Source organism: Triturus cristatus, chromosome 8, assembly GCF_964204655.1.
Source record: "Triturus cristatus chromosome 8, aTriCri1.1, whole genome shotgun sequence".
Lineage (NCBI taxonomy): Eukaryota > Metazoa > Chordata > Amphibia > Caudata > Salamandridae > Triturus > Triturus cristatus.
The window spans coordinates 1685044258-1685116346 of NC_140591.1; the positions used below are offsets into that span (position 1 = coordinate 1685044258).

A 72089-nucleotide genomic window follows, 5' to 3' on the forward strand; every position below is an offset into this window, starting at 1 on the left:
CATTATGAAGGGATATCCTTTAAAGGTATATGTCCCACATTCAGTTGAAATCCTTCTGACCAGAACAAAAACCCAGTTCATGACACATAGCCGGTTAACCAGCTATGAGAAGGTGATTTTGGGTGCAGACAATGTAAGGATTGTGAGATGCATAAGTGTGAATCCTTCCACTTTATTGCCTGATGCAGTAAATGCAGAGGTCAAAGATGACATTGATCACAATTACTTGGATGTACTTGAATTCTGCACAAAGCCCTGCCCTGACATCAGAGAAGAACCTCTAGAAGGGTAAACATCCAAAATATATAGTTTGAAATATCGACGGTCCAGAATATCGAATCAAAAATATAGAGAGGCCAGAATATCGAATTCCCAAAATATAGTTGTATAGAATATCGAATTTGAGGTAAAAAATATCGATTTCCATAATATCGAATTTCGAAATATAGTTTTCCATAATATCGAATTTTATGTTATTTAATTTTTGAGTACTTTAAGTCCGTAGCGGGTTATGGGTTTATAGGGGAATATGGTGGGAAGTAATTTAATTATAGTAAATTAAATATTAATTTTTATGAATTATGAATTATTTTTAATTTAATTTTGCGTTTTAGTTCTGTAGTGGGTTGTGGATTTATAGGGGAATAGGGTGGGAAGGAATTTAATTGTAACTAAGCAAATATTTATTTTTATGTATATGTATTGATAATTAATTGATTGTTGATTAATTATTAATTGCTAATTATTTTTTATTAATTGGTAATTAATTTTAATTAATTGTTTAATTGATAATTATGTTAATTGTATTATTGTATTATTTGGAGTGAGTTGTGGGTTATAGGGGAATAGGGTGGGAAGTAATGTAATTGTAAGTAAATAATTATTGAAAATATTTTTGTGTATTGATAATTTATTGTTAATTAATTATTAATTGGTCATTTTTTTATTCCCTATTACATTTTTGGCATTGAAAATTAATTCGTTGTTAATTAATTATTATTAGGTAATCAATTTTAATAAATAATATTTATTGGTATTTATAATTAATTAATTATTAAATATTTTGTGATTGGTAATTAATTTTAATACTTTTTTAATTGGTATTGATAATTAATGTATTCTGATTTAAATATTAAATCGTTACTTTCCTTACTGTTGCACTCTCTGGAGAGGAAATAGTAATTTTTACCCCTACGCTATCCAACGCTTTCCCTACTGTTGTACTCCCTGGAGTGGGAATAGGAATGTTTTCCCCTACACTATCAAACGTTTTCCCTACTGTTGCACTCACTGGAGTGAGAATAGTAATTTTTACCCTCCTGCTATCCAACGCTTTCCCTACTGTTGCACTCACTGGAGTGGGAATAGTCATTTTTAGCCCTACGCTAGTCAGCGCTTTCCCTACTGTTGCACTCATTGGAGTGAGAATAGTAAATTTTACCCCTACGCTATCCAACGCTTTCCCTACTTTTGCACTCACTGGAGTGGGAATAGTAATTTTTACCCCAACGCTATCCAACGCTTTCCCTACTGTTGCACTCACTGGAGTGGGAATAATACATGTTACCCCTACGCTATCCAACGCTTTCGCTACTGTTGCACTCACTGGAGTTGGAATAGTCATTTTTACCCCTACGCTATCCAACGCTTTCTCTACTGTTGCACTCTCTGGAGTGGGAATAGTAATTTTTACCCTCCCGCTATCCAATGTTTTCCCTACTGTTGCACTCTCTGGAGTGGGAATAGTAATTTTTACCCCTACGCTATCCAACGCTTTCCCTACTGTTGCACTCACTGGAGTGGGAATAGTAATTTTTTACCCCTACGCTATCCAACGCTTTCCCTACTGTTGCACTCACTGGAGTGGGAATAGTAATTTTTACCCTCCTGCTATCCAACGCTTTCCCTACTGTTGCACTCATTGGAGTGGGAATAGTCATTTTTAGCCCTACGCTATTCAGCGCTTTCCCTACTGTTGCACTCATTGGAGTGAGAATAGTAAATTTTACCCCTACGCTATCCAACGCTTTCCCTACTGTTGCACTCACTGGAGTGGGAATAGTAATTTTTACCCCTATGATATCCAACACTTTCCCTTCTGTTGCACTCACAGGAGTGGGAATAGTAATTTTTAGCCCTACACTCTCCAACGCTTTCTCTACTGTTGCACTCTCTGGAGTGAGAATAGTAATTTTTACCCCTACGTTATCCAACGCTTTCCCTACTGTTGCACTCACTGGAGTGGGAATAGTAATTTTTTACCCCTACGCTATCCAACGCTTTCCCTACTGTTGCACTCACTGGAGTGGGAATAGTAATTTTTACCCTCCTGCTATCCAACGCTTTCCCTACTGTTGCACTCACTGGAGTGGGAATAGTCATTTTTAGCCCTACGCTATTCAGCGCTTTCCCTACTGTTGCACTCATTGGAGTGAGAATAGTAAATTTTACCCCTACGCTATCCAACGCTTTCCCTACTGTTGCACTCACTGGAGTGGGAATAGTAATTTTTACCCCAACGCTATCCAACGCTTTCCCTACTGTTGCACTCACTGGAGTGGGAATAGTAATTTTTACCCCAACACTATCCAACGCTTTCCCTACTGTTGCACTCTCTGGAGTGGGAATAGTAAGTTTTGCTCTCCCGCTATCCAATGTTTTCCCTACTGTTGCACTCTCTGGAGTGGGAATAATACATGTTACCCCTACACTATCCAACGCTTTCCCTACTGTTGCACTCACTGGAGTTGGAATAGTCATTTTTACCCCTACGCTATCCAACGCTTTCTCTACTGTTGCACTCTCTGGAGTGGGAATAGTAATTTTTACCCTCCCGCTATCCAATGTTTTCCCTACTGTTGCACTCTCTGGAGTGGGAATAGTAATTTTTACCCCTACGCTATCCAACGCTTTCCCTACTGTTGCACTCACTGGAGTGGGAATAGTAATTTTTTACCCCTACGCTATCCAACGCTTTCCCTACTGTTGCACTCACTGGAGTGGGAATAGTAATTTTTACCCTCCTGCTATCCAACGCTTTCCCTACTGTTGCACTCATTGGAGTGGGAATAGTCATTTTTAGCCCTACGCTATTCAGCGCTTTCCCTACTGTTGCACTCATTGGAGTGAGAATAGTAAATTTTACCCCTACGCTATCCAACGCTTTCCCTACTGTTGCACTCACTGGAGTGGGAATTGTAATTTTTACCCCTATGATATCCAACACTTTCCCTTCTGTTGCACTCACAGGAGTGGGAATAGTAATTTTTACCCCTACACTCTCCAACGCTTTCTCTACTGTTGCACTCTCTGGAGTGAGAATAGTAATTTTTACCCCTACGTTAGCCAATGTTTTTCCTACTGTTGCACTCACTGGAGTTGGAATAGTCATTTTTACCCCTACGCTATCCAACGCTTTCTCTACTGTTGCACTCACTGGAGTGGGAATAGTAATTTTTACCCTCCCGCTAGCCAATGTTTTTCCTACTGTTGCACTCTCTGGAGTGGGAATAGTAATTTTTACCCCTACGCTATCCAACGCTTTCCCTACTGTTGCACTCACTGGAGTGGGAATAGTAATTTTTTACCCCTACGCTATCCAACGCTTTCCCTACTGTTGCACTCACTGGAGTGGGAATAGTAATTTTTACCCTCCTGCTATCCAACGCTTTCCCTACTGTTGCACTCACTGGAGTGGGAATAGTCATTTTTAGCCCTACGCTATTCAGCGCTTTCCCTACTGTTGCACTCATTGGAGTGAAAAAAGTAAATTTTACCCCTACGCTATCCAACGCTTTCCCTACTGTTGCACTCACTGGAGTGGGAATAGTAATTTTTACCCCTATGATATCCAACACTTTCCCTACTGTTGCACTCACAGGAGTGGGAATAGTAATTTTTACCCCTACACTCTCCAACGCTTTCTCTACTGTTGCACTCTCTGGAGTGAGAATAGTAATTTTTACCCCTACGCTATCCAACGCTTTCCCTACTGTTGCACTCACTGGAGTGGGAATAGGAATTTTTACCCTCCCACTATCCCAAAAATTCTTTCGATTTGCAATTTTTAGAGTGTGAATACTAATTTTATTCCCTTAGCTATGTAATGTTTTTAATTTTGTTATATTTAGTTGCCGATTCCGAACCTGTAAAACCCGGGTACAAATGGTCGTACGGAGCGTTTTCTCCATACGACTCGTACCCGGGAATTCTACCGTACAAACCAGCAAGTACGATTTGTACAGAAATACCATTTCCGTACGATTCGTAAAAAACACCGTGCGGCTCAAAAATACATACAATTCCGATCCTGGACAGTGCGTACGCGACGTCCGCACGGAGTCAGGCAGCGTTTTACGGACCAGCAAGTATGAATCGTACCCACAGCACTCCGCACGGCTATATTTTTACGGGAGGCAAAAAGTGCAGGAAAAGCTAAGTACGACGCAATGCACGAGGAAAATGGGGCCCGGTACGCACCGTACCCCCAACCCCGTATGTACGCACCGTACCCCCAGCCCCGTATGTACGCACTGTACCCCCAGCCCCCGTATGTACGCACCGTACCGCCAGCCCCGTATGTACGCACCGTACCCCCAGCTCCGTATGTACGCACCGTACCCCCAGCCCCCCGTATGTACGCACCGTACCCCCAGCCCCCTCGTATGTACTCACCGTACCCCCAGGCTGGCATATTATCAAGCCCATTATCGCGGCTTTTACGGCAGTTTTCTGCCGCTAAAGCGGCGATAATTGTAACGCCGTGCTTGATAATGCCCCAAGTTGGTTCGAGGGCCAATACCATTTCCGTACGATTCGTAAAAAACACCGTGCGGCTCAAAAATACATACAATTCCGATCCTGGACAGTGCGTACGCGACGTCCGCACGGAGTCAGGCAGCGTTTTACGGACCAGCAAGTATGAATCGTACCCACAGCACTCCGCACGGCTATATTTTTACAGGAGCCAAAAAGTGCCGGAAAAGCTAAGTACGACGCAATGCATGAGGAAAATGGGGCCCGGTACGCACCGTACCCCCAACCCCGTATGTACGCACCGTAACCCCAGCCCCGTATGTACGCACTGTACCCCCAGCCCCCGTATGTACGCACCGTACTGCCAGCCCCATATGTACGCACCGTACCCCCAGCTCCGTATGTACGCACCGTACCCCCAGCCCGCCGTATGTACGCACCGTACCCCCAGCCCCCCCCGTATGTACTCACCGTACCCCCAGGCTGGCATATTATCAAGCCCATTATCGCCGCTTTTACGGCAGTTTTCTGCCGCTAAAGCGGCGATAATTGTAACGCCGTGCTGGATAATATGCCCCAAGTTGGTTCGAGGGCCATATTTCCGAGTGTGGAGAGATACATTTTTCTGTACATATCTCAGATTATAGTTTACCATGGCAGAGAATGAAAATAGAAGATCCAGGTGTAGGTTTCTACACAGATGGTGTAGAATGTGTTTTTTCTGTACAGGTTTACTGATGCTTATTTGGTTCATTTTAGCAATAATTACTCCACTTAGATTAACTGCAGAAAATACATCTGGGATGAACAATAAAACGAATAGTGACAAGGCTCATAACACAAAGGATATGCAACATTGATAGATAATACTGAGCCTCATAGAGACAGGTCAATAAATGATTTTTCTAAGAATGTTTTTACAAAGCTAATATATGAATATGGAGAGACAATGAATGTTAGGGATTGCTATGTTTGTATGCAGTTACCTGCGTCTGTGATGGAGGGTGTAACATATCATCACCTTCCTTTGACGTATGGAATATCTTGCAGTGTGTTGGCTAGTTTATTTTATAATACTTCTGTACTTCCTGAACTAAACAAGGTGAAGCCTGGTAAAGTTCTTGGAGAATTTTTCTTAGAAACAAAAGAATTAACATTAGACTACGCATTTAGACATAATCGTACTTGTAGATTAAGGAAAGAAGTAAAAGTATTTTTAGACATGGTAGAGGATAGAAGGGTTATGTTTCAAAGAAAAGTAACAGGAGAAAGGATGAAAACACCACCTTGGGGTTTTGAGGAAGAAAGCTATGATAAGAGTGAAACTAATATAGCAATAGGGTTAGATTTGCCACAACAAGAGAAATTTTGCATTCGTAGAGATAACACTATGTATGACAACTGTTTCGTGGGTACTAGTGAATGCTGAGATACATATAGAATTACAGGGGGATGGGCATTCAAAAGAGGAAAAGATCCAGTATTTCCATGGATCTATTTTATTTGTGGGAACAAAGCTTATTATAGGTTGCCGGACCATTGGTACAGAACATGTTACCGAGGCCTGGTCTTTCCAAAGATATTTCATGTATATAGGGGAACTAAAGGAACTCACGAGATAGGTAAACCACTAACACGTAGAAGTGAAAGTTTCTCAGAGATAATAGGTGACATTTTTGGAGCATTGATACCAGCAGTAGGTATATCTTTTAATGCACATAAGATTCGGAAATTGTCAACAATGGTAGATCGTTTATCAACGAATACTGCTGGAGGGATCTTAATGGTGAATACCGAGATGGTTGCCATGAGAGCTATGGTGATGCAAAATCGACTTGCCCTTGATATTCTTTTGGCAAAAGAGGGAGGAGTCTGTGGAATGCTGAAGGTACAACATTGTTGCACTTACATTCCAGATGAAAGTCAGAATATACAAAGGTATATAAAGAATATTACTAAATTGCATGAAGAATTTACCCCACTGGAGGTTGTTGGTGCTTGGGAGAAGCTTGGTAAGAGTTTTTCCTCAGTGAAGAAATGTTTTGCAGAAATAGGTAGTTCATTAGTTGGGAAAATACTAATACCAGTGACAATAGAATATTAATGTCATTGATGTTGAGATTAGCATGTGTATGTATTAGAAAAAGAAAAAGAGAAAACAAAGTAAAAAGACAAAATGAGAAAAATAGACTAAGAGAACGAGAAATGGGAGAGTTTGAATTAGAAGAATTTAAAGAGAATATGTACAAGTCTAAGAGACAGAATGGGGAGAATACAATTGTTTGAGGTAACAAATGAAAAAGGACAAGAAACATGGTTTCTGATAAATTGGTAGAGATGGGTTTTGTGGTGATATTAAAAATCACCAAAGGGGTAATTGATGGAGCAGGGGAAATACAAAAAAATGATTGTACCCATTTGAAATTAATGACCTCATAACTTTAAAAATACAAAGAGGCCCATCAGGATTTCGGGCGGATCGTCACCGCCCGCATGGCGGTGGCGATCCGCCCAAGATCCTTCCACACCCGCCACCCATTTCCCCCCCCACCATATTACTATGGTGGGGGGACCACGGTGGACAAAGAGACCATCCGCTGCTTTCCACCATGTCAACAAGTCGACCGGGCGGAAAAGATTTTAATATGGTGGCGGTGTCTGTGAGACACCGCCAGTCATATTAGTATGGGCGCAGAAAGGCATGCGAGAATTGCTTTCGGGGGGCCGTTGCGGGCCCCAAGGGACTCTGGGGGGTGCACATGGGGGTACCCCCCTGCATTTCAATAGACAACGTGGCAGGCACCGTGCGGTGCCTATCACATTGTGCATTGGAATGTGCGACATGCATTTTTAGCATTGCAGCGGGCAGAGCTTTCAACACCGCCCGCCGCAATGTTAAATATGCGGGATGCGCCCGCCACTGTGTCTGGCGCATCCTAACTGCCCCCACAGGACCCCCGCCCTTATGGCGGGCAGTCTCTCTTCACGTCGGGATGGCGGGTGGACAATGTCCGCCCCCCATCCTAATGATGCCCTAACTGTTTGAACGCCTGTAATAATCAACAAATTCACCTTTAATTAGACACTACACACAGGAAACTAACTGGCATTGCAAAAATCTAATTTATTTACAAATGTGAAAATAAATTAACATAGGTTTGTGATTCGTGTGGAAAGTAGACGTAAATTGCATGTATTTTGTTTGTAGTAAAATTATATTGCGGCAAAGAATGCAGATGGTAAGTAAAATGGCTTTAAATTTCACTTATGCTAGGTAACACCTAACACGGGTCATTAGAATGGTGGGTGGTAAACATAAAAAGGCTTATTTTCTATGTCTAATTTCTGCTATGTTGTTTTCATATTAGTTCCGTTCGGCCTGCTAGGCCTCGCTTGGAATATGGCCGCTGCAGAGAGACATAATTGCGTGCGCTGAATAAAGATGGCCCCCGCACATGAGCAGAGTGGAAATTCCAGTCACGAGTGTGTGGCCTATGCCCGGAGTGAGAGATGTCAAGGCCAGCCTGACCTGAAAATAAGAGTTGTGCCAAGAGTTCAGCATGAATGCATGGGAACGGATGGGAGACTCGAACTCCAGAAGATGAACTAATTCTTAACTGTCGAATAATGTTGCAAATTTATTAACAAAGTTAAAGTGCATTTGGACTTGATGAATCACGAGAACTGTTGTTCGCATTGATTGTTTGCAAAACCGGTTCGGGCAAGGAGGACGATGAGGTGACCATCACCACTCCTCCAATGGACCAATCAGAATGTATGTAGCCCCTAAAAGGTTTCAATTTTGGTATAGTAAGTTAGTGTAAAGGGTATAAAAGAGCTTGTGCTTACAATGACGATAATGCTTGCTTATTCTACATCGGTCTATTCAACACGACACGCTGTCTGTTGAGACGATTTTTCTTTCTGATTCTGAAAAAGACTTTGTCAATTTTGGACTTCGAACGTTGATGGGAAAAAGGAACGAGTCCGTTGCGGGATTCTATCCTGGGAAGGAATACGTCCGAGGAGGTTAGAGGGACCGTCAATCAGTATTGGGAACCTATCCTGTGATCTTCGATTCATGTTCTGGTGAATCATTCTTGTCATCGCCCTAGGGCCAAAGATAATGAGTATTTTCTGTTTCTATTCAATCTTTACTTAGATGCTTATGAAAATAATGTCTAGAATATTTGTCTAATAAAACTTTACTTATTCATTTTTTTCAATTAATCCAGATAACATTTCATGCTAACACAAAGCTGAGTCTGTGGTTATTAGAATTAAAGTTATGATCAATAATTGTTAAAAGGTTTTAATTGTGATTGAGCCGGACTTAATCGCCATCAACTGATTCCTACTATTTGGTCCTTCGACTGAAATAGCGGAGTACCTTGATGTTTAGAACCGACAATTCCAAAATCAAATGTATATAATGTATATAGTTATTAGTTAGGTAACATTTTTGATAAGGTACCCCGTATGTCTTGCATCTCGTATACTTATCACTGATCCAGAAAAAATGGAATTAATGTGTGTTTTGATGTTATGGGCCGAACCGATGAACAAATGGTGTAAGGGTTTTTCTGGGTTGAAGTCATAAGGGAGGTTTTATAATAGCCGTGCTGCATCATCTATGACACGAGTTTGGCCCTAACAGATCTCCCTATAACTCTGACTACCAGTTGCCTAGTAGCCAATAATAACGGGACATAGAGGTTGTGATCTGGCTCTTTGGCACTCTGGAACCTCCACTTGGACACTCTGGAACCTCCACTCACACTGTGGAACCCTTGCTTGGACACTCTGGAACCTCCACTTAGACACTCTTGAATTCTGCTTGGATATTCTGGAATCTCCGCTTGGACACTCCGGAACCTCTGCTTGGACATTCTGGACCCACTGCTTGGACACTCTGGAACCTCCGCCTGGACACTCTGGAAACTTTGCTTGGACACTCTGGAACCTCTGCTTGGACACTTTGGAAACTCTGCCAGGACACTCTGGAATCTTTGCTTGGAAACTCTGGAACTACTGCTGTGACACTCTGGAACCTATGCTTGGACACTCTGGAACCTCCGCTTGGACACTCTAGATACTTCCCTGGACACTCTGAAACCTCCGCCTGGACACTCTAGATACCTCCCTGGACACTCTGGAACCTGTAGTTGGACACTCTAGGACCTCTGCTTAGACACTCTGGAACCTCTGCCAGGACACCCTGGAACCCCCGCCTGGACACTCTGGAAACTCCGTGTGGACACTCTGAAACCTCTACTTGGGCATGGGTGACTCTTCCATTCATTCTGAGAGCTGGGAATTTGTAGCCTGGGGGCTGCTGCATGGGAACTTTAATGAGATGATGCGTCCATTGTTAGAAGGGGATTTTGTCAGTCTGCTGTGGTCGGCACAGGGGGGGATCAAGCATTCCTTCAGCACCCCCCAGGCTGGCACCATCTACTGGACACACGCCGGTAACGCATCACTCTCCCGCCTCCCTGGATTCGCCCTCCAGGATTCATCCATGTTCCTGCCATCATTTCAGCATGGACGCTTGAGCTGCGCTTTTATCACATTCCATTTTTCCATTACCCTTCGAATTCTAGAAGCACCCTAATTTAACGTGCATCTGCCTAATCAGCTAGATGCTTTCTCCCAACTCCCTGCCTCCTACAATGGCATTCGACTCCTGTACGCCTTCAGTGCCTCCCCAATGGTGTTTTTATTCTTCAGACTCCACAGCACTGTAACCTAAAATTGTGACCTGGTCCAGTTGATGGCCTAATACTGTATACGTCACCTCCCACAGCGTAATTAATGGCGCTTCCCTCGTGATTGTCCAGAAGAATTAATCTGTTCATAATTTACCAAATGTATGGGCATCACTAAGAGTGCACTGTGCATATCACTTGTTTTTTCTGCGCCCATCTTCCTGCTCTATATACTCCTTCACGTGTCCACAGTGCCGTTCACTTTCTCACGAGCACTTGTGCACAGTATAATACAGGTTACATGACATTTAATGTAACACAGTGCATTTATGTTTGTCTATTTTGACCGTATAACTAAATATACATGAAAATCAATTCCTTAACCTTTTTGTTTCCCGGTCTTTTGGCACCCTGCTCCCCTTCCCTTGTTCTTGGCAATTTATTGAACTCTTTTATACATTTTTCTATCAAACAATACCCCTTGAGACACTGTCTTATGCTATACAATATTTACTCTGGTCTCTATTGGGTTTACGGGTAACCTCCTGCGGTTTATTACTACAGTACAGGAACTGCAGCAGTTGAGGTCCGGCACTTGTGTTGACACGACTCACTGCTGCAAAAGAACTCCAAGACTGCAGTGGTAGAGAACCGTCACTTGTGCCAACATGACTCTGCCCTGCCAGGAGAACGAACAGCAGCTTGTTGGCTTCCATGACCTAGAGGGATCCTCTCAGCCCACAACCCAAGCATTTCACAGCGCCATTCCCGAAAGCATGTACCCTCCTGCAAGTGGCCCTCTTGGCCTCCTCCTGTACTGCCTGCATTACCGCTGCCTCTCTGTGATGGTCTGACGATGGCGGAACTCCTCCATTCCCTGTGCATCTCCGCCACCATGACCGCAACTGCTGGGTTGGCGGTGCCTCCATTTGATCCACAGTAACTTTCTGACAGTGACCACGACGGTAACTGTGTTGGCGGTCTACTGAATCCTATTCATCTCCATTGATCTCTGCTGACCTTGAAGGTAAATATCATTGCGGGTATCGACCGCAGCGGCGTAGATACTGAATCCTGCACCTCTTCGTGTGCCCCCAGTCTCCATTGACTAACATTGTGCTCAGTGGCATCTGCATCCGGCCGCCCCAGTGCCGCTGGTGGTGCAGTACCTACCTTAAACAGCACCCTGCCCAGTGTTGAGCTAAACCCTCAGAAACTGGAAGAGTAACTCATGTACTTAACTATTAATGCAAAACACTGTTTTCCTCCCATAGGATTGCATTGCATTTTTCATCCAATTGCATACAAAAGTCTATATATTTCTATTGCAAAGTGCTACTGTTATACACGATATCGCAAGTATTCCTGAGACTATAAAGCAATTATACTGCTTTGCAAAACTATTCCAACTGCATTTTAAAAAGTATCACTAACTTGAAAACTGTTACGTACAATTGAGTAATTCTTGGTTCTAGAAATACAATAACCAGATAATAACCTTTTATACAAAACAATTGGTGTTGTTTTGAGCCTTTGAGTGTGTGCTATCATTTCTTGACTGAGTATTCTCAATAAATGCTTAACACAGCCCTCTGATGAGCCTAACTGTTCGGCCGACTCTACCACAAAAGAGAGTAAGGTATTATCTACTTTAGCCTCTGTAAGCCTCTGTGGATCCGATGGACTCTGTGCGCACTATACCTTACTGTGGTATAGTATATACAGAGCCAGCTTCCTACAGTGAGGTATTATCTACTGAAGCCTCTGGGATCCACGGGACTTTATGCACACTATACCTTACTATGGTATAGTATATACAGAGCCAGCTTCCTACAGTGAGGTATTATCAACTTAAGCCTCTGTAAAGCCTCTGGGGATCCTGTGAATCTGTACACACTATAGCTTACTGTGGTATAGTATGTACAGAGCCAGCTTCCAACAGTGTGCATCACAGAAGTGACACAAACCTGTACAAAATGTTTGTTTAGGATTTGTGAGAAATTACCCTCTTTCTGCATGGTAGCCCCCACCTTTTGCTGAACTGTTGATGTGCTTTGACTGAGTGTGCCCTGCGCTCCTGCCTATCAGGTGCCAAGGGCCTATGTTCTTTCCCTAAACTTGCATTAAAAACAAAACTCAATTGGCACTCTCTGGCCACAGGTCAGTCCCTGGTAAATTGTACCACAGATACCCAGGGCACTGTGACCAGGGAAGGCCTCTAAGGGCTGCAGCACTTATTGTGCCACCCTTAGAGGACCTGTACCATTACACTCACACACTGCCTTTGCAGGCTACGTGTCTTGATGCAGAACAAAGTGAAGAGTCGGATGTGTGCCATGCCGACAACCCACTGCCCTGGCATAGATCAGTCACCCCTCTAGCTGAGTGCCCTATACCAGTGGTGAGGGTACAGGTGCATGAGCCCTGCGCCCCCACAGTATCTAAGTTCATTCTTAGACATTGTAAGTGCAGTGCTGCCATTAAGAGTATATGGTGCTGGGAGTCTGACATTACGAACTCCACAGCACAATAATGGCTGCACTGAAAACTGAGAAGTTCGGTATCAAAGCACATTAAACCCACATTGATGCCAGTGTGGGATTTAATTAAAAATGAACACAGTGGGTATCTTAGAGATGCCCCCTGAAAAATGACCTACCACTAGTGTCCAGGCTGAGTGGCTGCTTTCAGCTGCCACCACCAGACATCTTTCTGGACCCCTGGGTCGAGAGCCTGCTGCTCTCGGGGGCCAGAAACAATGAACATCCTGGGACGAGTTGCAAAGCCTCCTCACCCACGATGGACAGGGTCCACGAAGAGGAAGCTTCAAAGGCTTTCCGCCTTTGTGGGCTTCCCCAGGCCACTTGCTGCTTTCAGCAATGGGTCACCACTGGTTCTGCCCCCCACCTTGGATGGGCAACTGGTGGGAAAAATAAGTGAGGAAGAGAGGTGTGCCCACCTCTGCCGACTCCACCCATCAGGCGAGGGAGGCCAAGTGAAGCACAATTCTCAGTCCCCACCATCTTGCGGATGGGGAGAGCCAGCCAACCAGGGAAAGGCTTATGCCTTCCTCCCACTGGAGGGTGGCATAATAGGGGGTGTACCCACCCCAGGAAAGGGACCCATTTGTTCCATCCTTATATCTACCAGTAACGCCCCTAAATCTAGTATTTAGGGGAACCCCTGAACCTTGCTTCCGTATGCCAGAAGAAACTACAAGAAAAGAAGAAGAAGGACTAAACAGCCGTGACGAAGCTAACAAGAGGAAGATGTCCACCTCGAACCTTCTCCGGCAAAATCCCAGTGTCTCCTGAAGCCAGCAACCTTGAAAAACCCGGAGGACCTGCATGCTTTCAACCACAAAGACTGTGTGTCCCGTGAATATCAGATTTTTTCATCTCCAAACTCTGGCTCCTGCCGGACACCGCAAATCCGCACCACTCTGCATCCACGGCCCGAGCTCGAGTAGGCAAACACCACGAGGAGGTCTTGCCGGCGATCCTTACCTGAGATCCGGTGACCCCTGACCTGCCTCAAACCTCCAACCGATGCCTGCAGCCTAAATCCGGAAGCTCCCCCCAACCATGACAAAGAGCTGGTAAGAAGATCCAACCCTAAAAGGCACCCCTGCACCCAACGCCCCACGGCCTTGGGTGGCCCAACCGACGGTGCCTAACCAACCCCCAACATATCAACTTACCTGTCGAAGTGGTGGTCACACAATCTACCAAGGGAGGCGACTGTCGCGCCCCCAGCTGCTGCACTGCTAAAGTGAGGAACCTTCGTCTGAATGTTACGCTTCCTTTTAACCAAAGGAAGCGAAGTGCTCCAATTTACTCAATAGTACTCAAAACAACGTTGCCTGAAAGTCCCAATTTGTTCGATCATATGTAGTCACTCCAGAGACGTTATTGACGGGTTAGAATGTTTTATTTAGCATTTTCAAATGTCTCATGCTGCAACTGCTTAAACATAGACACGTGCTTTAAACATTCCTTCGAGCTGGCACATATAAAAAACACCCAATGCATTTCGAACCGTGAAAGTTCTTCGTCAGGGGTACTGCAATAAATCGAAAAGAACTGCATGAGCAACCATACTGCATGAACAAAATCTACAAGTGATACAGGACTTAAATGAAAAACAGATCCCCACGTTTATCATGCCCCCGTTCTCCCCTTGTGATTATAACTAAAGTAACACAGCAATATAACCAAAGGAGGCAACCAAAGGTAATCACCCATCGCTTTAACCAACTTCAAAAGAAGCCCACTTTATGCGTTTACCTCATAATCCGTAACCAACGGTTTCGGGTGCGCCCGTAGATCTCCGTGTTCAGGGAGTCATCGACTTCCCGCCTACACTGCGCTTATTTAAAGCCGTCTCTCACGCACGTTTTCCTGATATTCTCCCTGATTGAAAATACCCACGTGACCTCCCTTGCCCTCTGTGCGTTAAGCAAAAAGATTGGTGCCTCACTATCCCATGAAGTGGTGGTCACACCCATCAGACCTTCGTCCCCGAGCCTGCAGTGCCTTTGCAAACCGGAGGTTCCCCATTGCAAACAACAGGGCGCCCGACGTCGAAACAGCACCCTGCACCCGGCCACCCTAGTGCAGCTGAGGGTGCACCTTTGGTGCTACTTTGTTTCCCCATTTGCCCTGAGCTAAAGTCCAGGAGCTTTGATCCCACAACCAAGTGGCCTGCTTGCCAGCAGCCACCAACCGGAGGCCCCCTATACCCCGTTGGATAACATTGGGCCTCAACACTCTGCACCCGACTGCCCTAGTGCAGCTGAGGGTGTAACTAGAGTGCATCCCTGACCATGGGGGACCCCTGAGTCTACCCCAGAACCTCAACTCCCACTACGGAATACTTACCTTCAATCCGATAACACTAATTTCCTCGATAGAATAACATTGACTGTTTTTCTTGGAAAAAATTTTAAGTGTGAAGTTTGAAAACCTAAAGAAATGCTATAAAATTGTAATAACTAACAAAAACTCTTTTAGTTACCTGTTTCCAGGAAATGTCCCAGTGCAGTATCCAGGCATACTGCAATGTGTCAGAAAAGTAATCTCAAAAGTATCCTACCTGTAATTTTACTAAAAATCCCAAGCAAAGTACACGTATTGAATTCTGAAAAGAATTGCATTATCAGTAACACTACTGTAATCAAATCAAAGTACATTTACAATTGCAATCCAAACTGTGTTACAACTGTATATTTACTGCAAAGTATTTATCACTTACCTGTGCCCGGCTTGCTTGGTTCTAGAAAATGAAATAACTAAAAGAATATTTTTATACAAAAACAATTGGTCTGAAGCTCAGTCATTGAGATTGTGAATTCATCTGCTGCCTGAGTGTGTACAACAAATTCTTAACACTGTCCTCTGATACTGCCTTACTGCTCAACCACACTACCACAATAGAGAGTGAGGTTTTATCTACTTTGCCTCAGCCTACCACTGGGGTTCCACTGGACTCTGTGCACACTACACCTCACTTTGGTATAGTATATACAGAGCCAGCTTCCTACAAGATTTCCATGTTTTGCGCTGGAAAGTTTCCTGAAAGTAACACAAAGCAGGGCAGAATGGGGGCTTTCCATGGGTGCTACATAGGTGCTACATGGGTGCTACATGAGCCGTACATGGGCTGTACATGGGTGGTACATGGGCGGTACATGGGCTGTACATGGGCTGTACATGGGCGGTACATGGGCTGTATATAGGTGGTACATGGGCGGTACATGGGTGGTACATGGGTGGTACATGGGCTGTACATAGGCGGTACATGGGCGGTACATGGGCGGTACATGGGTGGTACATGGGCAGTACATGGGTGGTACATGGGTGGTACATGGGCGGTACATGGGCGGTACATGGGTGGTACATGGGCGGTACATGGGTGGTACATGGGTGGTACATGGGCGGTACATGGGCTTTACATGGGTGGTACATGGGCAGTACATGTTTTTTGATTCAAAGCTCTTTCTACTAACAATAGTAGACATGACTATGTGCCACAAAAGAATTCCTCTTTAAAGCTGGTGTTAAAAAGGAAAAATGATTGTATTTCTCCTAACTTTCCCCAGTGCGCATGTCTGCTGCACTGTACAGCACACTTCCAAAGTGGTAAAAGTTGTAAAGTTAGTTAAAGCATAATTTTGTGTACTGGAGGGGTGCCCTTCCAGTACAAAACTGTAAGTATACAGTACGCAGCCTCCTTTGCTCTATGGTGGAAAGGTGTGGGCATGGAGCTGGGCAGTCTGATGGAGTGTCGCAGCAATGGAAAGAACCATTTCCAGGGGCATAGCTTCAGGGGTGGTGTTACACCCTCTAAGTAATGTCTTTTGTGATACATAGTTGGGTACAGGTGCTTTCAGTTGGGTATGGTGAGGTGTCTTTTGGATTTCCCCTGAAGTTTTTACACACACAGACTAGTAACACACACACTCTCCCTCTCTCCCTTTACAACAGAATGACAACATTTTTAGTTATCCCACAAAATAATGTGTTTATTCACTACGTACCCTACCATTCCGCAATCCTCTACCTTTTCACTGCCCCTTAAGAACCTCTTGTCCCCCCTGCTTGTCACATAATGTATTTTAACATTATGGAGTTTATCTACTAAGGGCCCGATTCACATAAGTAAAAGAGACAAAATCCTAACTTTACTACTCCTAAATGCCTTTTGTGAATGCCAAAAGTCGTAAAGTTTCGATAGTGTCTCAGATTACTTTTGTGAATCGGGCCCTTAGATTTTGTGCCTTGGTTGCTTTACAAAAGTGGCACACATTGACCCGAAATCTTTTTTTACCGGTTTACTTTTCAGTGAAAACCTTGTTTTGCACTGCAAATTCACTTGAAAGTAATGTAAAGCACCCCAGAGCGCTGGTTTGCATTACTTACCACCAGCGGGGTGTTCCATGGGTGGTGCAGGGGCCTCCCATGCTACCACCCATGTTTTTTTGCACAAAACCCTATTTACAAAAATAAAATAGACAATGTTTTGCGTACAAAAATAATGTCCATTTCAAATAGGCGATATTAAAGAGAAATGCTTGTATTTCTCCTTTCTTTTCCGACTTTGCATGTTTGCTGCACTGTACAGCACACATACAACGTAGGAAAAGTTTTAAAGTTAGTCCAAGCAGTGGGTTTTGTGCTGGAAGGGAACCCTGCCAGTACAAAACCTATGCTAGACTCACGGAGACACCCCTGAAGGTGTGTGCGTGGCACACGTCTACCTGCTTGTGTGCCAGTGCTACGGAGAGGGCAGGAGAGGGCCAGATATCTCTAGATATGGCACTCTCCTGCTCTCTCCCTCGCAAGCAGAGAGGCATTCTCGGCTGCTATGCTGCATGAGAATTTGGTAAATAGACCCCTATAAGCCAGCATGGTTGTTGGAAAGTCTGAAGCTCACATCCCCATCCACCCCCTCCGCCAATCTTACTGACCAAGCACGGCCCCAGGCCATTTCAAGTAGCGTTGGCGCTGTCCTGCTCGCTCTTTCCGATGCAAAGCATGGCAGCTCCGCTGGTTGCTGTACAGCGTTGCGTGACATCTTTGTAAGTCTGGCCCGAAGTGTCTTCAGGTCGGTGCATGTATTGCTGACAGCAGAGTCAGAAACATTAAAGGCTTGCTACTGCCCTGTGTTTTTGAGTTCTGCTGTCCTCAGTCCATGCACTAACTCTGAGATATTTCAAAGTAATGCTCGTTCTCCAGACATCCAAAAGAAGCGCCCAGCCCCTCCTGCACAACGCAGAGGACATGACGACGCGGCCCCAGTTCTTCAGCGCCCTGCATCCCCTCTGGGAGTGGCCTTCCCCAGACTACGGCCCAACAAGGGCGGTTTGGTGCCCTTCACACCCGGAGGACTCATGGAACATCACACTGAAAACAGGTCCTCGTGCCAGCGGCGGCTGCCCCGTCTCCTGTCCAGCTTTTCTTTGCTCGCTCCCACCCTCTATTCTGCCTCTTCTACTCGCTCCTGCCCTCTATTCTGTCTCTTCTACTCGCTCCTGCCCTCTATTCTGCCTCTTCTACTCGCTCCTGCCCTTTTGCCTCTTCTAGGCGCTTCTGCCCTCTATGCTGCCTCTTCTACTCGCTCCTGCCCTCTATTCTGCCTCTTCTACTTGCTCCTGCCCTTTTGCCTCTTCTACTCGCTCCTGCCCTCTATTCTGTCTCTTCTACTCGCCCCTGCCCTCTATGCTGCTTCTTCTACTCGCTCCTGCCCTTTTGCCTCTTCTACTTACTCCTCCCCTCCATTCTGCCTCTTCTACTCGCTCCTGCCCTCTATTCTGCATCTTCTACTCGCTCCTGGCCTCTTGCCTCTTCTACTCACTCCCGCCCTCTAGTCTGTCTCTTCTACTCGCTCCTGCCCTCTATTCTGCCTCTTCTACTTGCTCCTGCCCTCTATTCTGCCTCTTCTACTCGCTCCTGCCCTTTTGCCTCTTCTACTCGCTCCTGCCCTCTATTCTGCCTCTTCTACTCGCTCCTGCCCTCTTGCCTCTTCTACTCACTCCCGCCCTCTATTCTGTCTCTTCTACTCGCTCCTGCCCTCTATTCTGCCTCTTCTATTGCTCTTGCCTTCTATTCTGCCTTCTCTACTCACTCCTGCCCTTTTGCCTCTTCTACTCGCTCCTGCCCTCTATTCTGCCTCTTCTACTCGATCCTGCCCTTTTGCCTCTTCTACTCGCTCCTGCCATCTATTCTGCCTCTTCTATTCGCTCCTGCCCTCTATTCTGCCTCTTCGACTCGCTCCTGCCCTCTTGCCTCTTCTACTCACTCCCGCCCTCTATTCTGTCTCTTCACTCACTCCTGCTCTCTATTCTGCCTCTTCTGCTCGCTCCTGCCCTCTATTCTGCCTCTTCTACTCGCTCCTGCCCTTTTGCTTCTTCTACCCGCTCCTGCCCTCTATTCTGTCTCTTCTACTCGCTCCTGCCCTCTATTCTGCCTCTTCTACTCGCTCCTGCCCTTTTGCCTCTTCTACTCACTCCTGCCCTCCATTCTGCCTCTTCTACTCGCTCCTGCCCTCTATTCTGCCTCTTCTACTCGCTCCTGGCCTCTTGCCTCTTCTACTCACTCCCGCCCTCTAGTCTGTCTCTTCTACTCGCTCCTGCCCTCTATTCTGCCTCTTCTACTTGCTCCTGCCCTCTATTCTGCCTCTTCTACTCGCTCCTGCCCTTTTGCCTCTTCTACTCGCTCCTGCCCTCTATTCTGCCTCTTCTACACGCTCCTGCCCTCTTGCCTCTTCTACTCACTCCCGCCCTCTATTCTGTCTCTTCTACTCGCTCCTGCCCTCTATTCTGCCTCTTCTATTGCTCTTGCCTTCTATTCTGCCTTCTCTACTCACTCCTGCCCTTTTGCCTCTTCTACTCGCTCCTGCCCTCTATTCTGCCTCTTCTACTCGCTCCTGCCCTTTTGCCTCTTCTACTCGCTCCTGCCATCTATTCTGCCTCTTCTATTCGCTCCTGCCCTCTATTCTGCCTCTTCTACTCGCTCCTGCCCTCTTGCCTCTTCTACTCACTCCCGCCCTCTATTCTGTCTCTTCACTCACTCCTGCTCTCTATTCTGCCTCTTCTGCTCGCTCCTGCCCTCTATTCTGCCTCTTCTACTCGCTCCTGCCCTTTTGCCTCTTCTACCCGCTCCTGCCCTCTATTCTGTCTCTTCTACTCGCTCCTGCCCTCTATTCTGCCTCTTCTAATCGCTCCTGCCCTTTTGCCTCTTCTACTCACTCCTGCCCTCCATTCTGCCTCTTCTACTCGCTCCTGCCCTCTATTCTGCCTCTTCTACTCGCTCCTGGCCTCTTGCCTCTTCTACTCACTCCTGCCCTCTATTCTGTCTCTTCTACTCGCTCCTGCCCTTTTGCCTCTTCTACTTACTCCTCCCCTCCATTCTGCCTCTTCTACTCACTCCTGCCCTCCATTCTGCCTCTTCTACTCGCTCCTGCCCTCTATTCTGCATCTTCTGCTCGCTCCTGGCCTCTTGCCTCTTCTACTCACTCCCGCCCTCTAGTCTGTCTCTTCTACTCGCTCCTGCCCTCTATTCTGCCTCTTCTACTCGCTCCTGCCCTCTATTCTGCCTCTTCTACTCGCTCCTGCCCTTTTGCCTCTTCTACTCGCTCCTGCCCTCTATTCTGCCTCTTCTACTCGCTCCTGCCCTCTTGCCTCTTCTACTCACTCCCGCCCTCTATTCTGTCTCTTCTACTCGCTCCTGCCCTCTATTCTGCCTCTTCTACTCACTCCTGCCCTTTTGCCTCTTCTACTCGCTCCTGCCCTCTATTCTGCCTCTTCTACTCGCTCCTGCCCTCTATTCTGCCTCTTCTACTCGCTGCTGGCCTCTTGCCTCTTCTACTCACTCCCGCCCTCTATTCTGTCTCTTCTGCTCGCTCCTGCCCTCTATTCTGCGTCTTCTACTTGCTCCTGCCCTCTATTCTGCCTCTTCTACTCGCTCCTGCCCTCTTGCCTCTTCTACTCACTCCCGCCCTCTATTCTGTCTCTTCTACTCGCTCCTGCCCTCTATTCTGCCTCTTCTACTCACTCCTGCCCTTTTGCCTCTTCTACTCGCTCCTGCCCTCTATTCTGCCTCTTCTACTCGCTCCTGCCCTCTATTCTGCCTCTTCTACTCGCTGCTGGCCTCTTGCCTCTTCTACTCACTCCCGCCCTCTATTCTGTCTCTTCTGCTCGCTCCTGCCCTCTATTCTGCGTCTTCTACTTGCTCCTGCCCTCTATTCTGCCTCTTCTACTCGTTCCTGCCCTTTTGCCTCTTCTACTCGCTCCTGCCCTCTTCTACTCGCTCCTGCCCTCTATTCTGCCTCTTCTACTCGCTCCTGCCCTCTATTCTGCCTCTTCTACTCGCTCCTGCCCTCTATTCTGCCTCTTCTACTCGCTCCTGCCCTTTTGCCTCTTCTACTCGCTCATGCCCTCTATTCTGCCTCTTCTCTCATTTCTGACCTTTATTTTGCCTCTTCCTGCTCGTTTTGACCTTTATTCTGAGGTCGCATCCACAGCGCCCAGATACCCCCAGGGGTGGCAGTGCTGCGCTATACACATGCTGATTGATTGAGAATGACTTGTATACTTGACATCATGGTGTATTCCGACCCTCTCCAGACATGTGCCCCTCCTGTGAGCGGGCATCCCTCGTCACTGGACACAGGGCCGGCTTTAGTGCTGGTGGCGCCCTGTGCGGCAATGTTTGTTGGTGCCCCTCCCCCCAATGACCACCCCCACCTCGGATTCTCTCACTAGCACCCTTTAACGGTGACCAAGTCTCCATAACCACACTCTCTCAGATGCATTGAATTAGTTATAGCGCCACTCATACCAGTGTAGGGTCTCCGAGCACTTTGCATCACACACACATTACACAGAGACAATCAATCATACGTGTGTAAATCCGTGTATAGGAAATGTTACTGAAGTCAAAGGACTGGAAGTGTAGGAGTCACATGTCATCCATACTGTGGTAGGCAGTATAGTTTAAGAGTGCTTTGTGTGGAGAAGCACAAACGCGGAGTCGAAAAAGAAACAGCATAGTTGGGAGTTTTCTTTAATAAGAAGAATCGATTTCTAGCCAAATTAACCCTTTTTGCAACATTAATCAATGTTCTACTAATGTATACTTTGCAGTGTGTATGCAGATCTAGGATGAAAGTTAATAGCTCACTGTTGTATATTAGGACTTTAAGTTATAAATTGCAAGTAACAAAAAGATGTCTCTTTTGAAAGCAGTAACCTGCTGATCTTTTTACATCATACGCACTCTGTAATCTACTTGATACAAGTTCTTTGCAGCAGGCATATTAACCCTCTGCACTAACTTCACCCAAGTCAAAACCTCAACTATACAAAACGCTGATCTCTTTCCAGGAAGATAATTAATCACACGAGTTTTCTTGACATTTTTGTGACGCCTGGTAAATGCCGGGGGAAAGAAACGCTGCAGCAGGTGCTTCAAAAGCTTAATAAACTTTCAAACACAGCGCCCCCAGGAAGCCAGCACCTGGTGCGGTGGCACCGGTCGCACCGCCCTAAAGCCGGCCCTGACTGGACACCTCGGAGTTACTCCAGAGTGGACATTCCACCTGGAGCCGTCACCCGGAAGTGTAAAGAGGGGTGACTCCTTCAGGTGCTGCAAGAGCCAGCACAGTCCGACTGACGTATCTAATTACACCTCAAAGAAGTGAATCGCGTTTCTAATTACGGGAAAAGTGTTATGAAATGTGGGTTCCTTTTCCTCTTCGCATCCGAGTGCAGCTGCTGCCACCTGTCCGGGAGCGGGAGAGCCCCGCCCCTGTCCCGGCCGCATCTGTCATCCTGTGCCCGGCCCTATAAGTAGCACCTCAGCAGTCCTGGTTCCCACAGCCTCCAGGAAGCTCTGAGCGCTGGCTGGCATCGAGAGGGCTCCACAGCATCTCTGAGGTAGGCACAGGGCCGCGTGCCCGGAGCACAGGAGTCTGGTTGGGTTCCTGGGAAGCTGGGCACTGTGGGGTACTGGTAAGTGCACCATCTGAGTGCTGGCACCGATGAGGGTGGCACCGCTGGGCAGCATCTGTAAGGTAGACCTGGGGCCGTGTGCCCAGGAGCACAGGGGTCTGCATAGGCCCCTGGGGTGCCAGGTACTGTGGGGTGGTGGTAAGTGCACCATCTGAGTGCTGGCATCGAAGAGAGCTCCGCAGCATCTCTGAGGTAGGCACAGGGGCCGTGTGCCCAGCATCACAGGGGTCTTGTTGGGCACCGAGGTTGTCAGGCACTGTGGGGTCCTGATAAGTGGCCTGAGTGCGCGCCCCACCCGCACCCCTCTATTCTGTACCCCGTGGAACAGAAGGACTTCTCGTTGCCGATGCTAATGCCCCCCTTGATGGAAGCCCCCCAGGGGCAAACATGCACAAGAGATTAGGGCATTGCATGGGTGGGAATTTGTCCTCGATGGGAGGACGACCAACCATCCTCCTGAGGGGTGAGACGGAGAGTTATTGAGCAGTAGTACACAGATTTGCCAGGTCAGTTGTGGGTACGGGGGTACATAGGCAGGATTCAAAGAAGAACCCCAAAAAGGGGGCGGGGGTTGGCTGGTGAAGTCACTTGGAAAGGGGCACACGCCTCCCTGGTGCCCTGGACCCGCGCTGTGATCTCACTGGAGGACTGTGGAAAGTGCTGTGTATTTAGGGAGTAAAAATAAGTCAATTTTGGCCCCCTGGTGGTGCCAGTTTAGGGGGGCTGCGGGGCCACTGCTTAAAAGTGCTTGATTTAAAAGGTAGAGAGCCGAGGTGCTGGAGGGCCGGAGGGGGCCATGCCTCTAGCCGCCAGGGCAGACGACCCTCCGTGTCAGAGGTCAGTGACCCGGGTGATAGAAGCGGCGAAGGTGCCCACGGGCAGGGCGCCTAGAAGGCCGGCTTTGGGACAGACGACCCTCCGTGTCAGAGGTCAGTGACCCGGGTGATAGAAGCGGCGAAGGTGCCCACGGGCAGGGCGCCTAGAAGGCCGGCTCTGGGACAGACGACCCTCCGTGTCAGAGGTCAGTGACCCGGGTGAAAGAAGCGGCGAAGGAGCCCACGGGCAGTGCGCCTAGAAGGCCGCCTCTGGCGCAGACGACCCTCCGTGTCAGAGGTCAGTGACCCGGGTGATAGAAGCGGTGAAGGAGCCCACGGGCAGGGCGCCTAGAAGGCCGGATCTGGGGCAGACGACCCTCCGTGTCAGAGGTCAGTGACCCGGGTGATAGAAGCGGTGGGTGCCCATGGGCAGGGCGCCTAGAAGGCCGGGTCTGGGGCAGGGTTCAAGGAGGTGAATGTTCTGTGAGTGCAGATCCTTTCCGCTTCCTCGCGTTCCTCCCCACTGTTCAATTCCATATTCACTGCCTCACCCAGAGGCGCAGCTAGAGCCAAATTTCGGGCGGGGGGGGGGTGGGGGGATGCAACCGCGAAGAAAAAATTTCGGGGGGTGCTGAATCTTTAAGCAATCGGCAAAATGGAGCTGCAGCGGCTCTTAGAAGGGGTGAAACAACAGCGAGGCCTCATTAAAAACGTTTAAAATTGTATTTGTATTTGCTGTGTATTTTAATCAAAACTTACGCTTGCCACGCACTCGCGACTAGGCTCACCAGGGCTTCTCCTGACCGGTACTGCACCTCTCCCCCGCTTCACCCCACGAGATTAGGGGCCTCAGCTGCTGCACAGCAGGGCTGATTGAAGGGGAGGGGCCAGGGGTCACGAAGAGCACAAAAGCGGCACGCTGGAGCGGACGCGCCGCTGGCGCGCCGAAGGTGCGCCCAAGGCAAGCCCGTCTGCGCCCGTCCGCGCCCGAAAGGGCCCAGGGGCCAAGAACTCTGCCCATTTTTATGAATACTCGGTCAATGACCTACAAGCACTGGGTGTTGGCACACACCCACTAAAACCAGAAATAACAGTCACTCTCCAGAGAGAAGGACTTCTCAGCTCACAGGAGAAGGAGACACGTAGCACCTCTCCTCCACACAATATGGACCATGCCCACCCCAAATACAGTAATCACATTAAATTCTCCAGCCTTAATACACGATCTCTACAGAAACACGCCCCCGAAATCTTTACCTTCCAGCAAGAAGACGCCCCTGATATCCTCGCCCTGACCGAAACATGGCTTGACGAGGACTCGGGACCCACTTTAATCGCATCCCTGCCCGATGGCTATGATGCCTTTTGGCATAACAGGACAGCAGGGAAGCGAGGCGGCGAGGTGGCGCTACTCTATAAAAATCACTTGACCATTGAGAAGCTGTCTGCTGAAAACTTGGAGGCGGTAGACATCTTAGTAACAAAGGTCTGCAACAGCTCCTCAAACATAGCAATCATGGCAGTTTACCGCCCGCCTAGCTGCCCACCCTCCTTTGTTGATCTGTTTACCGAATGTGTCACTAACCTCCGGTCACGCTTTCAACAACTCCTGGTAGTAGGTGATTTCAACTACCACTGGGACCAGATACCCAGAGGGGCACAGGCCCAACAGCTCGAGGACATGCTTACCTCCCTCGGGTTTAATCAGTTAGTGTCAGGCCCCACCCACGAGAAAGGACATACCCTTGACCTGGTATGGACCACCCATCCCTCCGTGAATCTAAGGGACATCTCCCCCTGCGGGTGGTCTGATCACTACTTTATCAACCTCCTACTCCCGCCTATCAGACAAAACCCCGGTCTACCACCTTCCTGGAAGCTAGTAAGAAGCTGGAACAAATCTTGGGTCCCAGTCTAGAGAGAACCCTTCGGAGAAACCCAGTCAAGAGGCCAATAACACTGGATTTGGAAGAATGGACGGACTCCATCGGCAGTCAGCTAACATCCGCCATGAATATACTAGCCCCAGCTAGAAGAATAAAAACGGGAAATAAGGGTAAGGGCTCACCCTGGTTCTCAGAAGAACTCAGAGTCCTGAAATGTACACTCCGCCACTATGAAAGACGATGGCGTAAAGCCTATGAACCACAAGCCCACGTAGAATATAGGGAAAAACTCGACGCCTACAAAAAGACCTTGCTTAGCAGTAAGGCCAAACATTACGAGAACAGGATTCTGTTGGCCACCAACAAACAAAAAGAAACATTCAAAATCCTCAATGAATTGAGCCAAAAACAGGTGCCGGTCGCTCCATCTAGAAAGGAATCCTGTAATACATTTCTATCCTTCTTCTCGGATAAAGTCCAAGAATCCTGACTGATATTAATAACTCCCCCTTTAAGCTCCCCCTTAACGCAGAGGTGGAGACACAGGAAAATCGGACTGAGCTGATTTCCTTCTTTCAGCCCCTTGATCTGGAGACCCTGCGAGGCATCGCAACAAAAATTAAATCAGGCACACCATCAGATCCTTGTCCACCAAGGATTTTTAAACTCGCTCTCCCAGCGATTGAGGAAGAAATCTTGGCCCTAATGAACCTCTCGCTGGAATCAGGAAAAGTTCCCTCGAGGTTCAAAGAAGCTAGAGTCATTCCCCTTCTTAAAAAGACTGGGGCTGACGTCTCTAATATGAAAAATTTTAGACCCATATCTCAGCTGCCCTCTCTAGCAAAAATACTGGAGCAATACGTCCTCCAAACCCTCTCCAGCTTCATGGAGACCCATAGCTTGCTTGGGGATAGGCAGGCCGGCTTCAGGGCTCATCACAGTACAGAATTGGTGATGCTGTCCGTACTGGACGAAATTAGGACAAAAGCAGATAACAAAAAACCCTGTGTCCTAGTCCTTCTTGACCCGTCGGCAGCGTTCGACACGGTCAATCACTCACAACTCGTGGACAGAATAAGAGACATCGGCATTGGAGGACCTATCCTCCGTTGGATTAAGTCGTTTCTGTCAGACCGCACCCACAAAATTCAGATGGGGGACCTGGTGTCAGAGAGGGGGCCTATCCCCTGCGGTGTCCCGCAGGGGTCGGCACTATCCCCCCTCCTGTTTAACATTTACATCAGACCCCTAATCAAGAAGCTCGCCTCGATGAACTGCCAAGTCTTCAACTTCGCGGACGATACACAAATTATTGTCCAAATAGACAGCAGCCCTCAAGCCCACGCTCGGGTAAAAGACATCTTGAGATTCGTGGTCAGGTGGATGACCACTAATTCACTCAAGATCAACCCAGATAAAACGGAGGTGCTGGCTATCACCTATAGCAGCAATCCTTGGAACTCCCAGTTCTGGCCTGACGAGCTGGGTGCGATCCCCGCACCAGCCGCGATGGTAAAAAGCCTGGGAATCAAAATTGATGCAAACCTCTCCTTGACAAACCAAATCACCTCCGTCTTCGGTACCTGCGTGAGCCTACTCAGGCGGCTGAGGAGACTCTCCCCCATCCTCTCCTTCTCATCAATGAGGACAGTTGTGACTGCCCTGATCCTGGCCCGGCTCGACTACGGTAACTCACTTTATATTGGACTGCCAACCTCACTGCGGCACAGACTCCAGGTGATTATGAATGATGCAGCTAGGCTGATTTTTAAACTACCCAGACACACTCGGACCTCCCCCCTATTACAACAACTGCGCTGGCTACCCATCAAGCAGAGGGCCAAATTTAAAGGCCTCTGCATTACTCATAAGGCTTTGTTTGGGCAAGCCCCCAAATATATCAAGGAACGCCTGACGACATACACCCCTTGTCGCACTCTCAGGCCCTCCACGGAGGGTCTATTAAAATGCCCACGCTTCAACTATTCCTCGAAAGGGGGTCGAGCCTTTTCCACTCTCATGCCACAAATCTGGAACAGACTGCCAGGCGAGCTGCGCCCTGAAAGTGGCCTCCTGTCCTTCAGGAGAAAATTAAAGACCCTCCTATTCATGGAAGCCTGGGCGTAAGGCCCCTTCTCGTGATACATCCACACCCTGGCACTTCCGTAGTTCTGCTCTCAGCGCTTAGAGACCTGCAGGTATTAAGCGCTTTACAAACTAAAATTAACATAACATAACATAACATTAACATGCAAAAGGTCTTTTAAAGACCTGTGAAGAGCTCGGGTGCGGCTGTGTGGGTGCCCGGGAAGCTGTCTCATCCCGTGCGCCACACACGACGGGGGGCGCCCGGAAAGGATATGACGTCTGGAGGCGAGACTGATCCAATGGTGAAGGAGCGCCTCGCCTTGCAGTCCAACAGTGAGACACTCTATCACAGCCGTGGACCTTTCCAAAACGGCGGGAGCTTCATTGCACTACTTTCTTTTACATTCTGGGCCCACCCACCTGGATCTTTGAATGGAAACTCTTGTCTCTTCCCTCAAACGCGCAGACCTAGACTTCCAGCTTACTTGACACTCTCCTCCCTCAGGGTGTCATAAACGCAGCTTCAGTGCTGCTGTGGTGAATGAAGACACAACTCACTGCCCAAACTCCTCCCAATTAAAGCAGGCGTCATTCTGATCTTGCCCATAACAATCCCACCAGGACTCAATGCCAGCTCTGTGCAGGGTGGCCAACCAGTGATTGAAGAAGGCGCCAACGTAGGCACGCGGAGGTATTTGTAAAGCCCTTTCAAGCTGGGAAGCAACGAAGAGCTCAATGGGTCAGCCCCGAAGCAATGCAGCGTGGGCAGGCGCTGGCGGCATATGCAATCTAGTATGTTGAGTCTAATGCTCTTTAAAGGGATGTCTCTTAAACCTCTTCCTGAATTGCAAGAGTCTCAGCGCTGTTCTGATGTCATTGAGGATCTCTTCCTCATTATGGTCCTGTTGATGGATAAGACCTCTCTTCTCTACTTTTCATTTACGCTGGATTGTGTCTCCTACTTGGGTGGGGCTGTCCACAGGGAGTGGTTGGTTCCTTGTCCACATATGTTGGGGGTGTTATTCCTAACTGTGTTCTAGATGATGTAGCTGGCCCTGAAGATGATATGGGTCTGGAACACAAGCCCGTATATGAAGGAAGGGTTAATGTGATGAGACGTACCACTGTCCTTACAGGGGTGTTAAGGTGGTGCAGGGAGGCCACCTAGCATGGAATTACATCTATCGGGTGGAAGAGGACCAGGGCTTGCACCGTTGTTTTGAAATCCTCCTCTAGGAGAAAAACGTTCACTTCCTTCAAGAAACCAGTCGTAAGGAAACCCTCGCCTACCATCCCCCAGATCCCCTAGCAGAATACTGCAACCACATTGCAGACTTCATCGCTCCCCTCTCCATCAGATCAAACTGCCACATCCACCTCCAGGACCTCAATCACGACCTGAGAGACACCACAGATCCTAATTCCAGAGCCCTCCTTGACAGCCTCAGCAACCTTAGACTCACCCAGCTCACCCAAGGACAAACCCACACAGCAGGCCACACCCTCGACCCTATTTTCTCCTCCAACAACAGGATCACCATCACCCACACAACCCCGGTCACATGTTCCGACCAGTACAGCATACAATTTAAGTTACCCACCCACCAAGACACCCCACTAGTAAAAGCCAAAGCACCATGATGACACTAGGGTGAAATATCCCAAAAAAAAGAACCAGTACCCTTCAGGAACGCCCACCCAACCACACCGAGAACCTCAATGTTGACCCAAGCTCTTCAATAATTGGTTCTCTGACTGCACCAACCAAAGTGCTCTCACCAGAAACAAGAACTACAAAAACAACAGATGACCCAGCTGGTACAAGAACAACCTCAGGGAGTCCAAGCGCCACTACAAACAACTTGAGAGAAAACGGAGACTCAATAAAAGCACCACCTGAATATCTCAATACAAAGCCGCCCTCAAACTCTACCACCAACAACAACAGGATGCAAAGAAAAACGCCCTAACTCTCAGACTTGTAGCCAGCGCCAACGACGGCAAAGAACTCTTCACCATCATCTAGAAGTTCTCCAATCTCTCAACTTCCAACAACATCATGCCATCTCAAGCCCTCTTGCAGCAACCTCTCAAACTTCTTCAAACAGAAGATTTCCAAGGTCTACAACACATTCAACCTACAACATATTACAAACTCCCCTGACCAGCCGGACACCTTTTTCATCACCAAGCAGCAGCAAAGCAACTGGAAGCCCCTCTCAAACAAAGAAACCACTGCCCTGATGAATAACACCCACTCAGGAGCCCCCTTAGATCCATGTCCCCACTTCCTATACAACTTTGAAGAACAATCATCTCCCCCATGCTCACCTCTATCATCAACACCTCCATGTCTACCAGCACCTTGCTTGCTGTCTTGCTGGAAAAATACAGAAATCAACGCCCTAGTGAAGAAGTTAAGAGTGGAACCCAACACCCTCAGCATCTACAGACCCATCTCACGCCTGCCTTTTCCCACTAAAGTAATTGAGAAAGCAATCAATAATCAGCACACAGATGACCTAAAACTCCATCAGTTCAGAGACAGCTCTCAATCAGGCTTTCACATAAACCACAGCACAGTGACTGCCCTCATCACGGCCATCGATAACATCAGAAGCGTCCTCAACTGAGAAGAAATGGCAGCAACTCTTCCTCCTCAACTTCTCTGCAGCTTTCGATACAGTCTCCCATCAGAAAGCTTCAGCACTTGGATATCTGAGGACCAGCCCTCAAGTGGATATCCTCCTTCCTCACGGACAGAACTCAACACATTAGACTTCCCCCCTACACCTCAGAACCCAAGAAACTCATCTGGGGAGTCCCGCAAGGATCATCTCTCAGCCCAACACTCTTCAATGTCTACATGACGCCCTTCATGCACATCCTCAGAGCCCATGTCATTATCATAGTACCCTACGCCAATGACACACAGCTCATTGTCTCCCTTACCAATGCAACCAACAGTGCCAAAGCAAACTTCGCAAACTGCATGAGCAACATCACTGCTTTGATGAAAAACAACTGCCTCCTTCTCAAGAGAGACAAAACTGAAGTCATAAACTTTGGCCGCAACCCCTTCCCCTGGAACTCCTCTTGGTGGCCCTCTGAACTTGGGCCCCCACCCAACCCTGCAGACCATGCCAAGAACCTAAGGATCATCCTGGACACTAACCTCTCTATGAGCAGACAGATCCATGGCTTCTCCTCATCATGCTTCCACATCCTGTGAATGCTACACAAGATTTTCTAGTGAATCTCACTATACACAAGATGAACAGTCACCCAGGCTCTTATCACAAGTAGACTTGATTACTGAAACGCCCTCAATGTCAGAATCCCAGCCCATGTCCAATGCCAACTCCAAGCCTCCCAGAACAACGCCGCCTCCCAGAACAACGCCACCAGGCTCATTCTAAACATCATGTGAAATAACCATATCTTTCCACACTTCAAAAATCTCCACTGGCTCCCAGTCAAGGGAAGATGTAAGTTCAAGCTACTCACCCACCCTTACCTCAACCACCACCTCAACTTCTACTGACTCACCAGACACCAACAATCTGTGTCACAGGCAAGAGCACACCTCAATAGCATTAAGAAGACCGAAAGCAGAGGACGCACCTACACATACCTCATAGTAAAAACATGGAATGACCTCCCAAACCCCTTCAGAACCTACAGCGTCCCTCATGGACTTCCAAAGAAAAATCAAGACATGGCTCTTTCTAATGAAATAGGCATGATCTCTCCCCCCTCAGACCTGCCATGTTCAGCGTTTGGATCACCTCACGGGTAATTAGCGGTTCTCTACAAATTCACATACCATAACAAGAGAGAGTGTTGGAATAATTGTGTTGATCTCAGTGAAGTGATTGATAGTGCTTGATTAGTCCCCTGAAGAAGGGGTTGCAAAGACTTGCTGTGGCCTGACTCAATGCCTGACAGCTCACAAGAATACTTCTGATGATCCCTTCATTGATGGTGGTCTTCTAGAGGGTTGCTTTCTAGGGATGCTCGTGCCAGAAGATGTTGGGAAGCTCATTTCTTCTCTTGTTCGCTTCTTGCCTGTGGGTGGCACACTTGTTTTTTGGAGAGTTCAGGTTGGTACCATGATCTAGAGTGGTTCAGCTCTGATGATATATGGTTTTCAGTGGAGCCTTCTGTTTCACATGGTGTAGTTTTCTTGTGAACTATTCACACCTTGGTGGGCGGGAAGGAGTTCAGGAGGTTCATGAGGTGCTTCTGGAGGATGTCTTTGCATCTGGCCATGGTTGTGGGTGTGGATGTGAAGAATGAAAAAGGAGACGGTGAACTTATCTGCCCAGAACACGAGTATCCATCTAGCCAAATCATGTGGCTTCTTCTTGGATAATATGAAAACTAATATGCAATCCCACGTCAATGCTTTAGCTAAGAAGGAACACGGTCAGCTCATCCTCCTTTGACATATAAAATCCTACTCTTGAGAATGATGTAAAGCATTGAATCAAGCTCTGGTACTGTTGAGACTGGACTATGGAAATCTGTACTCATAGAAAGTCCTGCCAGAGAGCCATTTCACCAATGGCACAGCAAGGTTTTATCATATCACGCCAATCCTAATCGCACTGACCTGGCCTCCCTCTCAGGAAACAAATATCTTTAATCTAGCTTGAACGTCTTGGAAGACGCTATCCTCTGGGGCATTACTTGCAAAGGTTTCGCGTGGGTGATTGTGTTGCACAAAGCAACATCAGGCATTGTGTCAATTTATCTACCATTAGCAAGGCCTGCAGGTGCAGCGCAAACCTGCAGAATGCTGCAAGAGCACCCATGCAATCCTAACAAACCTAGGCCTGAATCTCCGGAATTAGCCCAGTAACTGAGAGTTTCAAGCGATCAATGAAACCTTTGGCATAATGACTCCCTTCTCTTTGAAAACACAGTTCAAAAAGAAACCAAGGGTTAATTGGAGTTTGGCGGAAGTGGGACAGCTGCTAAAACAATTGGTGAAAGTCACACCCGCCATATTTAGTTTTTTTATGTGTCTCAACATATACTCTGCTGTTTTAAAATAGATTAAGGCATGCCAACATATTTTTGATTTTGTAGCTTTATTATTTGTCAAGTAATTTTATGTGTTATATACTTCATGTTATGGCATGATATTATTGTATTCTTTTAGATTTTTTTAGTTTATGTATTCTCTTCTGTAATCTATAACTGATAACTGCCATCTCACCTGCTAGAGCTAGTCTGTACTATGCTGTACAATGGTATTACAAATATTTTAAACTTCTCAAAGGCAAAATAATTAATTATAAAATGTTGTTCCTTCAAAGATTCACAGCGACTCTTGTGGGGACCACAGAAGCCATGTTACTCTTCGTCGTGTTCCTCTCGTTGAGCCTGAGCGGGGTGTGGAGTCAATTCCCTACCCCGTGCACCACTGACAAGGCCCTGAAAGAAAGGCGCTGCTGCCCCCAGTGGAAGGATGGCAGCATGTGCGGGGCAGAGTCCGGAAGAGGTCAGTGTAAGTTCATCAGTGAACAGCACACGCGACAAAAGAGCATGGTGGACCAAAACGACGACCGCCTAGAATGGCCTCATGAATACTTCGACAGTGTGTGCATCTGCAAACACCCATTTGATGGCTTCGACTGTGGGGACTGTGTAGCCAACCGCACTGGGGAAAAGTGTGAGAAGAACAAGAAGCTGATCCGCAGTGAGATACGCGAGCTCTCGCCCAAGGATAGGCTAAAGGTCTTCAGCTACCTGAGCCTGGCCAAGATGAAGAAGAGTGCCAGATTCCGAATACTATCTGCGGGCAACAGATATGATCGAGCCACCTTCCGCTTCTTGGAGGCCTCCGTGTACGACGTTGGTGCATGGGTCCGATACTACGCCTACAAACCCATACTAAAAAATAACAGGTTCAACATTTCCACCACCTTTGCCACCAGTGGCCCAGCCTTCTTGACCTGGCATCGCTGGTATCTTGCTTTCATGGAGCGGGAGATTCAGATCATCACTGGGGACGACACCTTTACCATGCCATATTACGACTGGAGTAGAGACGGCCAACACTGCGGAATCTGCACTAACGAATTCATGGGCAAGAGCGATTCCCAGGGTGTCCTAACCAGCTCCTCATATTTTGCCAATTGGAAGGTAAATACTTTTGCTTTAAAATGTATTAAGATACATTTTATGTCCTTCTATATAGGGTTTAGCTACCCACAATCTGATGATGTGTTGCTGGATGTGGGGAGACTGTTTATGAGGCACTTCTAGTAGAGTTTTGAACATTAACTTTACACTGATGGCTCCTCCAGTTTACAAGCACCTACATAGCCTTGAGAGTGGACACAGAAGCCACCTCTGTAGTATGACATCTATTTTCACCAGTGACTAAAGTGGCTTGCTTGTGATGATGTTATGCTTATGTTAGATGTAGCCCCATGGACAATATTCTGGCATTAGGATAGTCTTGCGCTGGTGTCCTGGCCTGGTACCGCCTTGCTCTGATTTCCAGCATCAATTTGAGTCTGGTTTGTGCTTGGGTTTATCAGCTATGACACCATAAGTTATTATTGGTTCTGCTGTAGTTTGCAGTAGGTGTGTTGTAGTAATTAATATACCAACTGCTTATAGAGTTTAGTGGCAGTGGCTGGCAGTCCAGCCTGTCTGGGTTATCTGTCTTTATAATTTGACACCATGTTGTTACAGGAATCCGAAAGATGCAGATAGCATTGGTACGGGGGACACAGAATCCCCATCTTCTGTTGAGTGGGTGTAGGACTTCTCTTTTACTTCTTCTCTTGATTGGTCTGCACATGCAGTATAGAATACAGAGTGTTGGTGTTAGTGCTGTGATACCCAACTCTTTGAGAAGTCTTTTGTAAGGTTTTGTCTCACACCCGGAACCCCCTTGTTCTCTCTCAGCAGTGACAATAAATTACATTATAAACAACATTATGACACACGCATGCTCAGTGTAACCTGTAGTACAGCGTGTCATGGAAGGTTAATTCGAGTGCCTCGATCCTCACTGACGGTAACGTTTCTCTCCAGAGTATCTGCAGTGGGTATTATTTTGACTACAAGTACTGTCCGGTGGCAGAAGATGGATGCAAGATGGAGCCGCTTCAAAGAAGCCCTGGTGCCGACCCCAGCATCCCTAGACTGCCCACAGTGCAGGACGTGGAAGATACAGTTAAGTGGGATCAGTACGACACACCACCATACGATACGAGTGCCAACCACAGCTTCCGGAATGTCCTTGAAGGTATGGTCACAGGGGAGTCTCAATGTGTGTTTATGGAGTGTTGACACCGTGGAAAAGGATTGACTCTTAAGGAAATCTTAGCCAGACCCAAGAACATAGAGAACACAGTCAGGGAAAGAATGGTCTTTCTTGTACAGACAACCAAGCCATGACCTAAATATTTGACCCCATGGGCCGTATTATACAAGTGCCCCGGGAGCGCAACAGGCGTTTACACCCTCTTTGCATTCCCCTGGCCACGTTGGTATTACCGAAAGGGCAGCAGACTCTTGTGCAGCCCTTTCTGTTATACCAATAGTGCTGGCGCACATAAAGCGCCAGTGCTATCATAAGAGGGCGTTCCCTCATTTGCATGGGGGCATGCCCTATGCAAATGAGATAATACCTTTGCCTCTCCGCCTGCACTGTATGACAGACACAGGCGCAGCGACAAAGAAGCTCTCGGGAGTGGCACTGACAGTATGCCATCTAGAAAGTGGCACACTGTGAGTGCGTCCCCTGATGGCAGCTCTCTGAAGGAGTTAAAGGGTGTCCTATGGACCCCCCAGGCATCCCCTTGCAGATGGGTGCAGTCATTCACTGCACCCCCTGCAAGGGGATCTCTAATCCCCCTTCAAACTGCAGGCGGGTTGCCGTCTGCACTGTGAAAATGCAGAGTGTGCTGCTTCAAACCCACTCCATTTTTCACCTGAATGCACTGCTCCTAGGGCAGCGCGAGATCGCGGCTGCCTGGCCGCAGCGCATTCATCATAATATGCTGCATTTTCATTGTTTGTGCTGGGTGCACCTTTTAAAAGGTGTGTGTGGTGGAAAACAATTAAAATATGTCTTTTGTGTAATACGGCCCCATGTATTTCCATGGAGCCTGCCTGGGGCCATTGAGTCTCAGGAACCTGGCGGCCATCTTGAAATGTCTGTTGTCATATCTGGACTACATGATGAGTATGATGAGGTGGAGTTCAGGAATCTCCCTCCCACGGCCTCATCACAGGTACCTTGTCTCAGAGGAAGAGCTGACATTTGCTGTGCTTAAAATATTTTCCCCATACAGCTGTTCCGACGAAGTAATTTGACACAAATTGTGGGCCTCATTTATGAAAAGTGTCATATCACTGGTTGAAAACAGTGATGCAACACTTTTCATTGCGCCCTCCTTGCAACTCCTTGGATGTGCTGTAGTTACAGAACGGCACTCCATGTCGCAAAGATTGACCAGATACGTCAGATACCTGACATATCTGGTGATGCAATAATGATGCATTGCTGGAGTGTGTTGTAAAACAGATGCAACTCCAGGATTGTGTCATTACACAGGGGCGAGTCCCATATAAAAGGGACTGCTTCAGTCCTTACGCCCGCTGTGAAGCAGGCATAAGGATTTGATGCGGTGAACTCGTAGAAGTGGCGCAGTGAAATCTCATAGATTTCACTGCGCCACTTCTACAAGCATTTTTTATGGTGGAACACCCACCCTGCGCTTCATTATACCTGACACAGGTATAATGTGGCGCAGGGGTTTACAAATTGACGCCTCTGTCTAGATGCGCCACTTTGTAAATATGACACAGCGTGGCACATTTTTTACCCTATTATAGCATCACAAAAAGTGACGCAACGGCGGCGTCAGCACTTCATTAAAAAGGACCTGTGTCTCTGTCAAGTGAGATCTACAACTTGTATGACAGACACAGCCACTAAGAACTTACTCAGTGTCCCTGACTATTGCAACAAGGAAGAAAGAGATAGAACATAGAAGAATATACTAGAACCAGGAAGCACACTGCGCTAAGAAAAAAAAGAAACTAGTTCTTCACACTGAGAGTAACATCACACTTAAAACATACTTGACCCCGAGCCCCTCTTTTACACCAAGCTGCTTCCTGCTTACTCGCCATTGGTAGCTCCTTACACTGGCGGGCCACATTCACCAAGGGAGTCTTTGTACTGCGACACCTCACCGCGAGTAGGACCGTAATCTTTGGGCTCCTTCATCGGAGCGAGAATGAGGCGCTTCCTCATCCAGAGGAGGCTTTGGGCCTCTTCACAAGCTGCATTTTGAAGAGGAATGGTTCAGAAACATACGAACAGAGACCTCTGCCTCTGTCTCTCCTGTTCCTTCAGTAGTAAATGTGGAAGGGGCCAGGGGGAGTGGTAGAAAATGCGAAATACCAACTACTTAATGCAAGACCTTTATGTCAATTTAAGAAGTAGTTTACAGCTTAGGGGGGAACATGCTAATACAAAACACACATCCACAAGAGAGCAATACCATAGCTATTCACAAACTATTCTTCCAAATTTACTGCAGCGCTAATTGTGTTAAAACAGGTGTAAATGTATTCCAAACTATCCTTGGAAGAAGACAAAAATCACGTGTGACTACTCAGAGGTACTGCAACACACTCCCATTGAAAACAATGGAGACAGGGAAATAACATAACACCCCAAGGTTAAACTTTTAGTAACAAAAATAGAAATATTCAACACATAACTTTTACCAAAATGTAATACAAAATAAATAAAACTAAAAATGTTAGTTAGGGTGGAGTTTTTTAAAATTATTGTGTACAATTATTCATTTTACATGGAATGAATATTTTTACATGAATTACCTATATTTAATTTGATGATTTAATATGTTGTTACAGTTTATTTTATTATTTCTCTCTTAATATTATTTTTGATGAATTTGCATTGATATTACACTGTAAAATAATTTCAGAATATTTTTTTAAGAACGATAAACTTTATCTCCACAGTTTCCCAAAGGTAGAGCTATGCACATGTAGGTGGACAGCCCCACCTCAGTGGCAAAGTTACTAGTGGTAACTTTACACCTGTGAATCCTCTTGTTTTAGGGGCCATCCACTGATCTGATGGGGTGGAGACATGTACGTCTACACCTAGGTGTGACCCTGCACTCGGATACAGTGAATTTGGAAATGCTAACAAGAAAGTGTAGAGTTACTCCTAGGTGTAGAAGTAAATAAACATATGAGTAAATATACAGTTGTTTGTTAACCTGTGTGAATTAAACCATTGCCTCTTTCTTATGAGGCAGCACCGGAGCTACAGGGAAGGACGATGGGGCGGAAATGTATCATAAGGAATAGAGTCTCTTTTTACCATACATTAAAAGGATATTGCAAGTGACCTCTGGCTTTGTTTCTCTGTATGGTTACAGAGCTCCTGTGTGACTGGCAAGATCCTTAAAATGTACAGTACAGTCCACTTTGCACCATGTCAATGTTATTATATCTGAGGGTTATTGTAAGTGGTTTTATTGCATTCCTTCATGAATGAATTGCAGTATTATTGAATGCCTGCATGTGTTCCACCATGTTACTGCAGTGTCACAATATTGTAGAGGATTGTTATATCACAGTAACTCTGAGTTGTGACGTGTGGATTTCTTCTTCCTTCAGGGTTCATGAGCCCATCCGATGGAGTGACTGAAAAGCTCAGCATGCACTCCCTCGTCCGGTTGTTCATGGGCGGAAGCATGTCTCAAGACACTATCTGCAGCGCGGACCCTCTCTTCCTCCTCCACCATGCCTACATTGACAAGTAAGGATCTGCACATTCAGAAAAGATGCCCACCCTGCCACAAGAAGGGAGACAGCATGCAACACCCTCTGACATGCAGGGAGACAGCATGCAACACCCTCTGACATGCAGGGAGACAGCATGCAACACCCTCTGACATGCAGGGAGACAGTATGCAACACCCTCTGACATACAGAGAGACAACATGCAACACCCTCTGACATGCAGCTCCTTATGTGACATACCGGGAGACAGCATGCAACACCCTCTGATATGCAGCTCCTTATGGCATACAGTGAGACAGCATGCAACAGCCTCTGACATGCAGCTCCTTATGACATGCAGTCAGACAGCATGCAACACCCCCTGACATGCAGCTGCCTATGACATGCAGAGAGACAGCATGCAACACCCTCTGACATGCAGCTCCCTATGACATGCAGTGAGACAGCATGCAACACCCTCTGACATGCAACACCCTCTGACATGCAGCTCCTTATGACATGCAGGGAGTCAGCATGCAGCACCCTCTGACATGCAGCTCCTTATGACATGCAGTTTTACAGCACGCGGCACCCTCATTATCTCTCACAATCACTCTGTCAGGAAGGACTCGGCTTAGCTTACAGGATTATTAATGAATTCAAAAGGAAGACTGCTATATTCAAGTGTTTTAATATACACATTCCTGGACGCAGTTGAGGGCTCATTCCCCTACTCCGTGATGAATATTATGAAATTGTAGGGGTGGCTAACCCTGACAATAGAATGGTTCCTTCTGAAACCTTTAATGTTGGAAAGGCCACCAGATCAATGTATAGCCCTGCCTTCTCAGGCACGTGAAACTTGATGCTTGTTGCTTCAAGCATGACCATCACTCCCCTTCTGCAGTCTTTGCCTGACTACATTAAGGTGGAAATGCTGTCACGTGAACATGTATTGCTGACAAGTGTCCCCATCGAAATGCCTCACTGTAAGTCAGTCCTGACATTTCAACAAACATCACATTGTATTCTGGGATTTCAAGTGTTGCTCTTAACATTGTGACTGAGAGCTCACAAACGCCAGCAGTAAAGTGCAGTTCGGTAAAAAGCCAGGAGTAGTTGAAGGTATCACACATAACAATGGGACACTTTACAGCAATTAATGTTGTTGGTATTTGGAAAGTATTCTGCCATGTTTCACCACAATCCCATGTGCACGTTGACAGACTGTTTAAAGTCTGGGGTGTATGGCAAGTGACCTTCTGCCAATACTGACTTGTGAAAGAGGTAAACACTGTCAATAGATCAAATATGATTTTAATATTCCCACGTTCACTATACTGTATAAAATAATAACATCAGACCAAAAACATCCTTCTGAACTCATCACCTCTAATCCAAGCACGAACATCGATAGGAAATGAAAAGAAGCAGCACAATAATTTAGTGACGTTCCAAAACAACAAAACTTAAGTACAATAACTTTAGACCACTCTTTTTTGCTCCTATCTTCTTTAACAACGTTACAGTGTGTCTCCCCTTCAGGAAGAAATACACATTATTCATTCTCGCTCACTTTCTTTGAGTTGCATTTTATTTTATTTTAGTTTGAGGGTGTGCAGATGTTTATCAGTGTTTACATGTTTTCATTCATGATTGCAGGTTACCGTCTGGTGGAGTTTTATCAGATATTTAGGTTTAAACCAAAAACAGGAAAGCATACCTATCACACTCAGGGTACTGTTAGAAGGCGACCTCAGAGGAGCCCGGCGGGGGCCCGGACTGTCCTGAGACCAACCCTCGAGGTATCGTAGCCGGGCACTGGCGGGAGACTCCTCAGGGGAGGAATCTCGTATCTAGGATCGTACACTCGGCACCACACGACAAAGAGACACCACACCGGGAGTTCTTAAGAGCAAATTTTTATCAGATCGGAGTTGTAAGATCTTTATGATCAGCAAGGCAAATATATACAAGTAGAGCGCGGCTCACAGAGTCTTGGAGGGGGGTAGGAGGTAGCGGGACAGTCTTTGGGGATATGGATCAAATGCAGGAGCGTACCCGGCGCACAGCTCACAATCCTCGAGCTGGGGGATACGCTGGTTGTCGTCGGGGTCCGGCGGGACCAAGAGAGTCTGTGGGAGCCACGAGTCACTCAGCAGGGCTCAAGCACAAGTCGGAGGTCTTACGATATTTCGGGGAGCCGCGAGTCACTCAGCAGGGCTCAAGCACAGGTTCGGAGGTCTTACGATCTTCAGGGAGCCGCGAGTCACTCAGCAGGGCTCAAGCACAAGTTCGGAGGTCTTACGATCTTCAGGGAGCCGCGAGTCACTCAGCAGGGCTCAGGTGGTTCCAAAGGCGAATCTGCCGGACAGCCCCAGAGCACCCCTTGTTATAGGACGACTCCTCTTTGATGTCCGGAGTCTGTGCAGGCGGGGGTCTTGTCACCTGGGGGTCGCCTGTCGGGGTTTCCTGCCATTTTCTTTTGATCCTTTCAGGGCCGGGTCGGGAGGAGTCCCAGACACCCAGCAGGCGTGGAGCCAGCCTCGGGGAGGCCGGAGGGCCGATCGAAACCCGCCTTCCCAGGGGAGCTCAGAGGTGCGATGGAAACTGCTCCTCCCTCTCTCATCCCAATGGGAGCGCGCTGTCTTCCAGCCGGAGTGGCGCCTCTAGGCCAGGGTCGCGCTGGGGCCGGGCGACCATCATGGTGCATGGAGTGGGCACGCGGGCCCGGTGTGGCCGAAGGGAGGAAGGCCACGGACGGGGAAGTCCGGGTCGGGTGTGTGTGTGTTCTGGAGGGAAGGATCGGCTAGGCCAGGGGCTCGGGGGCTGCGTGAGGTGCAGGGGTCAGGTTATGTGGTGCGAGGACAGGGATGGCTATGTTAGGAGGGCCGGGTCCAACAGGTACCATCATGCAGCACCCTATCACATGCAAAGAGACAGGAGGCAGCCTGTCGTCACATTAAATGAGACAGCAGACAGTCCCCAGTCGCATGCAGTGGGACAGCCATCCCATCGTCAAATGCAGGGTGAATGCACTCAGATGATTATCAGTGGAGTTTTATCAGTTAATATATCTTTAAACATAAAATAGGATAGCCTACCTATTTTATTCAGGAAGACAGCACACAGTGCCTGCCACATGCAAAGAGTTAGCAGGCCGTGCCTTCTCACATGAAGTGAGGCAGCAAGCAATGCCCGATTACAAGAAGAGGCAGTCTACAGCTCCTCTTCACATGCTGGGAGACAGCTCACAGCACCCTCTCCCATGCAGGGATGCAGCACAGAGTGCCCTAAGACATGGAAAGTGACAGCACACAAGACCCTATCCCATGCAGGGAGGCAGCACAGAGTGCCCTAAGACATGGAAAGTGACAGCACACAACACCCTACCCCATGCAGGGATGCAGCACAGAGTGCCCTAAGACATGGAAAGTGACAGCCCACAAGACCCTATCCCATGCAGGGAGGCAGCACAGAGTGCCCTAAGACATGAAGAGTGACAGGACACAACACATTATCACATTTAGGTAGACATACGCAGTGCCCCCTACGTGCATGTAGACAGCATTCAAAGTCTCACCACATTTATGTAGACCCAGTGCAGTGCCACTTCACATGCAGACAGTACAAAGTGTCTCGTCACATGCACACAGGCAGCATGACTCACCCTAGAACCCATGGGTAGACAATAAGGAATGCATTAATACATGGAGAAATCTGTGGATAGTGCCCTATCATATGCCGGGAGAACTTTCACAGTGCCATATGTTATGCAGAGAGAACTTGTGCAGTGCCCATCACATGCAAGGATACAGCACAGTGTCCCATCATGTGCAGTTAGGCTCAGCACAACCCTCTGTCATGTGAAGCGAGACAGCACAAGCGGTCACATGTAGTGTACCATTGCAAGAAGAGAATTAGCACAGTGTTATGTTATCAGTGTCTGTAGACAACATAGTACAGTGACAAACAACAAACTGCTGGTTAGGGGCATATGGGGTGAATTAGGGAAAATCTTGACACAGGTTCCACCTGACGTCCTGTGGGAACACTGCCAGGTAACCTTGCTTATAGTGAAACATAATTGCAGCCTTGATTTTGTCTGAATTAGTGCCTCATTGGTGAATTGGTCTGGATTATATAGTATGTTAGCCTTGATGTAGTCTGAATTTGTGCCTTATTGGTATATTGAGGTGGGTTAAATAGTATTTTAGCTGTGATTTTGCATGTATTGCTATGTTGGTCTGGTTTAGAGAGTCAGGCCCCACAGCACCCTGCACCTGCTTATGAGCAGGCTAACCAACTAATATACACACAAGATCTGCTTCAAAGTCCAATTCATGCTGTTCTCTCTCCCTATAGAATATTTGAAACCTGGATCCAGAAGCGAGGAGCAACAAGTGCCATGTACCCCACAAGTGGCATCCCCGGGCAAGATCCAGAGGAGAATATTGTGCCATCCATGCCACCGAAGAGGAACAAGCTTTTCCTAAACAAGGCAGAATCATTTGGATACACCTATTCCAAATATCCCAGTAAACATCTTTAGACTCGGACTTCATCTGCAGACCCAAACAAACAACTCACTCTATGAACACTTGGCTCTAGATTAGAAGCATCTTTACAGAGGTAGACCGGTGGCTTCAAGCCTGCATTTCCAGGGTGTTTTAACAGAAAGGATACACAGGTGTAGCCTGAATCCTTGTGATGCCCAGATCGAGTCCTACAGCACACATACAGTGTGACCAGTGAAAGAAAATGGCATGCAGTTTCTCATCTGTGGGGTTGTCCGTGGCCTGCTCATGGCAATGGTTCATTCTCTCTACTCTTTTTCCTTGAATTTAGGTTGGTCCCAGAAATTGTTCCTCTGAATACCACAAAATCATGATCATTCCTCTAACTCTCTAGTTTTTCTCTTTAACTCGAATGTCAGCTTCTTTCTTGTCTTTGTCTTTTTTTGTGGTGTGTCTATCTCTATATTTCTCTTTCTCTCTCTCCCCCTCTCTTTCTCTGATTTAAAGATTGGAAACAGAGCATGTACCATTGCTGTGGTGTAGTAATTTACTCCCTGGATAGCAAGGATACTCTGAAGGCCAAATTTGGAGATGTCCGCAGTCTCAGCCGACATCTCTTGCACTTCTTGGAACTGCTGTCGCTGCGGTTCTTGTAAATACATTGAAAGTTTGTAAAACAGCTCTGTTGATGCTGGGACAGATTACACTCTCAACCCAATTCTAAATTAGACTCTCTGTCTGTCTCTCTCTATCCTTCTCGCTTCCTCTTGATCTCTCTTGTATGTATCATGCAGACTAGATTTTTCAGGAAACTGAGAACGTCTCTCTTGTCATACAGGAGTCTTTTCCTATCTTTCATAAGAGTATGACCAAAGGATGGGATTATTTAAAAGTGCCACCAAATGCAGAGGATGGACAACAAGGAAGTGGAGACTAACAGTCATTGATAAGTTTCAGGTTATGTAAGAAGCTCAGGTACCACCACTGTTTTTAGCTCATGCAGCCCTTCTAGACTAATGCAGACTAAGACACTTTTTCAAATTGCCCTGCAGGACCACCTCATGTACTTTACCTACCTCAATGGCTCTCAGCATACTCTTGGGAGCGCGTACTCACCAACGGTGCAATATTGTTGCTGTATTTAAATGAATATGTGAAATAAAACCTATTAATGTTTAATGTAATAACGTCTCATCCATCTCTCCGCTGCTAGACCTCACTGGCCAGGGTTTATGTTCTATGATTGGTTCTTCCCACCACAAACCCAACTGTTGTTCAATGAGATTGACTCAATGACAATTCTGCCCAACAGCCCCCATAGGCCCCTCTATTTAGTAAAGAGTTTTCCTGATTTTGATTCCGTTTTTTTACCAATTTGGTGATTTGTTGTTGTCGTGGACTAGTTTTTGATTCCTTTGGTCATCTCCTACCCTGGTTGTCCCATTGGAGTACAGATTCCGAGACCAGGGAACACATTACACAGAGATTGGCCAGCTGAGATCCATGTATACTGTATCCATAAGCAATGAAGACCAATGCACAAGGATGGCAGAGATTCTGCATCTGAGACCTGCACAAAAAATCCACAGCGATAGACCATCTGATACCCATGTGTATGGCATCCAGAGGTAACGTAACCTGTGCACAAGCAACCCAGAGGAACAGCATCTGAGACCTGTGCATATGTACCCAGAGGTGAGCATCTGAGATGTGTGTGCTGTATCCGGAGGTAACAAAGACATGTGTGCAAAAAACCCAAAGGTGGATCAGGGACCAGTGTAAACATCTGTTATTTAGCACCAAGATACCCTTCTGGGTGAACGTGCGCTTTACAAATGCTCATGTTATGTTATATTACACAGAGATAGAGTATTTGAGACCACGGCATATAATACCCAGAGGAAGAACATCTGAACAGTACCCAGAGATTATGCATTTGACATACGTGTGAATAGTACATCTGAAGTACCTATATAGTAAGCAAAGATAATGATTCTGAGGCCACTGTATATGGCACACAGAGCTAGTGCATCTGACACATCTGCATAAAGTACCCACAAACAGAACACCTGACGCCAGTACAAACAGCACCTGGAGGCAATGCATCTGACACCTGTGTGTATAGAGCTTTACTTACAAGACACGACTCATCAAAATCACTTGTGCATGCAGCAAAAAATCAATACGACACCATAGATGTGCCGTATTTACAATAAGCGGCTCCATGTTGCAAGGATTATACTTGGTGAAATGTACCAAGTGACCAATGCTAGCAATGTCAGATAAGACCATTCTCTGGCAGTTGTTAACTTCTCCTGGGGAGGGGTAACTGGCCTTAAGAAGGTTGTGGTGAGTGCAGACCTACCAGTCGAATGCTTGCTTGGCAATGGCCTAGAGACTTTAGCTTGGTCAGAAGTAGAGCTCAGGACTCACGCAGAAATGCTGGGCATCCCTGCAGATGTGGTTGCTGTGACCAGGTCACAGGCCAAAATGTCTGAAACTGAACAGGCCTTGGATTCTAGAAGAATGGACCAAGTGCCATTCAAGAGGCGGAGCAGAAGGGTTAAGGCGGAGCCTTCCCCCCTGACTCAGAAGGAGGATCAGTCTCTTGAGGGAGATGATCACAGTCCTGAAGAAGGAACTGTCCCAGAGGAGCTAGAGCCTGATCAGGTTGAGTTCTTGGGGACAGGGAGCCCTTCCAGGGCAGATCTGAGCCAGGAGCAGCAGAGCTGCCCCTCTCCTGAACTCCTCAGACAGCAAGCTGCTGCTGAGGCTGCTGGGAGTGCCAGTGGTACCCATAAGGTGTATTGGGATGATGGACTGCTGTGCTCAGAGTCTAGAGACCCCACACCTGGTGCCACCATGAGGTTGGTTATACCTCAGAAGTTCAGGGGCTTCCTATTGACCCTAGCCCATGATATCCCTTTAGCAGGTCACCTGGGCCAGAACAAGACTTGGGACAGACTTGTCCCTCACTTTCACTGGCTCCACATGACTGAAGACACAAAGGAGTTTTGTCACTCCTGTGTAACCTGTCAAGCCAGTGGTAAAGCAGGTGGCACTACAAAGGCCCCCTGATACCACTACCAGGTACCCAGAAGCTATACCCCTTAGGACCACTTAGGAGTTTTCTCAAGAGTGGGTTTTCCTAAGGAGGTGGTATCAGACAGAGGTACCAACTTCATGTCTGGTTACTTAAGGGTAATGTTGAAGGAGTGTGGAGTGACTTAAAAATTCACCACACCCTATCACCCACAATGCAATGGTTTGGTTGAAAGGTTCAACAAAACCTTAAAGGGCATGATTAAAGGGCTCCCAGAAAAGCTTAGGCGAAGATGGAACATTCTCTTGCCCTGCCTTTTGTTTGCATACAGGGAGGTGCCACAAAAGGGGGTTGGCTACAGCCCCTTTGAACTTTTGTTTGGTCACCCTGTCAGGGGTCCATTGTGTTTGGTGAAGGAAGGATGGGAGTTACCTCTCAAGCCCCCAAATCAAGACATTGTGCACTCTGTACTTGGTCTCCGCTCCAGGACGGCTGAGTACATGGAAAAGGCAACTAAAAACCTTGGGGCAGATTTATGACGACTGGCGCATCCCTGCATATCAGCAGGGATGTGCCAGTTATTATGCGCCACAGCTGCGCCACCATGGATGCGCAGCATTTATAATGCGGCGCACCATGGGGCAAAAACAGCACAGATGCGTGACGCATCTGTGCCGAAAAGTGGCGCATTGCTGGAGTTGCGTCGCAAGCGCGACGCAGCTCCAGCAATGATATGGGGGGCCCTATCTGTACAATGCTGCGTCAATCCTTACGCCTGCTTCAAGCAGGCGCAGGGTTTTGACGCAGCATGGGCCTAAAAGTGACTGAGTGAAATCTTGTAGATTTCACTCAGCCACTTTTAGGAGGCGTTCCTGCGCCGGAACGCCCCCACCTGCCCTGGAACGCCTACATGTGGCGCAGGGCTTTACAACGTGACGCATCTGGGAGATGCGTCACGTTTGTAAATGCCCCGCACCATGGCGCAGGATTTGCGCCGCTGCTGCGTCACAAAAGTGACACAACGGCGGCGCAAAAGTGCCGCAAGTGCAACATAAATCTGCCCCCTTGAGGCTAGCAAGGAACTGCAAAACGCCTGGCATGACCAAAAGGCTGTACTGACTGTTTACCAGCCAGGACAGAAAGTGTGGGTGTTGGAGCCTGTGGCCCCAGCAGCTCTCCAAGACAAATGGAGTGGGCCCCACACTATTGTTGAACAGAAGGGAGAGGTTACCTACTTAGTAGACCTAGGAACTCCCAGGAGTCCCCACAGGGTTGTCCATGTCAACAGGCTAAAGCCATATGTAGACAGGGCTGACATGGGCTTGCTCATGGCTACTGATGAGGGGCAGGAGGAAGAAAGTGACCCACTCCCTGACCTCCTCTCACAGAACCCTGATGATGGGTCAGTTGATGGTGTGCCCTTGGCAGGCAGCCTCACTGCCCAGGAGCAAACTGATTGCAGACAGGTGCTCAATCAGTTCAGAAACGTGTTTTCCCTGACTTCAAGTCAGACTACCTGGTGCACTCATGAAGTGGACACTGGGGACAGTCTGCCTATTAAAAATAAGATTTATAAGCAACCTGACCATGTCAGGGTCTGTATCAGGACAGAAGTCCAGAAAATGTTGGATTTGGGAGTTATTGAACCCTCAGATAGCCCTTTGGCTAGTCCAGGTCCTTGTGCCAAAACCTCAAACCAGTGGGGGAAAGGAGAGATGAGGTTTTGTGTGGATTACAGGGGTCTCAATGCAGTCACTAGGACTGATGCCCATCCACTTCCAAGGGCAGATGAGCTTATAGATACTTTGGCCTCGGCCAAGTACCTTAGCACATTTGACTTGACAGCTGGCTACTGGCAGATCAGACTAGCTGATGATGCAAAGCCAAAAACTGCATTTTCGACCCTAGTGGGCACTACCAATTTGTGGTGATGCCCTTTGGTTTGAAGAATGCACCTGTCTCTTTCCAAAGGTTGGTGAATACAGTTCTCACAGGTCTGGAAGCCTACAGTGCAGTTTATCTAGATGATATTGCTGTCTTTAGCTCCACCTGGGAGGATCACCTGGTCCCCCTAAGGAATGTTTTGGAGGCCCTGCAAAAGGCAGTCCTCACTATCAAGGCCACCAAGTGCCAGATAGAGCAGAGTCAGGTTGTGTACCTGGACCACCTTTAGGTGGAGGCCAGGTTCAACCACGGCAGAGCAAAATCCAGACCATCATGGACTGTGTTGCTCCAACCACCCAGACTCAGGTGAGAACCTTCTTAGGCCTGACTGGGTACTATAGGAGATTTGTCAAGGGATATGGATCAATAGTGACACCCCTGAATGACTTAACTTCCAAGAAAATGCCCAAAAAGGTTCAGTGGACAGCTAGCTGTCAAAAGGCATTTGATGACCTGAAGCAGGCCATGTGCACTGCTCCCATTCTACAGAGTCCTGATGACTCCAAGAAGTTCATTGTCCAAACAGATGCATCTGAATTGGGGGTAGGGGCTGTACTGTCACAATTGAATGATGAAGGTCAGGATCAGCAGTAGCTTTCATAAGCAGAAGGCTGACCCCTAGAGAGAAACGTAGGTCAGCCATTGAGAGGGAGGCCTTTGCTGTTATTTGGGCTCTGAAGAAGTTGAGGCCATACTTGTTTGGTACTCTCTTCCTAGTTCAGACAGACCATAATCCCCTCTTATGGCTAAAACAAATAAAGGGTGAAAACCCCAAACTGCTTAGGCGGTCCATTTCCCTATAGGGGATGGACTTTACAGTGGAACATAGACCTGGGAGTAACCATGCCAATGCAGTTGGACTCTATAGGTATTTCCACATAGAACATAAACACTCAACTGGTCAAGGTTAGTTTAATGTCCCTGCGTTTGGGGGGAGGGGATGTGTAGGAGAGTAGGATCTGCTTCACATGGGTACCCCCACTTTTTGCTGGTGTTTCACTGTTGTTCGACCTTAGTCTGGCAGTGGCCCTGCTAATCAGGACCCCAGCCTTTCTGCGTCCTCTCTAAAATGATTTCCATGTACATTAGGTACATCTCTAATTGGATTCTGGAGTGCCTTATAAGCCCCTAGTATATGGTATACTATGTACCTAGGGCATAGGTACCTCAGAGGCCTACCACGGGCTGAAGCATGTATTATGCCACCCCTGGGAAGCACTCCAAAATGACACCACAGGTCTGCTAGTGCAGCCTGGGAAGGTGGTGCTTGCACCCCTTACTGTGGTATAGGGTACCTATATCACTACCATTGCACACACATATAAAACCTATAAGTCACTCCTATGGCATGCCTTATCAATCCTGAAGGCAGAGTGCTTGGTTTTTATGTGAGAGGGTGCCCCTGCATGAGCAGAGCCCATCTGCAGCGTTTGGAGTACCTCCTCTGATGCTGTTTGTGTTGCAGCCTGACCATATACTCTTAAGTGCATTATAACCTCGAGGAAAATGCTAACTTTGGACTGGCTGCACAGAAACATGTTGTGTTTGGTGTCAAACGCTTTGGAATACTACCCCCCCCCCCGCCAGTTCTGGCGGCAGGGGTAGCATTTCACCCTTCTAGAGGGAGAGACATGTTCACACTGGTCTACCCGGTAAAGACTTTCTAAAGCCCTGGCATCACAAAATGGATGCCTCTGCCACAGACACGGGTCTGGCCTCCTGCTGCTGACCGAATCTCCAGAAGGGGAGGCCTGGCCAATAGGTTTCCTGTCCCAGGGAGGTGTAACCACCTCCCCAGACAGGCAGATGTGTTTTGTTGCTGGGTGGGAGTACTCTCTGGTGCTTTGAAGTCCTGCACTGGGGGCACACTTGGTGTCTGTGTGCATAATCCAGTTCAAACCGGTTGCAGGGGCTACCTGCCCCTGCTCTGGTGCAAAACTGGACAAAGGAAATGGGTGTAACCACCCCTCTTTCCAAACCCTCCCATAGGTGGGTCGCTAGAGTATGTCCAACCCCCAAACTTTGTATAAGTATGGGAACCCAGTCCTTGCGACTTTAGATTACCCTGGACGAAACTCTGCAACATATATCCTGGAACTTCGATGTTCTATTTCAACTAGAAGACTGAAGAAATCTCCCTTGGGGTCAAGGAGTGACTCCCCTGCTTGGCAGGCACCAAAGAAGCAATTGTCCGGTCTGCAATTCTGAAGCTCCCACCAGACGCTGAAGTCTCTGCATCCCCAGAGGTAAATTACCAGACTTCTCCGAGGCTACCCTGAGTCCACAGCAAAGCTGAGGCCGTGGATATCGTGGGTGACGTGGAACCGTGACCCCTGGACACCATGATCTTTTGCTAATCCATCATCTTCCTGGTCTTCCTCGAAATTATGCTTTGGGCTCTAAGTAGCCCCAGCCTTGAGCACCTCCTGCACCGAAGATTTCTGGCCTCCACTCCACGAGTGACCTGTGGACCAGTTTCCAGTGTGACTGCTCAAGGCTCCTTCGCGATCGCTAGCCCATTGGCTAGTAGGTCCCCACTACGGCAACTCCTCTTCTGATTGGGCTTTCCTGGTTGCTCCAGATGTGCCCCGACTTACCCTTGCTGGGTGAGTCCCCCAGTCCTTGCTAGTCTGCACCAACATCCTTTTTCTATTTCCAAGTGACTTGCTGTTGCCAAGGCTTGTTGGGTCCAATCTGGTCGCCGATACTGCGGCACTCAACAGACTTCGTGGGTCAGCTTGAATCCAGCTCCTGGTTGTCGCCAACACCTCCTGGATCTTGTGGCTGAAGAATCAAGACACCCATCAACTCATCTGAAACACCCGACATCTGTAGGCATTGGACTATCGTGCCCCTGGTCAATGGTAAGTGACCCAGACTCTGTCCCCACTGCTTTCAGGTTCCTTCCATCCTAGATCCAGGCTTGGATCTCTTCAGACACTTCTCCTTTTCACGGCAGCAGCACTTCCTGAGCAGCTTCCTTTGAAAACAGTGACGCGACCCGACACCATTTGACACCTATGCACCCGGCTGCCCTGGGTGAGGTAACTCGAGTACTCCAGTGCTCCCGTGGGTGTTGACCCTAGACACCTCTAAGTCCAAAAGGGTTCACTCGTAGTCATCCTCTAAGTGTCCTTAAACTCTTAATTTCCAACCGCGACTTTCTCCATAGAAGTTAACGGCGATTCGCGGCTGTGTTCTCACACTGCCCGCGTCCCCCATGGGTCCCCTGTGTCACTACCTTGGGTGGTTCCTTGTGGTCCAAGCACTTCTACAGGCTCTAGGCCTTGTGTCTAGTTCAGTCGTGGTTCTTATACCACTTTATTGGTATATGGTTTGGTTTGCCCCTTGGGTCCAAATGTGTATTTGTGCTTTTATTGTTAGATACTGACTTGTAACTTAAGTACTTCGAACTCCAGTCTCATAAAGAGACTAGAGGGGTGTGTTTTATCTTAAATACATATATTTTAAATATATACCTGGTGTGGTTGTCCTTTCATTTGGTCAGTCAAGAGATTATAGACAGATAAAACAAGCTGCTTTACGTTCCTTCAAGACTTAGCCTGAAGGCTGATCTCCATAGCTACCACTAGGATAGCTTTCAATAAAGGTTGTCTTTAACCTATCACCATAATGGGTTGTTTGGACTGATACAGGGTGTCCACTGTAACTAGTGGACAGCATATATCAGGCCAACATCTCACAATATGGATCAAAGAAAGCTTCACCAGTGCATCAAAAGAAAATGAATCAACAGTGGTGCAAGACCTAAAGTATCTATATAGTACCCAGAGGTGGTGAATCTAAGCTTAGTGTGCACAACACAAAGAGATAGTGCATCTGAGACCTGTGAATAAAGTACACTGAGAACAGGGTATACAGTACCAGAAGCAGACGATTTGCGACAGGTACATAAAGGGCCCAGCGGCAGAGAATCTGAGACCTTTTCATACAGTACCAGAGGTAGAGCATCTGAGACGTGTGCATTCAGTACCAGAGGTAGAGCATCTGAGACCTGTGCATAAATTACCCAGACGTAGAGCATCTGAGACCTGTGAAAACAGTCCTAGAGGTAGAGCTTCTGAGACCAGTGCATAAATTACCCAGAGGTAGAGCATCTGAGACGTGTCCATAAAGTGCCCAGCAGTAGATCATCTGCGACCTGTGCATACAGTGCCAGAGGTAGAACTTCTGAGACCTGTGCATAAAATACCCAGAGGTAGAGCATCTGAGGCCTGTGCATATAGTACCAGAGGTACGACATCTGAGACGAGCCCATTAACTGTCCAGCAGTAGAGCATCTGAGACTTTTGCATGCATTACCAAAGGTAGAACATCTGAGACTTGTGCATACATTACCCAGAGGTAGAGCATCTGAGACCTGTCTGTTAGACCTGGCACCTTGGCGTGAGTCTCCCTCCCTCTTTTTTGTCGCTGTGCCTCATGTGATTTTATGGTGTTGGCCGCTCAGCGCGCTGTGCCACTGCCAACCAGTGTCGCGGTGCGAGTGCTCCCTTTGTAAATTGTATATGTTGGTTGGATTCCATGATTGGATTGTTTGATTTACTATCAGACCCCAGTAAAGTGCGCCAGGAGCGCCAGGGCATGTAAAGGCAAACACCGCTGGTGGGCTTGCAGCACGGGTTGTGCCACCCACAGAAGCGGCCGGTAAAATACGTCTAAGGTCTGCCATCGCAGAACCTGCGTGCAGTCTGGTACTGACACGCTGACTGACAAGTGCCCACACTTGCCGGTCCCTGAAACCTTCCCTTAGCTGCATGTTAGTCACCCCTCTGGTAGGCCCACGGGCAGGGTGCGTTGTGAGCCTGAGGTAGGACAAGCCTAGATGCATGGCATGTCCTGGTAGTGAATGACCGCCATTTTGTTGTTCACTGCTGTAAGGCTACCCTGTTCTCATAGGCCAGTATGGGCGGCCTGGATTATTACACCCTATGATCCTAACCGACCCAGGGAACATGGTAGAAGGTCGAGTTTAGTATGCCTGAACTCGGAATAATAAGGTACATCTTTTCGCAAGGTTTATTTTAATATTCCGGGTTTGCAAATGTCGCTTTTATAAAGCTGGCCTTTGCTTGCCTAAACATTTCAGCCGCCTCTGCGTGATGTGTATCTGTTGTCTGGCTGGTATGAGTGACAGGGCTGGGGGAACCCAGATGGGCAGGGCTAGGTAGCCTGGTGGTGAATAGGACGATCAACAGGTAGATGGGTGGGAGGAGTGCTCCTAGGCTCTGAATAGGACAGTGCTCTGCTACCTCAATGCCGGCTCCGCCCCCTGTGGAGCGTCTGATGACTCTGCCCTGCACTCTGAAAGAAGAAGCCTGCATCGCGTAAACAAAGTGCTCAGAAACCGGACTGAACTAGGCAAGGGCACCCCTGGCCTGGGAGAACAAAAGATTTGTGGTATAAATGGAGGAGCCCTGCTCCTAAGAAACTAGATCCGCTTTTGACCAAGAAGAATCTCTGCCTGAGGAGGAGGCACCGGGAAAGCTGTAGGAGGAAGACTGTCCCTATCCTGGGGGATTGGCCTGCAGTGGTGACCTTGCTGCCAAAGGGGAGAAGAGAAACTGTTGCTGAAGACTTTGCTTTATTTTTACTTTCAAGACTTGTGCTTTTCCAAAACGATCTCCAAGGGCTTGGAACTGAGCTTGCCCCCTGAACTGAGCCCCAGGACCATTGGGCTCTACCTGATCTTCACTCGCCTGCTGCTGGACTGTGGTGTCCTTTCCCTCGCCGGAGCTGTGACCCTCGTGCCGCAGTCCCTCCCTGAGCCGTGACCAGGACTGCTTAGCCGCCCCCGCCTTGGGAAGAGCCTCGCTCGATCGGAGCCGCTCCCCCTACGCTGTGCTGGGCTGCCCCTGTCACCTCGCTCGCTGGAGGCTCGCTGTGCACCTTCACCCTCCCGCCGGAATCGGCGTTTGTGAGCATCTCCAAGCCTCGGACGGCCCGGACGCATCTGCGTGCCCGGCTGCCCCGCTTTGCTCGCCCGCCACCTGCAACACCCCGCTCTTGCCGTGAGCCTGAAGACCAGACACCCCTCGTGAAGTGTGGGAGCCCCGGACGCCGCCTCGCTCTTCTGTCCAAGAGCCGCTGAAATCCCGCACCCACCTTCGCGTCAAGAAACAAGGTACTGTACTCACAACCTTGACCACGAGCTCGCATCGGATCCAGGGTCCGCAACGTTCTGATTTCCCTGTCATCTGCCGTGTGCTTCCCGGTCGCCGCTTCAGCACGGAGTGCGCTGAGGCCTACAGTTACCTTGTACCCGCCTAAAGAACTTTCCACAACAAAGAGAACTTTACCGTATTCCTGAGAATTGTGGCCCCATCAGTTCAACGTTACTGGGCCTTGTATTTAACTCTGCTGAAACTACATAAAATTGTCCATTTGTGGTGCATGCAAGGGGTTTACTGTATGTGTAATTGCATTTGCTTAACCGTGTACGCCTGAGACTTAGCCTAGACTGCTCGCGCCACGCACCTAGAGGGTGAGCAGGGGTTATTCTTGGGAGTCATCCTTCGCCCTGACAAGAAGTAAAGGGTCCCTGCTTGTTGTGGGTTCGCACCTGCGTCAACCAGAGCCCCCTCATTTCTAACATTGGTGGCAGCGGTGGGATTTACGGATTTGCATTTGTGGTTTGCGTATAGTGAATCACTGATCACCACGTAGTGAGAGCAGACCAGTAACACAGCCACAAGGCTAGCATTTTTTTTTGTTTTGCCAAGAATCTCCGTTGTTAGAGCCATGCCTGGTTCACTTTCCGCCGGAAGGGCGGCTTCCATATCCTCTGGATTTGAAGACGTAGATTGGGAGGAAGACGCACTTCAGAATCGTACCAATGAGGAATTGAAAGGTTTGTGCTCCAAGTTCAGGATTGCCCAAACTGGATTAAAAAACAAGGCCCAATTCGTGAAGGCGCTGAGGGCCTGGTATGAGTCAAAGGCACCAGAGAATCAGGTGGAAGTGGTTCCACCAGAAAGTGTCCATGAGTTTGGCAGAGGCCTGTCGCCAGAAGAATTGGCAGACAGGGCAGCAACCCGGGCACACGAGGTGGAAATGGCAAAACTTCATGGGCAGATGGATATGGAAAAACAAAGATTAGCCATGGAAGAAAAGAAACTACAATTAGAGCATGACATGAAGCTGAGGGAGCTGGAGCTGAAAGCAAAAAGTTTGGAGCTTAATCCCTCTGGTGGCAGCACACCGCCAGTACCGGCGGAACCAAGAGTTTATATTCCCAAGGATGTAGTGAAGGAGTTCTTCAAGAATGACGACATCGGGCAGTGGTTCAGAGCCTACGAGGTAGCCATGTCTTCCCACCGGGTCCCTGAGAAAGATTGGGGAGCGGGGTTGTGGGGAAGGTTCCTGAGTGAAGGGCGGGACACACTGTTAGATTTACCTGCTGATGTTCGTAATTCTTATGCCCATATGAAGGAAGCATTGATGGCTAGGTATGGGTTGACCCCTGAGTTATATAGACAGAGGTTCAGGGGTTGCACTAAGATTCCCAATAGTACGTATGTGGAGTATGTGACTTTCTTTTGCAGAGCGCTGGATGGTTGGGTAAAGGGTAGTAAGGTGAATGATTATCAAGGGCTTCTTGATCTAATGGCATGGGAGCACTTGTCCAGTAATTGTTTTCCTGAGCTACGCCAGCACCTGATAGATAGTAGGCTGACTAACCCGAGGAAGCTTGCTGAGGAGGCGGACCGCTGGTTCAGTACCAGGGTCCACAAGGGTACCGTGGGAGATTCCGCCAAAGGTGGGCAGGGTCCCCAGCAGAAGAGTGGGGGGGACAGGGGTAAACAGAAGCAGTTCCAAAAAGGGCCCCAAAATATTCCCCAAGGGAACCAAGGGAAGGGTTCTCAGCCTCCCCCACCCCAGAAACCGACCGGGGCCCCGACAGGTCCTCCTGTTAAGAAGGGGCCCGTAAGATGTTACAGGTGTAACAATTTGGGGCATTTTGCCTCTGATGTAAAGTGTCCGTTGTTTGGTAAGCCAGCACCCACTGGTGCTCCACCCCGGCAGGTGACTAGTGTAGCCTTGGGGGAGGAGAGGGATGTCCAAGGTGGGTGGGGTCCCGCAGAGATGTCCCTGGTCTCGCTAGGAGACCGTGAAGTGGTCTCTCCAACCCAGCTGCCTGAGAACACTAAGAATTACAGGCAGTGGGTGACCCTAAATGGCCATAGGGTGGAAGCTCTTAGAGATACAGGAGCCAGTGTGACAGCTGTCAGGTGTCACCTGGTGTCTCAGGAGCAGGTGGTCCCCAATGCATTCTATCCCGTTGTTGCCGCTGACAACACAGAGAGGCACTGCAAGGTGGCTCAGGTTCCCTTCGAGTGGGGGGGGGTCTCTGGTACTCTTCAGGTAGCTGTGAGGCCCGCCATGCCTGTAGACTGTTTGTTAGGGAACGATTTGGAGAGCTCACCTTGGGCTAAGGTGGAGCGGAGTGCTCACCTGGAGATGTTGGGTATGCCAGATTGGGCGTGTGTCACCACACGGTCCATGGCAGCCAGTAGAGGTACTCAAGAGGTCCTGGAGCCTGAGAGGGAGGCCCAGGAACTGGCCTCATAGAGAAGGAGCAAGGGGCGCGGGAAGCCGGCCCCTGAAGTTCCCACGGTCCAGGAGGAAGCAGACCTTGAGGGGGATGCCCTGGAGTCTACAGGGGAACAAATAGCTGAACTGGGAGACCTGCCGGAGCTGACCCATTGGCAGCAGGAAGGGGGTCCCACCAGGGAGGACTTTTGTAAGGCACAGAAGGAGTGCCCTTCTCTCGTGGGTATGCGGCAGCAGGCTGCAGACCAGGCCGCAGGTGATCAGTCAGGATCACATTTCATTTACTGGGAGAACGACCTCCTATATACAGAGCCTAAGGTTGCTGAGCCTGGGTCAGCCCGTGCGCTGGTGGTACCCCAGGACTTCAGAGCCTTCCTACTGGGGCTGGCTCACGATGTGCCATTGGCAGGGCATTTGGGGCAGGACAAGACCTTTGAAAGGCTTGTCACCCACTTTTATTGGCCTCAAATGCGCAGGAGTTCGGATACTCACTGCAGGACATGCCAGACTTGCCAGGCAAGTGGAAAGAGTGGGAGGAAGCAGAAGGCTCCACTCCAGCCATTCCCTGTGGTCGGTACTCCATTCCAGCGAGTGGGGATTGACATTGTAGGGCCACTGGACCCCAGGACAGCGATGGGCAATAGGTTCATCCTGGTCCTGGTGGACCATGCCACCCGGTACCCGGAAGCCATTCCTCTGAGGACAGTGACGGCCCCCGTGGTGGGACGTGCACTGATGGGAATTTTCTCCCGAGTGGGATTCCCTCTAGAGGTGGTGTCTGACCGAGGTACCAATTTCATGTCCAAGTACATGAAATCTCTTTGGCAAGAGTGTGGTGTAACCTACAAGTTCACCACACCTTACCACCCCCAAGGAAATGGGTTGGTTGAGAGATTCAACCGAACCCTCAAAGGCATGATAATGGGCCTAGAAGGACCCATGAGGCGCAAGTGGGACGTCCTCTTACCATGCCTTCTCTTCGCTTACCGTGAGGTGCCACAGAAGTCTCTGGGGTTCAGTCCCTTTGAGCTTCTGTATGGTCACCCCGTCAGAGGACCTCTAAGTCTGGTCAAGGAAGGCTGGGAGCAATCTCCCAGGAAACCTCCCCAGAATGTATATAGCTACATGCTGGCCTTCAGGAATCAGACTAGGCGTTTCAGGCAACTTGCTGAGGCAAATCTGGAAGCCAGCCAGGAGGAGATGAAGCGGTGGTACGACCAGAATGCCACTCTGGTAGAGCTTCAGCCTGGGCAGAAAGTATGGGTCCTGGCCCCCGTGGAGCCATGTGCGCTCCAGGATAAGTGGACCGGTCCCTTTGAGGTGGTGGAGCGCAAGAGTCCTGTTACCTACGTGGTGGACCTGAAGACTCCCAGGAACCCCTTACGGGTCCTACATGTCAACCGCCTCAAGCCCCACTTGGAGAGGTCCCAAGTGGGCATGCTCTTGGCAACAGATGCGGGGATGGAAGAGGAGACAGAACCTCTTCCTGACCTCCTGTCAGCCAAGGAGCAAGATGGGTCAGTGGATGGTGTCATCCTCTCTTCCACCCTGACCCCTGAGCAACAGAATGATTGTCGCCAGTTGCTGGGACAATTTTCTGATCTGTTTTCCCTGGTCCCTGGTGTCACTGATTGGTGCGTCCATGATGTGGACACTGGGGATAGCCCACCTGTGCGGCACAAGGCCTACAGGGTGACTGACAGGGTGAGGACATGCATCAAGGAGGAGGTCTCCAAGATGTTTGCACTCGGGGTCATTGAGTCTTCTAGCAGTCCTTGGGCCAGCCCCGTGGTCTTGGTCCCAAAGGCTGCAGCGCCGGGAGCCACACCCGAACTCCGGTTCTGTGTGGACTACAGAGGACTCAATTCAGTCACTAGGACTGACGCACACCCCATCCCCAGAGCTGATGAGCTCATCGATCGGCTAGGGGCTGCCAACTACCTCAGCACGTTTGATCTAACGTCTGGGTATTGGCAGATCGCCTTGACCGAGGGGGCCAAAGAGAGGTCAGCATTTTCCACCCCAGATGGGCACTACCAGTTCCGGGTTATGCCATTTGGGATGAAGAATGCCCCTGCCACCTTCCAGAGATTGGTCAACCAGGTGTTGGCTGGGCTGGATTCGTTCAGTGCAGCCTACCTGGATGACATCGCCGTGTTCAGCTCCACGTGGGAGGAACACTTGCGTCACCTCTGGGAAGTGTTGATGGCGCTGCGGAAGGCAGGCCTCACGATCAAGGCGAGTAAGTGCCAGATCGGGCAGGGTTCCGTGGTGTACTTGGGACACCAAGTTGGGAGTGGCCAGGTGGCACCCCTTCAGCCCAAGATAGAAACCATCCTGAATTGGGAGGCGCCCAAAACCCAGACAGAGGTGAGAGCCTTCCTAGGTCTCACCGGGTACTACAGGAGGTTTGTCAAGGGGTATGGCAACATGGTTGCCCCCTTGACAGCGCTGACTTCGAAGAAGCAGCCCAGGAAGGTGATCTGGACTGACACCTGTCAGAGAGCTTTTGAGGCCTTGAAAACTGCTATGTGCACGGCGCCCGTGCTCTTGGCTCCCAACTTCTCCAAAGAGTTTATCGTTCAGACAGACGCTTCAGAGCATGGTGTGGGGGCTGTCCTTTCACAGATTAATGAGGAGGGCCTAGATCAACCCGTAGCCATTCTTAGCAGGAGGTTACTTCCACGGGAACAGAGGTGGAGTGCTATTGAGCGTGAGGCATTTGCTGTGGTCTGGGCGCTGAAGAAGCTAAGACCCTACTTGTTTGGGTCTCACTTCCGGGTTCAGACGGACCACAGGCCCCTCAGATGGTTGATGCATATGAGGGGTGAGAATCCAAAGCTGTTGAGGTGGTCCATTTCCCTACAGGGGATGGATTTCACGGTGGAACATCGCCCTGGTACGGATCACGCCAATGCTGACGGTCTGTCCAGATTTTTCCGCCTTAGTGATGAGGAACTCCCTGGGGTAGGGTAGTTCTCCCCACTTTTCAGCTGGAGGGGACACGTGTTAGACCTGGCACCTTGGCGTGAGTCTCCCTCCCTCTTTTTTGTCGCTGTGCCTCATGTGATTTTATGGTGTTGGCCGCTCAGCGCGCTGTGCCACTGCCAACCAGTGTCGCGGTGCGAGTGCTCCCTTTGTAAATTGTATATGTTGGTTGGATTCCATGATTGGATTGTTTGATTTACTATCAGACCCCAGTAAAGTGCGCCAGGAGCGCCAGGGCATGTAAAGGCAAACACCGCTGGTGGGCTTGCAGCACGGGTTGTGCCACCCACAGAAGCGGCCGGTAAAATACGTCTAAGGTCTGCCATCGCAGAACCTGCGTGCAGTCTGGTACTGACACGCTGACTGACAAGTGCCCACACTTGCCGGTCCCTGAAACCTTCCCTTAGCTGCATGTTAGTCACCCCTCTGGTAGGCCCACGGGCAGGGTGCGTTGTGAGCCTGAGCTAGGACAAGCCTAGATGCATGGCATGTCCTGGTAGTGAATGACCGCCATTTTGTTGTTCACTGCTGTAAGGCTACCCTGTTCTCATAGGCCAGTATGGGCGGCCTGGATTATTACACCCTATGATCCTAACCGACCCAGGGAACATGGTAGAAGGTCGAGTTTAGTATGCCTGAACTCGGAATAATAAGGTACATCTTTTCGCAAGGTTTATTTTAATATTCCGGGTTTGCAAATGTCGCTTTTAGAAAGCTGGCCTTTGCTTGCCTAAACATTTCAGCCGCCTCTGCGTGATGTGTATCTGTTGTCTGGCTGGTATGAGTGACAGGGCTGGGGGAACCCAGATGGGCAGGGCTAGGTAGCCTGGTGGTGAATAGGACGATCAACAGGTAGATGGGTGGGAGGAGTGCTCCTAGGCTCTGAATAGGACAGTGCTCTGCTACCTCAATGCCGGCTCCGCCCCCTGTGGAGCGTCTGATGACTCTGCCCTGCACTCTGAAAGAAGAAGCCTGCATCGCGTAAACAAAGTGCTCAGAAACCGGACTGAACTAGGCAAGGGCCCCCCTGGCCTGGGAGAACAAAAGATTTGTGGTATAAATGGAGGAACCCTGCTCCTAAGAAACTAGATCCGCTTTTGACCAAGAAGAATCTCTGCCTGAGGAGGAGGCACCGGGAAAGCTGTAGGAGGAAGACTGTCCCTATCCTGGGGGATTGGCCTGCAGTGGTGACCTTGCTGCCAAAGGGGAGAAGAGAAACTGTTGCTGAAGACTTTGCTTTATTTTTACCTTCAAGACTTGTGCTTTTCCAAAACGATCTCCAAGGGCTTGGAACTGAGCTTGCCCCCTGAACTGAGCCCCAGGACCATTGGGCTCTACCTGATCTTCACTCGCCTGCTGCTGGACTGTGGTGTCCTTTCCCTCGCCGGAGCTGTGACCCTCGTGCCGCAGTCCCTCCCTGAGCCGTGACCAGGACTGCTTAGCCGCCCCCGCCTTGGGAAGAGCCTCGCTCGATCGGAGCCGCTCCCCCTACGCTGTGCTGGGCTGCCCCTGTCACCTCGCTCGCTGGAGGCTCGCTGTGCACCTTCACCCTCCCGCCGGAATCGGCGTTTGTGAGCATCTCCAAGCCTCGGACGGCCCGGACGCATCTGCGTGCCCGGCTGCCCCGCTTTGCTCGCCCGCCACCTGCAACACCCCGCTCTTGCCGTGAGCCTGAAGACCAGACACCCCTCATGAAGTGTGGGAGCCCCGGACGCCGCCTCGCTCTTCTGTCGAAGAGCCGCTGAAATCCCGCACCCACCTTCGCGTCAAGAAACAAGGTACTGTACTCACAACCTCGACCAGGAGCTCGCATCGGATCCAGGGTCCGCAACGTTCTGATTTCCCTGTCATCTGCCGTGTGCTTCCCGGTCGCCGCTTCAGCACGGAGTGCGCTGAGGCCTACAGTTACCTTGTGCCCGCCTAAAGAACTTTCCACAACAAAGAGAACTTTACCGTATTCCTGAGAATTGTGGCCCCATCAGTTCAACGTTACTGGGCCTTGTATTTAACTCTGCTGAAACTACATAAAAGCTTATTTTTATATACTACCGGATTGGTGTCCATTTGTGGTGCATGCAAGGGGTTTACTGTATGTGTAATTGCATTTGCTTAACCGTGTACGCCTGAGACTTAGCCTAGACTGCTCGCGCCACGCACCTAGAGGGTGAGCAGGGGTTATTCTTGGGAGTCATCCTTCGCCCTGACAAGAAGTAAAGGGTCCCTGCTTGTTGTGGGTTCGCACCTGCGTCAACCAGAGCCCCCTCATTTCTAACATTGGTGGCAGCGGTGGGATTTACGGATTTGCATTTGTGGTTTGCGTATAGTGAATCACTGATCACCACGTAGTGAGAGCAGACCAGTAACACAGCCACAAGGCTAGCATTTGTTTTTGTTTTGCCAAGAATCTCCGTTGTTAGAGCCATGCCTGGTTCACTTTCCGCCGGAAGGACGGCTTCCATAATCTCTGGATTTGAAGACGTAGATTGGGAGGAAGACGCACTTCAGAATCGTACCAATGAGGAATTGAAAGGTTTGTGCTCCAAGTTCAGGATTGCCCAAACTGGATTAAAAAACAAGGCCCAATTCGTGAAGGCGCTGAGGGCCTGGTATGAGTCAAAGGCACCAGAGAATCAGGTGGAAGTGGTTCCACCAGAAAGTGTCCATGAGTTTGGCAGAGGCCTGTCGCCAGAAGAATTGGCAGACAGGGCAGCAACCCGGGCACACAAGGTGGAAATGGCAAAACTTCATGGGCAGATGGATATGGAAAAACAAAGATTAGCCATGGAAGAAAAGAAACTACAATTAGAGCATGACATGAAGCTGAGGGAGCTGGAGCTGAAAGCAAAAAGTTTGGAGCTTAATCCCTCTGGTGGCAGCACACCGCCAGTACCGGCGGAACCAAGAGTTTATATTCCCAAGGATGTAGTGAAGGAGTTCTTCAAGAATGACGACATCGGGCAGTGGTTCAGAGCCTACGAGGTAGCCATGTCTTCCCACCGGGTCCCTGAGAAAGATTGGGGAGCGGGGTTGTGGGGAAGGTTCCTGAGTGAAGGGCGGGACACACTGTTAGATTTACCTGCTGATGTTCGTAATTCTTATGCCCATATGAAGGAAGCATTGATGGCTAGGTATGGGTTGACCCCTGAGTTATATAGACAGAGGTTCAGGGGTTGCACTAAGATTCCCAATAGTACGTATGTGGAGTATGTGACTTTCTTTTGCAGAGCGCTGGATGGTTGGGTAAAGGGTAGTAAGGTGAATGATTATCAAGGGCTTCTTGATCTAATGGCATGGGAGCACTTGTCCAGTAATTGTTTTCCTGAGCTACGCCAGCACCTGATAGATAGTAGGCTGACTAACCCGAGGAAGCTTGCTGAGGAGGCGGACCGCTGGGTCAGCACCAGGGTCCACAAGGGTACCGTGGGAGATTCCGCCAAAGGTGGGCAGGGTCCCCAGCAGAAGAGTGGGGGGGACAGGGGTAAACAGAAGCAGTTCCAAAAAGGGCCCCAAAATAATCCCCAAGGGAACCAAGGGAAGGGTTCTCAGCCTCCCCCACCCCAGAAACCGACCGGGGCCCCGACAGGTCCTCCTGTTCAGAAGGGGCCCGTAAGATGTTACAGGTGTAACAATTTGGGGCATTTTGCCTCTGATGTAAAGTGTCCGTTGTTTGGTAAGCCAGCACCCACTGGTGCTCCACCCCGGCAGGTGACTAGTGTAGCCTTGGGGGAGGAGAGGGATGTCCAAGGTGGGTGGGGTCCCGCAGAGATGTCCCTGGTCTCGCTAGGAGACAGTGAAGTGGTCTCTCCAACCCAGCTGCCTGAGAACACTAAGAAGTACAGGCAGTGGGTGACCATAAATGGCCATAGGGTGGAAGCTCTTAGAGATACAGGAGCCAGTGTGACAGCTGTCAGGTGTCACCTGGTGTCTCAGGAGCAGGTGGTCCCCAATGCATTCTATCCCGTTGTTGCCGCTGACAACACAGAGAGGCACTGCAAGGTGGCTCAGGTTCCCTTCGAGTGGGGGGGGGTCTCTGGTACTCTTCAGGTAGCTGTGAGGCCCGCCATGCCTGTAGACTGTTTGTTAGGGAACGATTTGGAGAGCTCACCTTGGGCTAAGGTGGAGCGGAGTGCTCACCTGGAGATGTTGGGTATGCCAGATTGGGCGTGTGTCACCACACGGTCCATGGCAGCCAGTAGAGGTACTCAAGAGGTCCTGGAGCCTGAGAGGGAGGCCCAGGAACCGGCCTCAGAGAGAAGGAGCAAGGGGCGCGGGAAGCCGGCCCCTGAAGTTCCCACGGTCCAGGAGGAAGCAGACCTTGAGGGGGATGCCCTGGAGCCTACAGGGGAACAAATAGCTGAACTGGGAGACCTGCCGGAGCTGACCCATTGGCAGCAGGAAGGGGGTCCCACCAGGGAGGACTTTTGTAAGGCACAGAAGGAGTGCCCTTCTCTCGTGGGTATGCGGCAGCAGGCTGCAGACCAGGCCGCAGGTGATCAGTCAGGATCACATTTCATTTACTGGGAGAACGACCTCCTATATACAGAGCCTAAGGTTGCTGAGCCTGGGTCAGCCCGTGCGCTGGTGGTACCCCAGGACTTCAGAGCCTTCCTACTGGGGCTGGCTCACGATGTGCCATTGGCAGGGCATTTGGGGCAGGACAAGACCTTTGAAAGGCTTGTCACCCACTTTTATTGGCCTCAAATGCGCAGGAGTTCGGATACTCACTGCAGGACATGCCAGACTTGCCAGGCAAGTGGAAAGAGTGGGAGGAAGCAGACGGCTCCACTCCAGCCATTCCCTGTGGTCGGTACTCCATTCCAGCGAGTGGGGATTGACATTGTAGGGCCACTGGACCCCAGGACAGCGATGGGCAATAGGTTCATCCTGGTCCTGGTGGACCATGCCACCCGGTACCCGGAAGCCATTCCTCTGAGGACAGTGACGGCCCCCGTGGTGGGACGTGCACTGATGGGAATTTTCTCCCGAGTGGGATTCCCTCTAGAGGTGGTGTCTGACCGAGGTACCAATTTCATGTCCAAGTACATGAAATCTCTTTGGCAAGAGTGTGGTGTAACCTACAAGTTCACCACACCTTACCACCCCCAAGGAAACGGGTTGGTTGAGAGATTCAACCGAACCCTCAAAGGCATGATAATGGGCCTAGAAGGACCCATGAGGCGCAAGTGGGACGTCCTCTTACCATGCCTTCTCTTCGCTTACCGTGAGGTGCCACAGAAGTCTCTGGGGTTCAGTCCCTTTGAGCTTCTGTATGGTCACCCCGTCAGAGAACCTCTAAGTCTGGTCAAGGAAGGCTGGGAGCAATCTCCCAGGAAACCTCCCCAGAATGTATATAGCTACATGCTGGCCTTCAGGAATCAGACTAGGCGTTTCAGGCAACTTGCTGAGGCAAATCTGGAAGCCAGCCAGGAGGAGATGAAGCGGTGGTACGACCAGAATGCCACTCTGGTAGAGCTTCAGCCTGGGCAGAAAGTATGGGTCTTGGCCCCCGTGGAGCCATGTGCGCTCCAGGATAAGTGGACCGGTCCCTTTGAGGTGGTGGAGCGCAAGAGTCCTGTTACCTACGTGGTGGACCTGAAGACTCCCAGGAACCCCTTACGGGTCCTACATGTCAACCGCCTCAAGCCCCACTTGGAGAGGTCCCAAGTGGGCATGCTCTTGGCAACAGATGCGGGGATGGAAGAGGAGACAGAACCTCTTCCTGACCTCCTGTCAGCCAAGGAGCAAGATGGGTCAGTGGATGGTGTCATCCTCTCTTCCACCCTGACCCCTGAGCAACAGAATGATTGTCGCCAGTTGCTGGGACAATTTTCTGATCTGTTTTCCCTGGTCCCTGGTGTCACTGATTGGTGCGTCCATGATGTGGACACTCGGGATAGCCCACCTGTGCGGCACAAGGCCTACAGGGTGACTGACAGGGTGAGGACATGCATCAAGGAGGAGGTCTCCAAGATGTTTGCACTCGGGGTCATTGAGTCTTCTAGCAGTCCTTGGGCCAGCCCCGTGGTCTTGGTCCCAAAGGCTGCAGCGCCGGGAGCCACACCCGAACTCCGGTTCTGTGTGGACTACAGAGGACTCAATTCAGTCACTAGGACTGATGCACACCCCATCCCCAGAGCTGATGAGCTCATCGATCGGCTAGGGGCTGCCAACTACCTCAGCACGTTTGATCTAACGTCTGGGTATTGGCAGATCGTCTTGACCGAGGGGGCCAAAGAGAGGTCAGCATTTTCCACCCCAGATGGGCACTACCAGTTCCGGGTTATGCCATTTGGGATGAAGAATGCCCCTGCCACCTTCCAGAGATTGGTCAACCAGGTGTTGGCTGGGCTGGATTCGTTCAGTGCAGCCTACCTGGATGACATCGCCGTGTTCAGCTCCACGTGGGAGGAACACTTGCGTCACCTCTGGGAAGTGTTGATGGCGCTGCGGAAGGCAGGCCTCACGATCAAGGCGAGTAAGTGCCAGATCGGGCAGGGTTCCGTGGTGTACTTGGGACACCAAGTTGGGAGTGGCCAGGTGGCACCCCTTCAGCCCAAGATAGAAACCATCCTGAATTGGGAGGCGCCCAAAACCCAGACAGAGGTGAGAGCCTTCCTAGGTCTCACCGGGTACTACAGGAGGTTTGTCAAGGGGTATGGCAACATGGTTGCCCCCTTGACAGTGCTGACTTCGAAGAAGCAGCCCAGGAAGGTGATCTGGACTGACACCTGTCAGAGAGCTTTTGAGGCCTTGAAAACTGCTATGTGCACGGCGCCCGTGCTCTTGGCTCCCAACTTTTCCAAAGAGTTTATCGTTCAGACAGACGTTTCAGAGCATGGTGTGGGGGCTGTCCTTTCACAGATTAATGAGGAGGGCCTAGATCAACCCGTAGCCTTTCTTAGCAGGAGGTTACTTCCACGGGAACAGAGGTGGAGTGCTATTGAGCGTGAGGCATTTGCTGTGGTCTGGGCGCTGAAGAAGCTAAGACCCTACTTGTTTGGGTCTCACTTCCGGGTTCAGACGGACCACAGGCCCCTCAGATGGTTGATGCATATGAGGGGTGAGAATCCAAAGCTGTTGAGGTGGTCCATTTCCCTACAGGGGATGGATTTCACGGTGGAACATCGCCCTGGTACGGATCACGCCAATGCTGACGGTCTGTCCAGATTTTTCCGCCTTAGTGATGAGGAACTCCCTGGGGTAGGGTAGTTCTCCCCACTTTTCAGCTGGAGGGGACACGTGTTAGACCTGGCACCTTGGCGTGAGTCTCCCTCCCTCTTTTTTGTCGCTGTGCCTCATGTGATTTTATGGTGTTGGCCGCTCAGCGCGCTGTGCCACTGCCAACCAGTGTCGCGGTGCGAGTGCTCCCTTTGTAAATTGTATATGTTGGTTGGATTCCATGATTGGATTGTTTGATTTACTATCAGACCCCAGTAAAGTGCGCCAGGAGCGCCAGGGCATGTAAAGGCAAACACCGCTGGTGGGCTTGCAGCACGGGTTGTGCCACCCACAGAAGCGGCCGGTAAAATACGTCTAAGGTCTGCCATCGCAGAACCTGCGTGCAGTCTGGTACTGACACGCTGACTGACAAGTGCCCACACTTGCCGGTCCCTGAAACCTTCCCTTAGCTGCATGTTAGTCACCCCTCTGGTAGGCCCACGGGCAGGGTGCGTTGTGAGCATGAGGTAGGACAAGCCTAGATGCATGGCATGTCCTGGTAGTGAATGACCGCCATTTTGTTGTTCACTGCTGTAAGGCTACCCTGTTCTCATAGGCCAGTATGGGCGGCCTGGATTATTACACCCTATGATCCTAACCGACCCAGGGAACATGGTAGAAGGTCGAGTTTAGTATGCCTGAACTCGGAATAATAAGGTACATCTTTTCGCAAGGTTTATTTTAATATTCCGGGTTTGCAAATGTCGCTTTTAGAAAGCTGGCCTTTGCTTGCCTAAACATTTCAGCCGCCTCTGCGTGATGTGTATCTGTTGTCTGGCTGGTATGAGTGACAGGGCTGGGGGAACCCAGATGGGCAGGGCTAGGTAGCCTGGTCGTGAATAGGACGATCAACAGGTAGATGGGTGGGAGGAGTGCTCCTAGGCTCTGAATAGGACAGTGCTCTGCTACCTCAATGCCGGCTCCGCCCCCTGTGGAGCGTCTGATGACTCTGCCCTGCACTCTGAAAGAAGAAGCCTGCATCGCGTAAACAAAGTGCTCAGAAACCGGACTGAACTAGGCAAGGGCCCCCCTGGCCTGGGAGAACAAAAGATTTGTGGTATAAATGGAGGAGCCCTGCTCCTAAGAAACTAGATCCGCTTTTGACCAAGAAGAATCTCTGCCTGAGGAGGAGGCACCGGGAAAGCTGTAGGAGGAAGACTGTCCCTATCCTGGGGGATTGGCCTGCAGTGGTGACCTTGCTGCCAAAGGGGAGAAGAGAAACTGTTGCCGAAGACTTTGCTTTATTTTTACTTTCAAGACTTGTGCTTTTCCAAAACGATCTCCAAGGGCTTGGAACTGAGCTTGCCCCCTGAACTGATCCCCAGGACCATTGGGCTCTACCTGATCTTCACTCGCCTGCTGCTGGACTGTGGTGTCCTTTCCCTCGCCGGAGCTGTGACCCTCGTGCCGCAGTCCCTCCCTGAGCCGTGACCAGGACTGCTTAGCCGCCCCCGCCTTGGGAAGAGCCTCGCTCGATCGGAGCCGCTCCCCTTACGCTGTGCTGGGCTGCCCCTGTCACCTCGCTCGCTGGAGGCTCGCTGTGCACCTTCACCCTGCCGCCGGAATCGGCGTTTGTGAGCATCTCCAAGCCTCGGACGGCCCGGACGCATCTGCGTGCCCGGCTGCCCCGCTTTGCTCGCCCGCCACCTGCAACACCCCGCTCTTGCCGTGAGCCTGAAGACCAGACACCCCTCGTGAAGTGTGGGAGCCCCGGACGCCGCCTCGCTCTTCTGTCGAAGAGCCGCTGAAATCCCGCACCCACCTTCGCGTCAAGAAACAAGGTACTGTACTCACAACCTCAACCACGAGCTCGCATCGGATCCAGGGTCCGCAACGTTCTGATTTCCCTGTCATCTGCCGTGTGCTTCCCGGTCGCCGCTTCAGCACGGAGTGCGCTGAGGCCTACAGTTACCTTGTGCCCGCCTAAAGAACTTTCCACAACAAAGAGAACTTTACCGTATTCCTGAGAATTGTGGACCCATCAGTTCAACGTTACTGGGCCTTGTATTTAACTCTGCTGAAACTACATAAAAGCTTATTTTTATATACTACCGGATTGGTGTCCATTTGTGGTGCATGCAAGGGGTTTACTGTATGTGTAATTGCATTTGCTTAACCGTGTACGCCTGAGACTTAGCCTAGACTGCTCGCGCCACGCACCTAGAGGGTGAGCAGGGGTTATTCTTGGGAGTCATCCTTCGCCCTGACAAGAAGTAAAGGTTCCCTGCTTGTTGTGGGTTTGCACCTGCGTCAACCAGAGCCCCCTCATTTCTGACACTGTTCATAAAGTACCCAGAGGTAGTGAATTTGAGTTCAGTGCATACAGCACACAGAGTTAGCACAACTGAGACCATGACATACAGCGAGGCAGAGGGCTGAAGACATGCACATGAAGTACCCAGTGGTAGAGATTCTGAGAATAATGATTGTTTATGTGCAGGAAGGGACACCTTCCTGCACATAAACAATCAAAGGCATTTTGCTGTTTCTATGCGTGTTGCACAATGCAGCACACATGGAAACACCAACAAGCATTGGCATAGCCAATAGGTCTCGACTTTGGGACCTTATAAGTGTTTAGTTATCCAGCACAATATCCTTGGTGCAACAACATCAAGTGTTTCATGGCTAAACACTTATAAGGTCTCAAAGGTGAGACCTATTGGCTATGCCAATGCTTGTTTTGAGTGAGTGGCTAGTGCAGGTATGCCACTGTGAGGTAGAGATGCTGTGAGTGCTATTGCAGGAGCCTCTGTGACACTGCGCCTCTTCAAAATGTATCTTGGGTCTGGTGGAATAACTCTAGCCCCTATTCCCTTCTTCTCACACCCAATGCATCCTTAAATGTCCCATGTACAGCCAGGGTTGACACTCCTATTACCCCTGCCCTCCAGTGACACTTTACCAGTCACGGGTGTGGTGGTGGTGGACGTGGTGGTGGATGTGGTGGTGGTGGACGTGGTGGTGGTGGACATCGTGGTGGTGGTGGATGTGGTGGTGGTGGTGGATGTGGTAGTGGTGGTAGACATGGTGGTGGTGGATGTGATGGTGGTGGTGGATGTGGTGGAAAACATGGTGGTGGTGGATGTGGTGGTGGTAGACGTGGTGGTGGTGGATGTGGTGGTGGTGGTAGACATGGTGGTGGACATGGTGGTGGTGGTGGACATGGTGGTGGTGGACGAGTTGGTGGTGGTGGACATGGTGGTGGTGGATGAGTTGGTGGTGGTAGACATGGTGGTGGTGGATGTGGTGGTGGTGGTGGACATGGTGGTGGATGTGGTGGTGGTGGTGATTGACGTGGTGGTGGTGATGGATGTGGTGGTGAACGTGGTGGTGGATGTGGTGGTGGTTGACTTGGTGGTGGATGTGGTGTATGTGGTGGTGGTGGATGTGGTGGTGGTGGTGGTCATGGTGGTGGTAGACGTGGTGGAGGTGGACATGGTAGTGGTGGAGGACATTGTGGTGGAGGACATGGTAGAGGTGGATGTGGTGGTGGTGGTCGTGGTGGTGGTGGACATGGTGGTGGTGGACGTGGTGGTGAACATGGTGGTGGTGGTGGACATGGTGGTGGTGGATGTGATGGTGGTGGATGTGGTGGTGGTGAAAGTGGTGGTGGACATGGTGGTGGACATGGTGGATGTGGTGGTGGTGGAAGTGGTGGTGGTGGACATGGTGGACATGGTGGTGGTGGATTTGGGGGTGGTAGTCATGGAGTATGTGGTGGATGTGGTGGTGGACATGGTGGTGGTGGACATGGTGGTGGTGGTGGACATGGTGGTGGTGGATGTGGGGTTGGACATGGTGGTGGTGGTGGACATGGTGGTGGTGGATGTGGTGGTGGTGGATGTGGCTGTGGTGGTTGACGTGTTGTTGGTGGATGTGGTGGTGGTGTTGACAGTGGATGTAGTGGTGGTGGTGGTGGTGGACGTGGTTGTGGTGATGGATGTGGTGGTGGTGGACATGGTGGTGGTGGTGAACATGGTGGTGGTGATGGAAGTGGTGGTGGTGGATGTGGCGGTGGACATGGTGGTGGTGGTGGATGTGGTGGATGTGGTGGTGGACGTGGTGGACGTGGTTGTGGTGGATGTGGTGGTGGTGGTGGATGTGGTGGTGGACGTGGTGGTGGTGGACATGGTAGCGGTGGTGGTGGTTTTGGATGAGGTGGTGGATGTGGTGTTAGGGACATGGTGGTGGTGATTGAAGTGGTGGTGGTGGACGTGGTTTTGGTGGTGGAGGTGGTGGTGGACGTGGTGGTGGATGTGGTGGTTGTGGAGTTGGTGGCGGTAGTGGATGTGAAGGACATGGTTGTGGTGAATGTGGTGGTGGTTGTGGACATGGTGGTGGTGGACATGGTGGTAGTGGAGAATGTGGTGGTGGTGAAAGTGGTGGTGGTGGTGGCAATTGAAGTGGTGGTGGTGGACGTGGTTTAGGTGGTGGACGTGGTGGTGGTGGTGGATGTGGTGGTTGTAGAGGTGGTGGTGGTAGTGGATGTGGAGGATGTGGTTGTGGTGAATGTGGTGGTGGTTGTGGACATGGTGGTGGTGGACATGGTGGTAGTGGAGGATGTGGTGGTGGTTGATGTGGTGGTGGTGGTGGAAATGGTGGTGATGGACATGGTGGTGGTGGACATGGTGGTGGACATGGTGGTGGACGTAGTGGTGGATGAGGTGGTGGTAGTGGACTTGGTGGTGGTAGACGTGATGGTGGTGGACATGATGGTTGATTGACGTGGTGGTGGTGGACATGGTGGTGGTGGACATGGTGGTGGTGCTGGTGGTGGTGGTGGATGTGGTGTTGGATGTGGTGGACATGATGGTGGTGGTGGTAGTGGACGTGGTGGTGGTGGACGTGGCGGTGGACATGGTGGTGGAGGTGGAGGAGGTGGTGGTTGATCTGGTGGTGGACGTGGTGGTGGATGTGGTGGTGGTGGACATGGTGGTGGTGGACATGGTGGTGGACAAGGCAGTGGTGGTGGTGGATGTGGTGGTGGTGGATGCGGTGGTGGTGGTGGATGTGGTGGTGGTGGACATGGTGGTGGTGGTGGATGTGGTGGTGGACGTGGTGCTGGTGGTGGTGGTGGACAAGGAGATGGACGTGGTGGTGGACATGGTGGTGGTGGTGGACATGGTGGTGGTGGATGTGGTGGTGGTGGACATGGTGGTTGACATGGTGGATGTGGTGGTGGTGGAAGTGGTGGTGGTGGACATGGTGGTGGTGGACGTGGTGGTGGATGTGGTGGTGG

The 72089-nt window shown here is 49.5% G+C and overlaps 1 protein-coding gene across 1 annotated transcript; it reads left to right on the top strand.

The window, feature by feature from the left end:
- The first annotated feature begins 22777 nt into the window (after positions 1 to 22777).
- Positions 22778 to 44267, top strand: LOC146808602 (tyrosinase-like). Its single transcript, XM_085623622.1, has 5 exons — positions 22778 to 22899; positions 33088 to 33916; positions 34820 to 35033; positions 38459 to 38600; positions 42929 to 44267. Exons 2-5 carry the CDS (start codon positions 33122 to 33124, stop codon positions 43113 to 43115), a joined length of 1338 nt encoding a protein of 445 aa, XP_085479748.1. The 5' UTR covers positions 22778 to 22899; positions 33088 to 33121; the 3' UTR covers positions 43116 to 44267.
- The last annotated feature ends 27822 nt before the right edge of the window (positions 44268 to 72089 follow it).

Excerpts from the sequence above, each read along its gene's own strand:
- LOC146808602 (XM_085623622.1), top strand. The coding sequence starts at position 33,122 with ATGTTACTCTTCGTCGTGTTCCTCTCGTTGAGCCTGAGCGGGGTGTGG. Across the intron at positions 33,917-34,819 it reads CATATTTTGCCAATTGGAAG|AGTATCTGCAGTGGGTATTA; the intron begins GTAAATACTTTT and ends GTTTCTCTCCAG. Across the intron at positions 38,601-42,928 it reads CACCATGCCTACATTGACAA|AATATTTGAAACCTGGATCC; the intron begins GTAAGGATCTGC and ends CTCTCCCTATAG.